At 52.2% G+C, this 55,155-nt stretch overlaps 2 protein-coding genes across 2 annotated transcripts; one reads left to right on the forward strand and one right to left on the reverse strand.

Moving 5' to 3' along the window:
* Window positions 1–8,171: 8,171 nt before the first annotated feature.
* On the reverse strand, window positions 8,172–14,237 carry KIAA2013 (KIAA2013 ortholog). The gene is made up of 3 exons (XM_025285901.3): window positions 13,036–14,237; window positions 10,223–11,076; window positions 8,172–8,863 (listed from the first exon to the last, which is right to left on the reverse strand). Exons 1-3 carry the CDS (start codon window positions 14,066–14,068, stop codon window positions 8,846–8,848), a joined length of 1,905 nt encoding a protein of 634 aa, XP_025141686.3. The 5' UTR covers window positions 14,069–14,237; the 3' UTR covers window positions 8,172–8,845.
* A 5,581-nt stretch (window positions 14,238–19,818) lies between these two features.
* Window positions 19,819–49,399, forward strand: PLOD1 (procollagen-lysine,2-oxoglutarate 5-dioxygenase 1). Its single transcript, XM_006076764.4, has 19 exons — window positions 19,819–19,990; window positions 28,454–28,545; window positions 28,706–28,836; window positions 29,863–30,026; window positions 31,151–31,263; window positions 33,005–33,068; window positions 34,018–34,115; window positions 35,421–35,522; window positions 36,077–36,208; window positions 38,090–38,211; window positions 40,104–40,208; window positions 41,021–41,146; window positions 41,449–41,590; window positions 42,512–42,625; window positions 43,592–43,657; window positions 44,292–44,396; window positions 45,846–45,992; window positions 46,772–46,897; window positions 48,507–49,399. Exons 1-19 carry the CDS (start codon window positions 19,915–19,917, stop codon window positions 48,660–48,662), a joined length of 2,181 nt encoding a protein of 726 aa, XP_006076826.1. The 5' UTR covers window positions 19,819–19,914; the 3' UTR covers window positions 48,663–49,399.
* Window positions 49,400–55,155: the final 5,756 nt, after the last annotated feature.

Genomic DNA, 55,155 nt, shown 5'->3' on the forward strand with positions numbered 1-55,155 from the left:
ATATTAAGAAGAGGTGGCAAGAATACACAGAAAAACTAAACAAAAAAGATCTTCAAGACCCAGATAACCACGATGGTGTGATCACTCACCTATACCCAGACATTCTGGAATGCAAAGTCAAGTGGGCCTTAGGAAGCATCACTATAAACAAAGCTAGTGGAGGTGATGAAATTCCAGTGGAGCTATTTCAAATCCTGAAAGATGATGCTGTGAAAGTGCTGCACTCAATATGCCAGCAAATTTGGAAAACTCAGCAGTGCCCACAGGACTGGAAAAGGTCAGTTTTAATTCCAATCCCAAAGAAAGGCAATGCCAAAGAATGCTCAAACTACCACACAATTGCACTCATCTCACACGCTAGCAAAGTAATGCTCAAAATTCTCCAAGCCAGGCTTTAACAGTATGTGAACCGTGAACTTCCAGATGTTCAAGCTGGATTTAGAAAAGGCAGAGGAACCAGAGATCACATTGCCAACATCTAATGGATCTCCGTAAAAGCAAGAGAGTTCCAGAAAAACATCTACTTCTGCTTTACTGACTATGCCAAAACCTTTGACTGTGTGGATCACAATAAACTGTGGAAAATTCTGAAAGAGATGGGAATACCAGACCACCTGGCCTGCCTCCTGAGAAACCTGTATGCAGGTCAGGAAGCAAGAGTTAGAACTGGACATGGAACAACAGACCGGTTCCAAATTGGGAAAGGAGTACGTCAAGGCTGTATATTGTCACCCTGTTTATTTAACTTATATGCAGAGTACATCATGAGAAAAGCTGGGCTGGATGAAGTACAAGCTGGAATCAAGATTGCCAGGAGAAATATCAAAAACCTCAGATATGCAGATAATACCACCCTTATGGCAGAAAGTGAAGAGGGAACTAAAGAGCCTCTTGATGAAAGTGAAAGAGGAGAGTGAAACAGCTGGCTTAAAACTCAACATTCAGAAAACTAAGATCATGGCATCTGGTCCCATCACTTCATGGCAAATAGATGGGGAAACAGTGGAAACAGTGACAGACTTTATTTTCCTGGGCTCCAAAATCACTGCAGATGGTGATTGCAGCCATGAAATTAAAAGATGCTTGCTCCTTGGAAGAAAACCTATGACCAACTTAGACAGCATATTAAAAATCAGAGACATTACTTTTCAACAAAGGCCTGTCTGGTCAAAGCTATGGTTTTTCCAGTAGTCACGGGATGTGAGAGTTGGACTATAAAGAAAGCTGAGCACCAAATAATTGAAAATGGATTGTATACTCCAGACAAACTGATGTATTGCTGTTCACTTGCCTCCCTGCTGCTGCAACTGCTAAGTCGCTTCAGTCGTGTCCGACTCTGTGCGACCCCATAGACAGCAGCCCACCAGGCTCCCCCATCCCTGGGATTCTCCAGGCAAGATCACTGGAGTGGGTTGCCATTTTCTTCTCCAATGCATGAAAGTGAAAAGTGAAAGTGAAGTCACTCAGTCGTGTCCAACTCTTAGGGACCCCATGGACTGCAGCCTACCAGGCTCCTCTGTCCATGGCAGTCTCCAGGCAAGAGTACTGGAGTGGGGTGCCATTGCCTTCTCCGTGCCTCCCTAAACTTCCCCATTTCTGTATGCTTACCCATGCTCTGCCCACTGCCTGGATGGTCCTCTTACACGGCTTCACCTAGCAAACACCCATCATCCTTCAGGAAGCCATCCCTGAGCCTCTGGTGGCAGTTAGATGTGCCAGCCCTATACTTCACAGCCCCAGTCACAGTATAATTGTCCATTTTCTTATCTGTCTCCCCTTTAGACTGTCCATTCCACCAGCTCAGGGTCTGTACCTGACCTCTTTCCAATCAACAAGATTGCTAAGGGGATCTGGTCAAATACAGGGACTGAGAGTCCCACAACAGATAAACAGGATTGGAGGTGAGTGTGTGTGTGCTCAGTCACTCAGTTGTGTCTGACTCTTTGCGACCCCATGGACTGTAGGCCACCAGGCTACTCTGTCCATGGGGTTCTCTAGGCAAGAATACTGGTTGGAGGCAAGTACAGTTGAACCTAAAGTCCTGCCCAGAGAGACTTTTGGATTAGAAAACAAGGCATCCCTGCATAGAAGAAATCGGTGCAGCTTTGAGCAAATACGCAAGCAGTTATTTCCAAAATACATCCATTATGACTTGGCCAACTGGTCTGGAGCTGGCAGACCTGGGACACATCCCAGACTCCACAAATTATGTGACTTTGGCCTAGTGCCTTATCATCTTGGGGCCTCACTTTCCTCATCTGTAAAATGGGAATAAAATTTGCCTTCCAGAGTAACCAGAGGCCTGTGCTTTGCTGCCAGGCATCTATTTCCCCTCCTTCCTGACAAGAAAACTCCAAATTTCCTTTAGCAAGCCATTCCTCTCCTGTGGGCTTCCCAGGTGGCACTAGTGGTAAAGAACTCACCTGCCAGTGCAGGAGACATGAGAGACACAGGTTCCATCCCTGGGTTGGGAAGACCCCCTGGAGGAGGGCACGGCAACCCACTGCAGTATTCTTGCCTGGAGAATCCCATGGACAGAGGAGCCTGGCAGGCTACAGTCCATGGGGTTGCGCAGAGTCGGACACGACTGAAGCAACTTAACACACATGCATGTACATATGCATTATTCTCTGTGCAGCGGTTTGAGATTGACCCAGTGCCTAGCTCTGAGGTGGCCTGAATGGTCTAACCTAGTTAACATATCTCTTGCACCCTGGTCATGGTAATTGGCTCAGGCATGGGCTGTCCAATCGAGGTGAACCTCAGCACTTTGGGTAGGAATGCTGGGACTCGGACTCTGCTGCCTCTTTAAGAGGGCAAATGGCCATAACTGTGGCCATTTTATTTCCACAAGGGTAGCCCATCTGAGGATGGAAGCCAATCTACAGGAAGTAGAGCTAAGAGATGGATCCTACTGAAATTATTTGATTCCTGCATCAAGCCATTCCTGAAGTCCTCCTGGACTATACTGTTAAGGAACCAGTACTTGTCTTTTGGTTTAAGCCAGTTAGAATTAAGTTTTCTATCACTTGCAACCCCAAAGTCTTAATTGAAACACCAGGATTGAATGACATAAGGCATACAAATGTAAGTCAACAAGTATTCTTTTTTTTTTTATTTATTTTATTTTATTTTTAAATTTTACATAATTGTATTAGTTTTGCCAAATATCAAAATGAATCCGCCACAGGTATACATGTGTTCCCCATCCTGAACCCTCCTCCCTCCTCCCTCCCCATACCATCCCTCTGGGTCGTCCCAGTGCACCAACCCCAAGCATCCAGTATCATGCATCGAACCTGGACTGGCAACTCGTTTCATACATAATATTTCACATGTTTCAATGCCATTCTCCCAAATCTTCCCACCCTCTCCCTCTCCCACAGAGTCCATAAGACTGTTCTATACATCAGTGTCTCTTTTGCTGTCTCGTACACAGGGTTATTGTTACCATCTTTCTAAATTCCATATATATGCGTTAGTATACTGTATTGGTGTTTTTCTTTCTGGCTTACTTCACTCTGTATAATAGGCTCCAGTTTCATCCACCTCATTAGAACTGATTCAAATGTGTTCTTTTTAATGGCTGAGTAGTACTCCATTGTGTATATGTACCACAGCTTTCTTATCCATTCGTCTGCTGATGGACATCTAGGTTGCTTCCATGTCCTGGCTATTATAAACAGTGCTGCGATGAACATTGGGGTACACGTGTCTCTTTCCCTTCTGGTTTCCTCAGTGTGTATGCCCAGCAGTGGGATTGCTGGATCATAAGGCAGTTCTATTTCCAGTTTTTTAAGGAATCTCCACACTGTTCTCCATAGTGGCTGTACTAGTTTGCATTCCCACCAACAGTGTAAGAGGGTTCCCTTTTCTCCACACCCTCTCCAGCATTTATTCAACAAGTATTCTTTAAACACCCACCCTGTGCCAGGCATTGTGCTAGTCTCTGGTCCATCCAGAGTGAAAGACAGGTATAGCCACTGCCTTCGTGGACCTTAAACTAGTGGGGAAGTGCCCAGCATGCAGATGTTTGTCAAAGGTAACCATTCCCCCTTTTACACCCAAGGGCCATATATATGCATGGCCTGCTAAAAGAATCACCATGAACGTTTACTGAGTTGAATGATTTATTTGAAGCTTCCATTGGTCAAAGTCCAGAGGAGAGGCTCCAGGAAGCAGGATTGTGAGACTTGGTAGCTTGTTCATGGTCAGGCTGTTTGTTCAACCATCACCTGCCTGCTGAGATAAGCCTCCTTTCTGCAAGGTGGCCAGTGCCCTCAGTAAGTGGGGTGATCAGCCCAATCACCAGACCCCTAAGCAGATGGCAGGTCAGACCACTGCTGCTTCTTGGGGTTGGTGGGAAGCTAAAAACAAGACCCCAAAGTGCAGAGTACTTGTTCTTAAGGGTTTTTTTTTGTTTGTTTGTTTGTTTTTTTGTTTTTAAGGTCAGGAATCCTTTAAGAATCTGAGGAAAGCTACAGGAACTCTCCTCGTGAAAAAAAGGAAAATATATACATATATATGTGTATATATATATATATACACACACATACATTTTGCAATTCCAGGGATTCACAGGTCCCTTGAAGCCAGGTTACAGACTCTTAAGCAAAAATAACTCTAAAGATTTTTTAAATCTAAGATCCTATGAATATTTGTATTCTTGGCTTATTATCACCTTGAAAAGTTGCATTCCCCCACTGGAAGAATATGCCTGTCTTAGTCCATCTGGGCTCCTATGGCAGAATACCATAGACTGGGTGGCTCACAAACAACAGAAACCTATTTCTCACAGTTCTAGGGGCTGAAAGTCTGAGATCAGGGTGCTGGTGTGATCAGGATCTGATGAGAGCCCTCCTCTGGGCTGGAGACAGTTGTCTTCTCTCTGTGCCCTCACTCAGCAGGAGGAGGACTGGAGAGCTCTCTGGGTCTCTGTTATAAGGGCACTAATCCTGTTCTTGAGGGCTCCACCCTCATGACCTACTCACCTCCCAAAGGCCCCTCCTACAAACTTCATCACATGGGGGGCTAGGTTTCAACATATGACTTTGGGAATCCCTAACACTCAGCCCATACACTCACAGGAGAATTCAACTTCCTCTTGGAAAAATTGTCCAGAGCTAATCATGGATGGTGTTCTTTGGAAAGAATGATGCTAAAGCTGAAACTCCAGTACTTTGGCCACCTCGTGCGAAGAGTTGACTCATTGGAAAAGACTCTGATGCTGGGAGGGATTGGGGGGAGGAGGAAAAAAGGACAACAGAGGATGAGATGGCTGGATGGCATCACTGACTCGATGGATGTAAGTTTGAGTGAACTCCGGGAGTTGGTGATGGACAGGGAGGCCTGGCGTGCTGCGATTCATGGGGTCGCAAAGAGTCGGACACGACTGAGCGACTGACCTGAACTGAACTGACTGAATCATGGACGCTAATCATGGACCTCATGATTAGTGTCTTACTGAAGCAAAAGCTCGTGTGAAGGCAGCTTATTTAGTAAGAGCTCCCAGGGGACAGCAGAGGGAGACTGGGAGAGGGTAAAATGGAGGGAGCAAAAGCAAATCAAGGGTGTCTTCCTGAATTCTTCTCCACTGTGGGCAGCAGGGGCCTGATCCCATCTGAGAAGCAGTTTAGGAAGTCTTTCAGAATTGTCCACCCAGTGGATGGTGGAGGGAGCACTGGCTCCAACTCCCATGGGAGAAGGGCTGCCCTGAGCAGTGTTATCCTTGACCTGCTTCGAGGCTACACACATGCTGAGTGCAGAACAGCTTCCTGAGGTCAGAGAGAAGCTGAGGCCAGCTGCTGCCAGGAACCCACCCCGGGAAAGAGCTGGTGGCTGCAACCATGGCAGGAGTGAAAAGTAGCCTACGAGGATGTGAGCTGGGGCATGAGATGCTGAGGAGCCTGTCGGTCTTCAGGGAGTTAATACATTTCCAAGCCAAAGTTTTAGCTGCTGGGAAGTGCCGGATAGTATGCGATTACATTTTCCATACCAAGTGTCTGCCCCGGAAAAGCAACTTGACCTGGCCTCTTTGGATAGCATCACCGATTCCATGGACATGAGTTTGAGCAAACTCCAGAGTTGGTGATGGACAGGGAAGCCTGGCATGCTGCAGTCCATGGAATCACAAAGAGTCGGACACTGAGCGACTGAACTGAACTTTGTGTGTCCAGCCCAAGAAGAAAGCTCTGGTGCATTACTGGACCATGGGAGGCAGACCCACTAGGGTTATAGATGGCCTGCTCCAACTGAGGCCAAACTGGAGGTACTGCAGAGGCTCATGGCAAAAAATGCATTACCCACCCGCCTCCCATCCCACAGGAGCCATCAGAGGAATTCAAAGGGAGAGATGGAGTGTGGGGGCTGAGAGAGGCTGGGCCAACAGCGAGCCCCAGCTTACATCCCTGCTTGAGCTGCGCAGCCTTGAGCAAATTTTTTTTTTTTTTTTTTTTTTATTTTTGGTTGCGCTGGGCTGGGTCTTCATTGCTGTACTGCGTCTGTCCCTAGTTGCGGCGATATGGCCTACTCTCTAGTTGTGGTGTTCGGACTTCTCACTGCGGTCTTTTGTTGTGGAGCTTGGGCTCTAGAGCGCAGACTCAGTAGTTGTGGCACAGGGGCTTAGTTGCCCTGTGGCACGTGGAAACTTCCCAGACCGGAGATCGAACCCATGTCCCCTATGTTGGCAGGTAGATTCTTTTAAAATTTTATTATTTTGGCTGCTCTGGGTCTTTGATGCTGCGTGGGCTTTTCTCTAGTTGCAGCGAGTGGGGGCGTCTCATCACGGTGGCTTCTCTTGTTGCAGAACACGGGCTCTAGGGCACACAGGCTTCAGTAGTTGTGGCCACAGGCTTAGCTGCTCCCCAGCGTGTGAGATCTTCCTGGACCAGGAATCAAACCCCTGGCTCCTGCATTGGCCAGCACATTCTTTACCACTGAGCCACCAGAAAAGCCCTGGCAGGTGGATTCTTAACCACTGGACCATAGGGAAGTCCTGAGCAAACTATTCAGAGGTCATTTCCTTATCTCTTAAATTGGCACCTTAACCCTCAGCAACCTCCTCCCCACATGAGGCTGTGTTGCTGTAAAATACCTAACACACATGCTCACTTCAATGAGACCTATAAATCACAGATACTCGTCTACTGAAATTAAACTTGCTAGGTCAGTATTTTCCAGGCACAGGTACATAGGCTCATTTTTACATGTACAGGAGCCCACACCATGCCTTGCTGCAAGTTAAACAGGAGGAATGGGAGCCATGAAGCACTGCTTCTGTGGCCAAGTAGCTTCCAGTTGAATGCAGTGTCTAGAGGCCACGTCACACAATGAACTGCAGTCTACCTCGCCCCCTGCCAGCCAAGGGTCCCCTGGCTGGAATCAGGAGGCATTCAATGCTCTGCACCCTGAGAGCAGGAGAGGATGGCACTCAGGACTGAAGCACCTGGTAAACCAGGGCTACTCATAGAAGAACCTGAGGCACTTGTTTTTTTCTCTCCCAGCTGCCTGCTGGGGGCCAGACCCTTGGGACCTTGGCACCGAAACCAACCAGCTGAGTCAAGCTGCTCAAAACACACACACCTAGGAAACAGGGTGATGGTCCCCAAGGTGGACTGCCCTGCTCAGCACGGCCCCTTTGCTCCATTCTCCCCACAAAGGATTCAGACCTTAGCTTCCAGAACTGGCAGGAGGCCTGCTTCCCAGGTGGCTCAGCAGTAAAGAACCCACCTGCCAATGCAGGAGACTTGGGTTTGATCCCTGGGTTGGAAAGATCCCTTGGAGTAGAAAATGGTAACCTGCTCCAGTATTCTTGCCTGGGAAACCCCACAGAAGAGCCTGGTAGGCTACAGTCCATGGAGCTGCACAGTCAGACACGACTGAGTGAACAGCAGCAGCAGTCCTATGGGCAGCAGGCTGGGGGTGAGGCACCACAGCAGGAGGGGACCTCGGTGACTCCTGGAGCAGCCCCCTCTGCCAAGACACGCAGCAAACCCTGAGGTGGGGGCAGAGGCCACATCCCATGCTCTGAGGGGCTCTTCTGAAGGGGAGAGGACGTGGGGAAAGAACACCGTCACCACGGTAGGGCCTTGTGCTCCGGATTCTCCCCAAGTCTGGTGACTAAGGAAGGTCTGACGTCTCCAGAGGTTTTAACCACACACAAACTGCTCATGGAAGTTTGAAAGAGATTTATTTAAAAACAGAACGACAAAAAAAAAGCTTTGGTATTCCAAAACCCAACAATCAACAGTCACTGGAAAGTTAAACACCTCCCCTAAGGCCCAGAGGTACAAAACCGCGGTCTCCACAGGCTCATGGTAAGGACATGATGTGCAAACCCGAGGGTGACGGAGACCCGCCCCCTCCACGCAGGCAGCCTACAGGGCTCCAGACCTCCCGGAAATCACCGCCAAGATTCACTACTGAAGAGTGGACGCAAAAGCCATCCAGCAAATCTCAACAATAAATTATTAATAAAAATTCATTCAAGAAAAGAACACATTAAATTAGGAAAAGAACACATTTTTTCCTAGACAAGTCTTTTCAAAAGAGGGTCTATTTCCTGGGATAGAAGAAAGGGGGAAAGTGGAAGGAGTGAGTTCAATTTCAAGTATTTTCCGTACAGGTTCATTTTATTGAATCAAAAGCTTACAAAAAGTCCATCGGCCCCTCTCCTCCCCTCCCCGATGCAAACTCCTGAACATCTACACGCACTTCTGAGTCACTGGTGTCCCCCAACAAGGCACAAAAGGCTGGGTGCTTTCACAGGATCCCTTGTTCGCAGCAGCAGGACTTTCAGTGCTGGGCATCTTGTGCAAGTGGCCACTGAAAGCAGGACTGACGTCATTCAGACACTGGGATCTTCCTGTTCGACCAACAAGACAGGATGTTACTGCGCATGCCAAGCCCAGGGGACAGCTACAGCAATCTCGAGGGAAGCAGGTGATGGGAACACCCTGCTGGCACCCTACCCTGGCTCACAGCCGGCTGGGATGACGGCACCCAGCCCAGAGACAGGCTACAGCCATCCTGGACTCGGGGCCTGGGTGTCTCCTTAGGCGGGTGCAGCAAGTTCACAGGCACTGCTCTGGCCAGGCCTGGCTTCAGGGGTGGGAAGTCACTGGGCAAGATCTGAGAAGACTGCCTGGCCTGTCCCCCTGATCAGGTGGGAACCATGGGTGGATGGGGCTAGGCCAGATTAACAGCAGAGAACTCCACCACCCAGCAGGGAGAAGCAGCCCGCCTACCTGCTTCACTGAGGCTGCCAGATCCATGCAATGCAACGCAGCCCGTGACAGACACCCGGGAAGGCCATATGCACATTTGTCTTTGATCTGACTTCTATGTTCCTCACGCTTGACAAGTTCAGACCTGCCTCTGACCCTTCTCCCACCCCTTTAGGTCAAGTGCTACTTCCTTCTCTGAACCAGAAGCCACTGGGAGCACAGACCTGGAGTTAAAGGTACCCCTCCACCAACCCTCCACCCCACTACAATCTAATGAGAGGAATGGCAGGCAGCCTTCCCCCGGGACACCCATCCTGAACTCCAAGATATGTTTCAATGAGAGTCCCACAGCCACCATGGCCCAAACCATGGCTTCCTGGGAGCAAAGATGTTTCAGGAAACAGGAGGGAAATGATCTTGCCCTGGCTGACGAGACGACTGCCTGAGGCTGGCTCACCACAAGGGACTGACTTCTGAACTCGGTAAACAGGCTCTCGGGGGTGGGGTGCGGGTCTCATCAGCGGTTTAGGTAGAGGCTTCAAGTCCATCTAGGGGTTTTGGCAGGTATTTTTAACTGTTAAGATTTAGGATGTGGTGACAGGACTGCCCACATCCCTAGGAGGCCAGCAGACATATCTACGCATGCCTGGATTCCACAGGTGCCCTTCCAATGGGCTCCTCTAAGAAGGTACTTTTAAATGTCCTCTCAAAGCATACCTGCTCCCCTCTGTGATGAGGACAGAGGACACTAGCTTAAAAGGACACTTCACGGGAGGGAGGTTCAAGAGGGAGGGGACATACATATACCTATGGCTGATTTATGTTGATGTATGGCAGAAACCAACCCAACGTTGTAAAGCAATTACCCTCCAACTAAAAATAAATTAAAAAAAAAAAAAAAAGGATACCCCACCACTCCCCCAGCCTCACCCTGTCCTAGACTTGGGACAGAAATCAAGGCTGGGGCCCTGGGTGCTGGAGACACAGGGGCTTTCTACCTTATTCCTGAAGAAGGGCTTGGCGCCAGGCCCACAGTACTCATTGTAGATGAGCTTGAAGAGGAAGAGGTGGAAGAGGGTGATGAGGGAGGCCACGCTGAACCAGAAGAGGAAGGGCAGCCCCGGGTCCTGCTGGGCCATGTGCTCGTCGTGGGCCAGGATGGCCTTGAGGTGCAACGTATGCCGCAGGTCTTGCAGGTGCGTGAGGTCGGTGGAGATGTAGAGCAGCGGCGTGATGGGCTGCGTCACCATGACCGAGAAGGTGTGGCCCTGGGGCGCCGAGGTCAGCTCCACAGGCTCATCCAGGCAGCCCGCTTCGCAGGCGTAGATCTTGACGAGCTGGCCTCGGGACTCTACAGACACGTGCAGGTACGGCTTGCCCTCAGCGTCCGCGAGCACAGCCAGGTTGATGTGGTCGTTCTTGTAGCGGATGCCGTGCAGGGCGTAGCTGTTGTGCAGCACGTCAGGGTCGGCTTGGAACTGGAGGTGGTTCTCGGTGAACTGCAGGCCACCGAAGCTGAGCACCATGCCCTGAAGGATGCCGGGGGCGCCCGCCCGCACCAGCCCCTTGCAGCCGCGCTTCTGCAGGGTCAGCCTCCACAGGTCCCAGAGCTGCAGGATCTGCTGGACGGAGGACAGGCGGCCTGGCCAGAGGTTCTCAGCGTGCATAGTGGCATGGCCGCTGAAGCAGTGATCTTCATAGTTGAGCGTTGACTCCATCTGGTCCCGTTCCCGATGGCTCAGGTCGGGGCTGAGCAGCGGGGCTGGGGAGCAGGACAGCATGTAGTACAGCGTCAGGTTCACAGTCAGGCCAGACGGAGTGTGGGCATCAGTGATCTTCTTCATTTCCACACCTGTCATGCCATAGAAGTTGCATGTTAAGGAGGACCAACACAGCTAGGAGGCTGAGGTTATGAAACAAAGATCAAGAGCAGCAGAGTCAGGGACTTCCCTGGTGGTCCAGTGGCTAAGACTCCGTGCTCCCAATGCAGGGAACAAGGGTTTGATCCCTGGTTGGGGAACTAATTCCCACATGCTGCAACTCAGTGTGTGCTGCAAATAAAGAACCCACATGCTACGACAAAGATCAAAGATTCTGAGTACCGCAACTAAGACCTGGTGTAGCCAAATAAATATTAACAGCTGCTGCTGCTGCTAAGTTGCTTCAGTCCTGTCCGACTCTGTGCGACCCCATAGACGGCAGCCCACCAGGCTCCCCTGTCCCTGGGATTCTCCAGGCAAGAACACTGGAGTGGGTTGCCATTTCCTTCTCCAATGCATGAAAGTGAAAAGTGAAAGTGAAGTCGCTCAGTCGTGTCCGACTCCTAGCGACCCCATGGACTGCAGCCTACCAGACTCCTCCATCCATGGGATTTTCCAGGCAAGAGTACTGGAGTGGGGTGCCATTGCCTTCTCCGAATATTAACAGCAACAACAACAAAAAGAGCAGCAGAGACACGAAGTTTTTGTCCTTAGGGATAAAAACAGCAGTTCCAGTCTCCCTAGAGCTCGGGGGGACATATCCTGCCTGGCTTCCTCACATGACCACGTGGAGCCCTGAGGGCCTGAAACCTGCCAGTGGGGCTCCTGCCAGAGTCCAGAAGAACACCGACTTAGCCAAGCCTATGACGTCAAGTGAAAAGGTCAGCCCCTGTCTCCAGAATGGTCACCTATGCCCTGGCCGGTTGTGGGCTGCTTCTCTCTCCTGGGCTCATAGCCTCAAACAACATCTTATCAGAAGAGCTCCCAAATTTGTATGAACGCTAGCCTCAGACAGCTAACCGCACATGTGGTGTCTCTACCTGTATGTCTGACAGGCATTTTGAACCTGACAAGGTTTGAATTCAGTCCCCCACTAATCCTTCCTTAAATCATCTCCAGACACCTGCTGGAACCCTCCCCCATGAACTCAGGAGTCGCCCTCACGTTCTCACTCCCCACTGCCAGTCCACTGAAAGCCCCAGGGGCTCCAGCTCCGAAAGTATCAGGGTCACCCACCTCGGCCTCCACAGTCACAGCTCTGGTCCCAGCCACCCTCCTCTCACCTGGGCTCCTGCCAAAACCTCGTGTCTGGTCTCCACACTCTACTGCCCCCCCACCCCCACTTACTGTCTGTACGCTGAGACAGCAGCCAGTGGGACCCTTAAAAATGTGCACCGGGGACTTCCCTGGTGGCCCGGCAGTTAAGAATCCACCTTCCAATGCAGGGTACGAGAGTCTGATCCCTGGTTGGGGAACTAAGATTCCACATGCCATGCAGCAACTAAGCCCATGGGCTCTGGAGCCCACAAGCCACAACCAGAGAAAACTGCATGCTGCACCAAGGACCTGGCTCAGCCAGAAAATAAGTAATTTTTTTTTTTTTTTTAAAGAAGCTCAAGCCTGTCACCAGCTGAAACTGTGGGGAACTGAGGAAAGAAGCCGGGGATGGGCCAGGCCCTTCGTTTACCCTTTATCAATTGACCCTCCCCCATCCCCCAAACCACTCTGCTCAAACCAGGCTTCACCTACAAGAACAAATAACAATAACACCTGCCCTTTACGCACTTCTCTCTTAAGATTCTGCTAAATGTCTTCTGAGGTAGGCGTTACTATTATTTTTGAATACAGGCCGAGAGTGACTGGTTCAAGGTCACGCAGATACTAAGTGGTGGAGCAAAAGAGTCAGCCCCAGACCCAATGCCAAGCCCAAGTATGAGCCACCCCAGGACCCTCCTTCAATGTCGGCTCTGCTGACTTTGCAGGGACATCCCCAGGGTGGGCTGTGCTCACCCTGCTGCAAGGTGTGGACGGCAGACAAAGCCGGACCTCACCTGGACTGAAGAGCTGAGCCCAGAGGCGCTGGTGATCCTGGAGCAGCTCAGCTGCTGGCATCTCCAAGAGCTCCAGCATTTCCTTCCGGGCCAAGTCCTGGAGCACCTTGAGCTCCTTGGCTGCTTTGCTTTTGAGCACCTGGGGGTTAAGAGGGCCAGAAACGTGCACCACCCACAGCACAGTCTCGTCGAGCTGCGTCCTGGGAGCCACCTGGAGACGGTCCACTAACTTCTTGGCGGCCACCACAACCAGGTGCACCAGCCCCGTGGGAACAGGCGGGGACCGGCCAGAGTAGAAGAGGAACTGATGGTCTCCGACCTTCTCCAGGGTGCTGGTGAAGGCCCTGGGGGCCGGGCCGGCAGTGGGCCCCACAGTCTGCAGCGCGGCCACGCGTTCCGTAGGGTTGTTGAGCTGGATGCGCTGCAGATAGACGTGGGGTCGGCCACGGTGAGCGAGAAAGTCCTCCTGCAGCAGCACGCAGTCTCGGCCGGATCCCGTGAGCAGGCCGGAGGCCGAGGCGGGGCCTGGGCCGGCGGCCGCAGGGCCGGGACCCGAGGTCCCCAGCTGCAAGCAACGAACTCGCCGCAGCAGCCCTTCCCGCAGAAGCAACACTGACTCCCCAGCTTCAGGGAGCGCGCTCAGCGGGCGCAGCTGCACGAAAGGCACGAAGTCCGGCGCCACGGCGGGCTCCCGCTCCCCAGGGGTCACCCACAGCCGGTTGGCGACCACGTCCAGGGCCAGGAAGCCGTTGGCCACCAGAGATGGCACTCCAGGGCCCAGGGGCACAGCCTCGCCCCGCTCCCGCAGGCTGCGCCAGGCGTGGGTGGCCGCTTCCAGACAGGCAGAGGGCTCGGCAGCGCCCGGCTCGCCGTGGGGCCAGGGCAGCAGCTGCAGGCCGCCCGCCGCCCGCCGCGCCCCAGAGCCCGCGAACCAGAGAAGCAGCACCAGGAGGCCGAGCAGGCAGAGTAGGCGGCGGGCCCAGCTGCTCGACAGCAGTCCCGGCAGCCCCTTAAGCCGCTGCTGTAGCCACATCGGGCCGCCAGGCGCGGGCGCGGCGCGGGGGCGGCCGCCGGGCCCGCCGCCCAGCCCACCGGCCCGGCCGCCCGCGCCTCACTCTCGGGCCCAGACCGCAGCGCCCACCCCGGCTCCAGTCGCAGGCGCCGCGGCAGCCACCACAGCGGCTTCCTCCTCCTTCTCGGTTCCCTCCGGCCGTCAAACAACACCGGCCGTCAAGCGCCGCCGAATCTTTTGCGACAGATGGAAAAGAGGAGGGTGGAGGAAGGGGAGAGAGCGGGCCCTACAGGAGGCGGGGCCACAGCGAGGAGGGGGCGGGCGCCGCCGGGGGATGGGCCACCGGTTCTTCAGCTCTGCCAAGTCCGAGAAAGAGTCCGATAGGGGCCTGTGGAAGACTGGAAGCTTCCAGCTCATGGAAAAAAAAAAAAAAAAAAGCCACCGCGCTAGCCAAACCTAACACGTGTTGGGCCCCATCTGCTACTGATGGATTCAACAGCCCTAAGATTTTTTTAAAATAATTTAAAAACTTTTTTTCTGTAAAAATGATCCTCACTGCAAAAATACTTAACAACAGTGCAGAATAGTACCCCGTCCCAAAAAAAAGAAAGAAAAAGAAAAGAAAGTAACCATTGTCAGTCAGATTTCCTAGGATATATTTTGTTGACACTTTTCCAGACCAATCTGGCTGCATGTACAGTATATGGGACACAAACCAGTTCCAGGACACTCCATTTCTCTATCATACCACGTCATCTTCTTTTTCTTTTAGATAAGTAACTTTTAATTATTTATTTATTTGGCATGTGTCAGCATGCGGCCTCTCTAGAGGGCTTAACTGCCCAAGGCATGTGGAATTTTCCCAGACCAGGGATTGAACCCACGTCCCCTGCATTGGAAAAGAAAATGAAAGTGATAGTGGCTCAGTCCCGTTTGATTCTTTGCCAGTCCATGAGCCGTAGCCCACCAGGCCCCTCTGTCCGTGGAATTCTTCAGGCAAGAATACTGGAGTGGGTTGCCATTCCCTTCTCCAGGGGAGCTTCCTGATCCAAGGATGGAACCCTGGTCTCCTGCACTGCATTACTGTCTGAGCCACCAGGGAATTCTTAAGCACTGGACCACCAGGGAAGGCCCCTGAGTCATCTTCTTGATGTCAGCTGTGAGTTTTCACTTATTAAATAACATAAAACACTAAAGCTGCATGCTTTGAAAATGCTTTTCAATTGTGAATTATCAATGCAGAAGAGAAATTTTGTTTCTGGGGGAAAAAATTCAATCTGAGCACAGGAGCAGACAATGGGACGATTGTTTCCGTTTTACTTTCAGGACATTCCAAAGTCAGACAGGGTGCTTCCCAGTTGTTGAAAATTATACGGTCATTTGAGGTGGCTTCTTGTGAGCTGTGTGCAGACGCAGATGTGTTTGCTGAGTTCTAGGGCCAGCCCCCTAAGAGAAGGCGACTCTCCAGGTGATCCTTCAGTATGCTCACCTTTTTTTTTTTAAGATCATTATCAAAACATACACATAGAATTCTTAACTCCCACAACGATTTCACAAGCCCCACAGGACAGCTTCAAGAATGTGCAGGAATCCGTAACCTACAGTTAGAGAGATAGAATCCATCCAACCAACTCAGCAAGGCAGAAGTTCTTGGGAGGAACAGTGAAATGAGAGCAAAGGACTAAACCAGGCTTGATCCCACCTGTAAAATGGGAATGACCAGAGAACCTGCCTCTCGTATTTCTGAGGAATAAATAAGTTAATACAAGCAAAGCAAGCAAGGTGCAAGTACACAGTACATGTAAACCCATGTAATTGTTTTTGCTATTACAAACATCTGTGTGATAGACATATAGCTTGGTCTACTTTTGAGATTGTTTCTGGGGGAGCAATTTCTGGAAGTAGATTTCTAAGTCAAAGAGAAGGGTCATTGTTGGTGCTCTTAACTCCCTTGTCATTATTGTCGTTTAGTCGCTAAGTCGTATCCAACTCGACTCTTAGCCCACCAGGCTCCTCTATCCATGTGGTTTCCCAGGCAAGAATACTGGAGTGGGTTGCCATTTCCTCCAGGGAATCTTCCCCACTCAGGGATGGAATCCCCATCTCCTGCATTGGCAGGTGAATTCTTTACCACTGAGCCACCAGGGAAGCCCCCTCTCTCTCTTAACTTCTTATCACTCTCAAACACCCCAGGGGAAGGAATCACAGGGTCAGCAATATAGCCATAACAAAGTCAGAAGGTCAGGAGAAAGGACCTTGGACTTCCCTGATGGTCCAGCGGTAAAGAATCTGCTGGCCAGTACAGGAAACATGGGTTTTATCCCTGGTCCAGAAGATCCTACATACTTTGGAGCAATTAAGCCAGTGAGTCACAGCTACTGAAGCCTGAGGCTCTTGGAGCCCATGCTCCACAACAAAAGAAGTCACTGCAATGAGAAGCCCACGGACCACAACAAAGAGTAGCCCCCTCTTGCTTCAATTAGAGAAAGCCAGTGTGCAGCAACAAAGACCCAGCGCAGTCAAAAGTAAATTAAAAAAAAAAAAAAAAATAGTGAGGACCCTGGCATGAGGCTACCTGGGATTTGAATCTTGGCCTTGCCCCTTGCTAGCAAGTCAACTAACTTCCTTGGGCCTTGGTTTCTCCATCCATAAAACTGGGATCATAAGACAGCGCTGGATTTGTCTGAGACTTAAGCTGGACAAACAAGTTAAACATTTAGCATATTACCTGGCTTAAAATATGTTTCCCAGTGGCTCAGCAGTAAAGAATTTGCCTGTGATGCAGGAGATGCTGATATGATCCCTGAATCAGGGAAGATCCCCCCGAGAGTGGCATGGCAACTCACTCCAGTATTCTTGCCTGGAGAATCCCATGGACAGAGGAGGCTGGAAGGGCTACATACAGTTCATGGGGTCTCAAAGAGTCAGACACAACTGACTGACTAACACACACACACACACACACACACACACACAGGCTCAAAAAATAACACTCATTATTTATTTATTTGGCTAGGAAACAGAAAACACACGTACATGATACAAAATTCAAAATATACAAAAGGGTGAAGCATGGACTTTAAGTCTTCCTCTTTCCAGGAGCTCCAGCTAGTTAGTTCCTCTTCCTAGGTGGAACGACTGCTTCTTGTTCCTTGGATACTTTTCCAGAAACTCTATTCACTAACAAATATATAGACAGAGATCTATATTTTTTCCTTCACAGAAATTATAGCATATGATATACACTTGCATATTACTTTTTTCATTTAAGAGAATAGCTTGGAAATTCTATTATTATTATAAAAGGGAGTGGAAGCCAGTGGGACTTAGCATATTACTTTTTTCATTTAAGGAAACAGCTTGGAAATTCTATTACTATTATTATTATTATTAAAAGGAGCAGGTACCAGTGGGACTAGCTGATGGCTGTGAAGGGGGCGGAGGCTGAGAATCGGCTGATAACACAGAGAATGTAGCTGTTCACTGAGACTATCACACCTCCTCGGGTCAACAAAAGAAATGATAAAAATGGATAAAAGCAGAGAATGAAAGGGAGAAAAGCCTCTTATGGCACCAGATCACCGCCCTCTAGCCCAGCTATCCTTTCTGTGAACGTGAAGTCGCTTAGTCGTGTCTCTTTGCGTGACTCCTTGCGACTTTCTGTACCTTCTGTACCTTTCCGTACCTTCTGTATCCTTTCTGTACCTTCCCAGAAAAGCAGAGTCCTGTTCCTTTAAATGTGCACAACACGTGCAGCACGTACTGGGAGTAACATCTGGGTGGCTGCCACCCCTGGCTGCTTAAAGAGACAGGCCTTCCTTTCCGATGACGCTTGGACCGAGTTAAAATTTCAGCAATTTAGTGAAGGGAGTTGGGGGGAGAGAAGAATGGATTGAAATTGGGGAGGTGGAGCAGGCTTCACCAGGGTGATCCTTTCTCCAAGGGAGGCCACCAGCCTCCAAGATTTATTTCCCCTACTGATTTGCAATGACTCTGGGAACCCCACTGCCCTAGGATTTTTTTCTGTCCAGAGTACATCACCATCATCGAGATTCTTCTTGAGCCTGAGCAAAAGGGAAGTTAGAGAAAAGTTGCCTCCCTTTCTGTGATCCCACGTCAGCTGTGTGACTTTGAGCAAGTTGCTCCACTTCTCTGAGCTCTGGTTTCCTCATTTCACAAACAGGGGCAATACTGCCCAAGTGGCAGGGCTCTGGGGAACGGGGCATGAGCCAGAGCTTTGAAAACCGAGCCAGTCAACACATGCTCCTTCTCTTCCCCTCTGCTTATCCTTCCATTTCCTCCTCGAAGGAGCTGGAATTTCAGCCTGCATCCTCCTGAATTCAAAAAACATCCGGTGGATCCTGGCATCAAGTCCTGTCCCCAGCTGCAGAAACTCCCTGCCATGGGTCCCAGGTCCCATTTGGCTGGCAGAGGACCTGGTTGGCACGCATGCCTCCCTTCACCTGCCTTTTGACCTTGAGCTTGCTGCCGGGGCCCCTGGCCCTCATTTTTATCATCTTTACCACGAGTGAATCTCTGTACAATGAGATGATCTCCCAGGTTCCCAGGGACTGTGCCTACTTTCTAAAAGAACATGTGGGATTCCCTGGTAGTCCAGTCGCTAAGACAGAGCTCCCAGTGAAGGTGCCCAGGTTCAATCCCTGGTTGGGGAACTAGATCCCACAGGCCACAGACGGAGTGCACATGCTGAAACTAGAGTGCGTGCTGCGAGGATGATCGTTGACGATCCCATGTGCTGCAACTAAGACCTGGCGCGGTCAAATAAATAATACATAAATAAATAATGTGTTGACTTTGTTTGGATTGTACAAATAGTATATATTCATTGTAAAATGATTCTAAAAACAATGAAAAATATAAAAAAGAAAATGAAAACTACCTGGGAATAACATACACATGTTCCTACAAGCTGGAAATTACGACAGTAAACGTTTGACTGCCATTTTCTTTCAGCATCATATCTGTAAGAATATATTTTTGCTGAGTGGGATCATAGTGTATATACTGCTTTCCCTTCATGATGTTCTATCAGTGGTATATTCCTCATGCTGAAGCAGTCCCACATGCTTGAAGCACTCACTTCTGTGAAAGACCCTAAACAATTTCATTCATTCATTCATGCAACAATGACCTCAGGGACAAGACCTTCCTAGGCTCAGAGGTTCCCTTTACCTCCCAGAGACAGGCAGAGTAAGTGAGCCCTTATTGTGGGTCGGAGATGCGCTTTCTACTTGTCCGTCCAGCAGCCAGGAGGGTTCGCAAGGGTGTGGGTGCCTCGGAACACATTCCTGCCGGCCTCGCCTACTCCAGGCTCAGACCCTCACGCCCACTTTCGCTTTGAACAAGGACTAATGAAATCTGAAGAGCTGAGATGTACTGAGAGCTTATCACGGGGCTGTTCTAAGTGCCCCGCTGATAACAATGTCACGAACCCGTGCAAGATCCAATGCATAGCGGCCATCGTAATCCCCACTTTTCAAGCGTGGAAACCGAGGCTCACATTGATCGTTACCATCAAGGCTTGGCGCAGGGTCCTAGGTATAGAAACTGTTGCCTCGCCCCGTCTCGCCTCCTCTTCCCGGTCGGAATGAAGCCCCGAGAGAAGAGAGGGAGCAGAGCGGCGGCGGAAGGACCCGGGAGCCGCGAGAACAGGCCGCAGGGAGCTGCCTGGACTCGGAGAGGCAGCGGGTACGGGCTAGTCTGCAGGAAACCCTGCCCCCAGGCCGCGCGGCGCGACACCGCCCCCGGGGCGGGCCCAGTGCGTGGCAGGGGGATCGCCTACCCCATCGCGAAGTTTCCAGCGTGCGAGCGCCGCTGGACCGGCTGGACGTTCCCAGACCCCAACCATGCGGCTCCTGCTGCTCCTGGCCCCGTTGGGCTGGCTGCTCTTAGCCGAAACGAAGGGTGACGCCAAGCCGGAGGGTGAGGGCTCCGGGCTGGGGAGGTGGGGTGCGGGAGGGAGGCCTTAGGGGCTGGAGCGGGAGGATGGGCGCAGGAGGGCTGGTCTAGGGGCTGCCTCCGTTAGGAGCGGTCTGTAGGGAAGTCCTGGGCTTCCGAGGGTTTCTGGGTTGAGGCTGCTGGTCCCCTGACTCGCTGGTGACTTGGACAAGTCACTTCCCCTCTTAGGGTTGTGGTTCCCACTTTCATGCCGCTGGAGGGGAAGAATGGCCGAAGTCCCGTTCAGTACCCGAAGGGTCAAATAATAATAGCACTCATAATAGTAACAGTAGCTACCATGTATGGAGCACTGGCCACGGGTCAGACATCAGTTAAGCCGATCCCAAGCTGAAGCCCATCCTTCTATTATTCCCATTTTCCAGCTGGGCAAACTGAGGCTCTAGAGTTGACTCACTTGCCCAAGGTCATTCTGCTTATGGACTTTGGAACCTGGATTCACACCTAGGACTCACAACCATGGAGTGAGGGGCCCCTGGGCAGGGTTGGGGGTGGAAGGGGTGGCTCAAATGCCAGAACCGTTGGTACTTGCCTGTGTCCTCTGTGGTTTGCTCTGTCCCTGCCAGGTGGGTCTTAACTCTGTCTGGGTTGCACATGAGGAAACTGGGGCCCAGGCAGGTGCAGTGACTGCCCAGGGAGGTCCAGCTTTGGAGTGGTAGGTCTCAGATCTGCTGGATTCCGGGTCTAGTGCTCCTTCTACAAAAGGCAGATTGGATTTCAAGGTGTCCCACTATCCCAAGTGGGTGCTACGCTCCTCCTCAGCTCTACCTGGACCACCTGCCCAGTGAGCATCTGAGAGCCCCCAGGAGGACACTGAAGGCTGTGGAGGCAAGCCCAGCAAAGCAGAGCCAGACTGGCCACAGCCTCCATCATCCCTGTTCTCCTTGGTCCACCCTCCAAGAGAACCTGCAAACACAGGATGATAGTTTAGCAGACTTGGGCCAGGAGAAGGGGTGGGTCTTGACTACTTCCTTTGTGTCAGGGTCTGCCCAAGGCTGCATCTCTCCCATGGTGAAGCAGTGTTGCTTCATCTCCGTGAAGCTTGGTGTTCTAGCCTGCAAAACAGGAGTGAACATACCTCAGTCCCAGAGCTCAAACAGGGATTCCATGGGTTGAGCCCTGTTGGGGAGAGTTCAGCTCAATGCCCAGGCCATCAAGGCATTTTCTTTCTTGTGCCCAGTGCTACTTTCTGCAGTACCCAGCAGGACAGTAAGACCCGTCAAAAAATCCGGTGAGGGCGGTGCTAAGCACAGGGCTGGGCTGGTGGCATGTGCAAAGGGCCTGTGGCCAGGGTCTAGTTGCTGGCCTTTTTACCCCCTGAGTCTCTCTTCCTTCTGCTTCTACTGATGTAGGCTCCCTCCACTTCAGACCATCCCAGGAGAGAAACCCCAACCACCTATGATGAAGCCCAGGGGGGTGAGTTGGAGAGACCAAATTGAGGACAAGACCCCAGCAGGAGATGAGAGGGGGCAGAGTAGGTGCAAGGCAGCCTCCACAGAGTGTGCAGGATTCTGGGTGTTGCTGAGATAATCCAGGTAAAGCGCCTGGTAGATAAGCAGGTCCCCAGACATGTGGCTAATATCAGGCCACTCTCAAGTGGCTGCCCTGTGCTTCCCTTGCTCCATTCAGACCTTTTTGATAGCATAAGTAATCATTGGGCCCATTTTGCAGTTGGGAAGACTGAGTTCCCTAAAAGGTTAGACCCCTGGTCTCAGGTTGCCACAGCTGGTTGGAGGTGGCGTCATTGACTGCAACTCAGACCTTCTGCTCGTTCCTGCTGATCCCTGCCTTTGGCTAGAGGGGTGTCCTTGTTGGGAGATGCTGCTAGGAGGAGTCTCTCCAGCTCTCCCAGACCCAGCTGGTTGAGACCCCTCAGTCTGCTGGCTAAGAAGATAGCGGAGGATGGAAGTTTTTTCTCTAGGCCTTGCTCAAGCTGCCTACTGGCCTCCCGTCGAGGCCAGCTCCTTCCTTCCCCTGGCTGGGCGGGGACACCCAGCCCAGCACCAAGTGGCCAAGATGGTGCAGCTGCAGAGGAAAGTTCCATGGGGCAGGCGCAGGCACTGGGCCAGATGTCCCTTGGGGGTCCAGCGAGGCCTGAAGTGGGGCCAGGAACTTGCTGTCTGGGGCTGGACAGTAGGGTAGAGATTCTTTCAAGAGCTTGTCCACCCTTCCAACACCCAAGGATTCGACACAGGGAGGGAAAGATGGATGGTTCTCACTTTCAGGGTGCTCCCAATCTGAGGGGGGAAGACACAGAGCTCCTCACCGCAGTGGACACCCAATCTGGTGGGGGATACAGAGCCCTCTGTGCCTGAGGGAAGAGACATTGCCCCCTCCTGGGGGAGCCCCAAGACTGATGGGGGGGACCAGAAAAGGCTTTCAATAAAGCAGGATCCAAACAAGCAAATTTGCACAGAGCTGAGGGAACAGGAGAGTCCCCAAAGGCAGCCCTGTCCTTTCTGCCTTTTTTTTCTCTCCCTTCTTCCCAGGCTCACGCCTTTCCCTGCAGGCCTTCATCTGGCCTCGGAGAAGGGAGGACCAGCCCAAGCCCCGTAATCGCTGAGATCTGAGGCTCTAGGATTACCAGCTAGGTTCGGGTGGGAGCTTCAAGCCCTGCTGTGGAACAGTGGGAAATGGAGAAGCAGTCAGACCCAGCTGGTTGGTGTGTGTGTGTGTTGGGATGGGGGAGTCTGAGGAGATCTAAGGGTGTGAGTGGGAGGCCAGACCCCTGGGAAGAGGCAGGGTTGGCTCTGGCCCTGGGAATCCCCATCTCCGGCTCTGCTTCCGTTCCAGCCTCAGGTGGGCGTTGGGGATGGGGGAGGAGTTTTCATTCACTTCCACCTCCCTAGGTAGCCGACCGGGTGTGTCCTGACCACGCCTTGAAATCCAAGACACACAGACCATCTGCCCCCTTGCCCGGGCTGGCATTGCTTGGGGCGAGGAGTTGGCATACCACGGAGCACAGCTGAACTGGCCTGAATCCTCAGCCTTCTCTTAGGATCCCAGAGAGATGTCTGCACTCCTGCAAGCCCCTGGCTCAGCCTTTCCGGTCATTCTTGCTCTCAGGAAGGCAGCTCCCCCTCCATCCTGGTCCCCCCAGCATAGCCCCCTCTGTTAGGCGAGGTTCCCTATGACAAAAACTCCTGGGACTCCCCAGCCAAGCTCATTCAATCCTCACAAGAGTCTCTGGAGGAAGGTGTTTTTTTTTTTCTGGCTGCACTGTACAGCTTGCAAGATCTTAGTTCTGTGACCAGGGATTGAACTTGGACCTTCAGCAGTGAAAGCGAAGAGTTCTAACCATTGCTGGACTGCCAAGGAATTCCCTGATACTAGTAATACTCCCATTTTGCAGGTAGGAAAACAGAGGCGCAGAGAGTTTAAGTTACTCTCCCAGCAGTCTGTCTTTCGCAGTTTGCCACTCCACTCTGCTGTCTGGTTTATCTCTGCTGACCCTGGATCATGGGTCATCATCTTTCCAGGGAAACCACTGCTGGACTTGGAGCAGCAGGTCAAGGGGACTGAGAGCCCTGGATGGCCGGCCTCACGTGGGCCTTGGCCTCAGCCCGTGGCGGCTGGCTGGACCAGACAGCAAGCAGGTGGGCGGGTCCCTGGTGTTCATGGACAGCAAATCCTCCACGTTGTTACCCTGTGGGCTGCCCAGAGCTCTGGCTGCGCTATAAGTTGGGAAGAGACCTTACCGCGTGACTGGAGCCGGGTGCCCACGCTGGGGAGGCCTGAGAGAAGGCGGCTGGAAAGGCTGGATTCAGCCGGCTGCTGGGATTCCCAGCATTCCAGGATCTTGGACAGGGAGGTGAAGGGCATGGACGTGTGGGATTCCAGCTCATTCCTGTCCTATACTTCAAGGTTCTGTGACCTTGGGCAGGTTATGTAGCTTCTCTGTGCCTCAGTTTCTTCACCTATAGAAGGAGAATAGAAATATCACCTATCACATAGGATGGTTTTTTAAAAAATTATTTAATTGGCTGTGCTGGATCTTCATGGCTGCCTGTAGGCTTTTCTCTAGTTGCGGCGAGTGGGCTTCTCCTTGCGGTGGCTTCTCTCGTCGTGGAGCACAGGCCCTGGAGTGCAGGCTCAGTAGTTCTGGTGTACGAGCTTAGTTGCCTTGCAGCATGTGAGATCTTCCCAGACCAGGATCAGACCTGTGTCCCCAGCATTGGCAGGAGGATTCTTAACCACTGGACCACCAGAAAAGTCCCCGCTTAAGATGTTGATGGTTAAGTTCGATAACAGATGTGACACGCCTCAGGCAGTGCATGGCATTGAGTCAAGGCTCAGCTGGTGCTAGTGCCTACTAATCACTCCCCACAGGGCTCTGAAGGCCACACTCTGCACATCAGGTCCAAGTCACACTCAGTCCCAGCCTTGGAGAGGGGGAGGGGCACCAAGGAAATAGACTCGTTGGGCTCAGCATGACAAAGGGAGGGCGAGCAGGTTTGTACTGGTACTGCACCTGCTGGGCACACTGAGACTGCCTGAGCTGAGGACTGATGGATAAGGGGATGAGATTGAGGAGGGCTTCCTGGAGGTGGTCTGGGGAAGGAGCAAGTTTTGCAGGCAGGACAAAAGAATAGGGTGCCGGTTGGATTCATCAAGGCAGTTTCATGGGGATGTTGAGAGCTGGTGCCAGGGTCCCTTAGGGCAGGAGCCTGCCTTGAGTTCTCTTGCTGTGAACCGCCTCCCAAGCCCCTGCACGGGAGCCTAGAGTCAGAGGACCAGGGGTTGGGTGGTCCTATTCAGTCCATCCTACAAGAAATCAACCCTGAATATTCATTGGAAGGACTGATGCTGAGGCTAAAACTCCTATACTTGGCTACCTGATGTGAAGAGCCGACTCATTAGAAAAGACCTTGATGCTGGGAAAGATTGAAGGCAAGAGGAGAAGGGGACGACAGAGGATGAGATGGTTGGAAGGCATCACTGATTCAATGGACAAGAGTTTGAGCAAACTCTGGGAAATGGTAAAGGAGAGAGAATCCTGGCCTACTGCAGTCCATGGGGTCACAGAGAGTCGGACACAACTGAGCGACTGAACATCAGCCTCCCAGGCCCTGCATTGGAGCCTAGAGTCAGAAGACCAGGGGATGGGTGGAACCAGAGGTTTCTAAACGTGGCTGACATCAGAAATCACCAGGGAAGTGGAGGATGAATCCAATCCAGCCTCCTGGCTCCATCTCAGATTGCTGGTCCTGGGACCCAGGAGTGTGGATTTCACAACCTCCTTTGTGATGCTAATATGCAGGCAGGTTTGGGACCCCCTGTATTGGGCGATCATGGCCAGGAGAGTGGACATTGTGTTGCCCAAGGAATATAGGATTTGTAAGGTCCCCTTGCAAGACCCTGGCAAGGAAAACTGAGCAGAGACAGGCTGGGCAGGTGGAAGGGGGCATATGGGGAGGGCCTGGCTGGACCGTCTCTTTAGATGGAGACGGATGCCTGACCACAATCCAGGCCTGAGCAGGGCATGCAGAGTTAAGATAGGGGCCTTTAGAGCCCGATGTCTGCGTCCACATCATCATGCTGCCTTGGGCAGGTTACTGTGTCTGAGTCTTCCCCCCGCCCCGCCTCCTGCCGCCTGACTTCAGGAGCCCTTGCCAGTAGAGAATCCAGAATCTCACATAGATGCACACACTGGCTTTTTCCATCCATGAAATGTGACACTCTTCCTGTCCCCAGCAGTCCCTGCTGTCGACCAGAAGGCCTCAGAGCTGAGGCTTTGGCTCTGCTTGCCTGGGGGCAGAATTAACCATCCAGACAGGAGTTGAGGGGAATCCTTCCCCTGAGTGTGAGCCACACCCCTTTTCTCTGGACCCCAGGGTCAGATGGTGAGGCCTCCCCTCTCCACACCTGCCTAGTGAATCCACCCTTTTCTGCCCCAGGTCTCCGGACCCACCCTCAGTGGATTCTTGCCAATCTTGGCCTGGCTGCCTGGAGCCAACCCCCTGCTCTGGGACCAGCTGCCTGGTCCCAGAGCAGGGGGCTCAGCCAGCTTTGCCCTTTGTTCTTTTAGCCAAGGCTCCTCCTGACTTCTTGGGGAGGTCAGGGTGGGAGGGCTTGACCTACCTGTGCTGGCCTGGCCACTTGGAGTGGCCATAAAAGTGCTAGGTCCTGGACCCCAGGGAAACAAGACTCACCCAGTGAATCAATGATGAGTGCTGCAGATGATGGAGTCCTGCCTCTGAGGGCAGGAGAGAGGTCAAGAGAAATCCAAGAAGGCTTCATAGAGGTGGAGGAAGGGAAGAAGTGTCACTGGCCCTGAGATTGGGAGGAAGGTTAGAGAAGAGAAAGCCCTGGCAGGAGGGAGGTGCCCAGCAAGGTGAGGAGCAGGGCCTGCTTGGTGGAGGGAATGAGGACGTCAAAGGCCAGTGGGCAGGGGCCCTGAATGCCAGAGTAAGGCGTTTGCCTCTCAGTGATCAGCACCAAGAGTAGCTCTTAGTGTATGCCAGCATTCCAACAAGGATATTCCAGGCCTGGAAGTGAAATGGGCTTCCCTGGTAGCTCAGACGGTAAAGAATCCGCCTGCAATGCAGGAGACCTGGGTTTGATCCCTGGATTGGAAAGATTCCCTGGAGGAGGGCATGGTAACCCACTCCAGTATTCTTGCCTGGGGAATCCCTATGGATAAAGGGGTCTAGGCTACAGTCCATGGGGTCACAAAGAGTCAGACATGACTGAGCGTGTGAAAGTGAATAAAGTGCTCATGACTGAGCACAGAAAGTGAAAAACGTGAAAGCGTTGGTCTCTCAGTCATGTCTGACTCTTTGGGTCCCCATGGACTGTGGCCCGCCAGGCTCCTCCGTCCATGAAGAATTCTCCAGTCAAGAATACTGGAGTGGGTAGCCATTCCCTTCTCCAGGGGATCTGTGCAACCCAGGGATTGAACCCAGGTCTCCTGTATTGCAGGTGGATTCTTTACTGTCTGAACCACCAGAGCCTGATCTCATTTAATTAGTCTAGCAGCCCTGGGAAGCAGGTACGGTTATTACCCCTGTTTTACAAGGGGGAAACTGCAGCTCAGAAGGCTAAGGACTTGCCCAGGGTCACGCAGTTGGTAAGGAAAAGAGCCAGGAGCCTAGCCAAGGCAGCTACAGAGTTGTTTTTTTTTTTTTTTTTCCCAACCAGAGATTCAACCTGAGCCTCAGCAGTGAAAGCCCAGACTCCTAACCACTAGTACACCAGGGAACTCCCAGAGCCTTTACTTGCCAGAGAATGCAGTCTCAAAGTATGGTCTGGGAATGGTTTGTCCAGGGCTCCCAGAGACAGCATGTGGGAGAGTTTCCAGCAGGTTCTGTTGTAGAGATAAAGCCACCCTGCAGAGTCCAGAGTGGTTCCTTGTTAAAAAGGTAGCATAAGTAAGTTCATTTATATCACTTTTTAGATTCCACATATAAGGAATGCCATAGAATATTTTTTCCTTCTCTGTCTGACTTACTTCAGAAAGAGACTCGTAGACTTAGAGAACGAACTTATAGTTGCTGGGGGTAAGGATGGGAGGAAGGGATAGGGAGTTTGGGATGGACATATACCCACTGCTCTATTTAAAATGGATAACAAACAAGGACCTACTGTATAGCACAGGGAACTCTGTTCAGTGTTGTGTGGCAGCCTGGGGGAGAGGAGTCTGGGGGAGAATGGATATGTACGGCTGAGTCCCTTTGCTGTCCACCTGAAACTATCACAACCTTGTTAATCAATTATGCGCTCAGTCATGCCTGACTCTTTGCGGCCCCATGGCCTGTAGCTTGCCAGGCTCCTCTGCCCATGGAATTTTCCAAGCAAGAATACTGGAATGGGGTGCCATTTCCTATTCCAGGATAATTGGTTATACTCCAATACAAAATTTTAAAAAGTTTTTTTTTTTTTTTTTTTAAAAAGGTAGCATAGCCACTCTTGGCCAAAGGTCAGGATTTTAAGTGAATTTCTACTGCAGGCCAACTCTTCTTGTTTCTCACGGTGTTGGGAGAATCCAAGGCCAAGTGAGGCTCAACACAAAAATGTGTTGAGATCAATTAGCAATGTCTGCCCTGAGTGCAGGCTGGGAGAGTGGAGGTTATTCCCAGGCTGATGTCTGACAGTGGCCAGAGAGGTCCTCCTGGTGTTCAACACTCAGAGCGAATCCTTTCTTCTGCCCCCAAATCCAGAGACCCAGTCCCACAATGCAAGGTGCAGACGCCTCTGCCCTGGGCGCTTCCTGCCATGGTCAGTCGCCAGATGGACGGAGACCCAGGTCATGTCCCACCTCTGACATTAACCTGATGAGTGATCTTAGGCGTGCCCCTTCCTCCCTGGGCCCTTGTCTGTGATGGGTTGACGTGAAGATACATCCCGTGAGATTTGACACATCCCTTTGGGCACAGTTACCCACTCCTGACGTCACCTCTCTTCATCCTCCATTCCCTTCTCTGTCCCTAGACAACCTTTTGGTCCTCACTGTGGCCACGAAGGAGACCGAGGGGTTCCGACGCTTTAAGCGCTCAGCTCAGTTCTTCAACTACAAGATCCAGGTAAGGGGCTCCCTGGGTGGGGGCAGAGACAGCCAAGGGGAGGTGCTGGACAGATAGAAGTCAAGATGCTTGGTCTGTCAGATGCCCAGGTGGGGCTGGAAATTGAGCTGGCCAGGTTTCTCTTTAGCAAAAGCCCATGTTAAGGGGCCTGTCTCTGCAGGCGCTGGGGCTGGGGGAGGACTGGCCTGGGGAGGCGATGTCGGCAGGCGGAGGGCTGAAGGTCCGGCTGCTGAAGAAAGCCCTGGAGAAGCACGCCGACAAGGAGAACCTGGTCATTCTCTTCACAGACAGGTAGGCATCTGAGAGGTAGAAGAATATTCTAGAATGAGGCCCTGCCGGGACATCAGGGATGAGGTGGGGATTACTCTAGCTAGGGTTGCCTACAGTTCTAAGGGATCTATGCACCCCAGAAAAGACCCATTTCCACTCTTGGTGAAAAGATGGGTGGGGGGACTTGCCCAGGTATGGTGAGCTATGCTTCTTTTAATGTATATATAATATATATAACTTTATATATTTGTTTTTGGTTGCACTGGGTCTTCATTGCTGTTTGCAGGCTTTTCTCTAGTTGTGATGAGCAGGGGCTACTCCCTGGTTGCATTTCACAGGGCTTCTCATTACGGTGGCTTCTCTTGTTGCTGAGCACAGGCTCTAGGGCTCTCGGGCTTCAGTAGTTGTGGTGTATGGGGCTCAGTTTTCTCTTTGGGCTTGGTAGTTTTGGCTCCTGGGCTCTAGAGCACAGGCTCAATAGTTGTGGCACGTGGACTTAGTTGCTCTGTCGCATGTGGAATCTTCCCGGACCAGGCCCGAACCTGTGTCTCCTGCATTGGTAGGTGGATTCTTTACCACTGAGCCATCAGGGAAGCCCGCTGAGCTATGCTTTGAGTGTGAAATGGTCACAGATTATGGGGACCATGTCTCTGCCCAGGGAGGGGGTGGAAACTTGATGGGCAGGGTCAAAGGTAACAGAGCTGATCTATTTACTAGATGTGGTGTAGGGCAGGCATGGGAGGAGGAAAGTGTTAGTCGCTCAGTCGTGTCTGACTCTGCAACCCCGTGGCCTGTAGCCCACCAGGCTCCTCTGTGCATGGGATTCTCCAGGCAAAGATACTGGAGTGGGTAGCCATTCCCTTTTCAAGGGGATCTTCCTGACCCAGGGATCGAACCTGGGACTCCTGCACTGCAGGCAGATTCTTTACCATCTGAGCCACCAGGGAATCCTGGGCTCCTCCTGCCTGTGCCCTCCTGAGCCCCTGCTCCCCTACCAACCCCATCTCCTCCCCGCCCTGCTCCATCTTTTCCCGGCTCTGGCCACAGCTATGATGTGGTGTTTGCCTCGGGGCCCCGAGAGCTCCTGAAGAAGTTCCGGCAGGCCAGGAGCCAGGTGGTCTTCTCGGCCGAGGAGCTCATCTACCCAGACCGCAGGCTGGAGGCCAAGTACCCGGTGGTGTCCGACGGCAAGAGGTTCCTGGGCTCTGGAGGTGAGGACCCCGGGTGCACAGTGTGTGGTGGACAGGGCAGGCTCCAGAGAGGTCCATCCCCTGCCTTGGGGAGGACCCCCAGGCTCGAAATCCCACAAGGCTATCGCAAGCTGCTGAATGCAGTGTCCTCAGAAGAACTCCTGAGTTTTTAACCTTTAAATCAGCTCCACTGCAGTCTTGCTTATCTCATTCAATAGCTCCCCTGATCTGCACAGGACAAAACAGGAGTCACCCCCAATTCCTCCCTCCCTCCCCCACCTTACCTTCAGCAGGTCACACCACTCCCACCCTGAGAGATCTCTGGAGTCTGCCCTCTCACGTCCACACCCCTGGCCACCGCCTCTCTGGGCTGCTGGCATGGGCAGTAGTCTCCTGACTGCTCTGCCAGCCTCTAGCCTCTCCCCTTCCAATCCATTCTCCATCCAGCACAAATGCGAGTCCACACATATTGCTCAGTGACTTCCCCTTGCACGGAGAATAAAACCCATTTTATTCTGGATTCCCCTGTCTAGCCACCAAGGGAGGATCCTCTCCAGCAACCTTGCTTCCCTATTGGCTGAGATAGCGCAGCCCAGATGGCCTGGCCCTGGCCCAGGGGTGGAGGTGTCCTCCTGGGCGGGGCCCTTTCCTGGCTGCCCACCTTCTTTTTCTCTTCCCCTCCCACCAGGCTTCACAGTAGCTAAGGAGCTATGTGGGCTTTTCCCTCTATCCCCTCCTGCACTGTGTGACCTCAGCTCAGCCTCTGCCCTTCTCTGGGTCAAGTTTCCTGGATAACTGTCGAAAAGGGGCTCCAAACCTATGCCCCACCAGCCCTTTACTCCTGGGCTTCAGTCTAACTCATTCATTCCCCACCTGTGTGCTGCCCAGGACCTGAACTGGTGCAGCTTAATGGACAACAGTGATTTTTCTCTCTGGGCTCAGTGGGAACTTGTCACCAAGTGGCATTAACAGATAGGCTGTTTCCAGCCTATAGACAGCACCTCCCCTCAATCCAGGAGGGCTTCTGAGAGGAGGCAGGGCTTATGAATAAAGAAGTGAAAGGTGGGTGAGAGGGAAGGCTGGGAGGAGGCCCCTGACTCAGAGGCCAGAAATTGAGTGTCTGTCTATATGTCCCCCACCCCCAGGCTTCATCGGTTATGCCCCCAACCTCAGCAAACTGGTGGCAGAGTGGGAAGGCCAGGACAGCGACAGCGACCAGCTCTTTTACACCAAGATCTTCTTGGACCCAGAGAAGAGGGTAAGCAGCAGTGGGTCGGGCTGTGAGATCTTGACACTGGATCCCCCAGACTGGGCTGCACTGGGAGCAGCCCCTGCCCCCCCAGACCTGACCCCCTGGGCTGGGCATTGACACCCCACTTACCTATTCTTCGATTCACTCATTTATTCAGCAGGTATTTTAAAAAACATTTTATTTATAGTATTTACCTTTTTTATTTTTGGCTGTCCTGAGTCTTTGTTGCTGGACCAGCTTTTCTCTAGTTGCAGAGAATGGGGGCTACTCTCCAGTTATGGTGCTCAGGCTTCTCATCGCAGTGGCTTCTCTTGTTGCAGAGTATGGCTTCCAGGGCACTCAGGCTTCAGTAGTTGCAGCAAGTGGGCTCAGTGGTTGCAGCTCCCGGGCTCTAGAGCACAGGCTCGATAGTTGTGGTGAACCTGCTTAGTTGCTCCATGGCCTGTGGAGTCTTCCTGGATCAGGGATCGAACCTGTGTCTCCTGCACTGGTAGGCAGATTCTTAACCACTGAGCTACCAGGGAAGCCCCAGCAGATGTTTACTGAGTTGTGTGTGAGACACTGTCAGGCGTAGGTAATGAACAAGACAGTTGGGGTTTCTGCCCTCCTGAACCTTCAAACCGGGGAGAGGAGGAATTTACAGCCTCATGGCAGGTGGTGAGGATGGTCATGAAAGGAACTGACAGCCTGAGCTGCCCCTGGCCCACCCAACTTGGAGGAGTTCTAAGGGACTGATGAGGTCTTGACTGGACCTGGGCCCCACAGGCCAGGCCTCTGAGCCTGTCTCAAGGCAGGGATCCTTGAGGGGAGTGGAGGTGGTAGACCCGAGCAGGTGTAGCCCCAAAGCCAGCCAGTGTCCTCTGGGCAGGCAGGAAAGTTAGGGAACTCTTGGGGTGAGGGTCAGTATTCCTGGATTCTGCCCTACACACCCCCTCAACCCCTATTTATGCTGTGCTGCGGGACAAAGGGTAAGTCACTTTCCCTCTCTGGGCCTCGATTTTTATTATCCATGAAATAATGAAGTGAAGCAGTTGGACTTGTGCAGTGGAAACTATGAACTTGATCTTTGTTGCCTCAGTCCTTCCTTCTCCTTCCCCTCTGCCTCCAGTGACGTTGCTAGTAGAAGCCTGTGGTCTAAAACGGTAGAGCTGCTCTCTGTGGGATGAAGGCTGAGCCTAGAGTGTCACTTGGCCTGACCTAGGGCTCCTTGAGACATAGTCGCATCTGCAAGCGGTAGCGTTATGTAGTGAACATGGACCTCAGGGCCAGGCTGCCCGTTTCCAATGCCAGTTACTAGCTGCGTGACCTTGAGCAAGTTATCCAACCTCTCTGTGCCTTGTTTTTAAATCTGTGAAATGCAACGATGATGATACTTTCTCCCAAGGATGTTCTGTGGATTAAATGAGTGTGCATGTAATACTTAGAATAGTGACTGGCGCACAGTTGAGTGCTAAACAAGCATCTGTTAGCACAACGGCTGTTGTTGAACCAGCTGTCCCCTTAGATTCCTTCCAGTTCAGAGAGTCCCTAGTTCTCGTGAATAAAGGTGCTAGAGCAGTAAATCCCAGGGGCTTGGCCACTGACTGGCCTTCCCAGGGCTCCCAGCTGCCCTGATGTGACAGGGCAAAGTGGATGGAGGGAGAGGAAGTGGCAGAAGTGGGAGGGCTGGCTCCCCACACTGGGTGCTGGAGCCCTGTCCACTGCCAGGACTTGTTCCTGGTGCAGTCCAATGCCCTCTTTCCTACAGGAGCAGATCAATATCACCCTGGACCACCGTTGCCGAATCTTCCAGAATTTGGATGGAGCCCTGGGTGAGCAGCCCCGACAGGGAGGGGGATCCTGAGAGGAGTGCTAAGGAGATGAGGATTCCAGCCAAGGAGGTTCCTCTCAGCTGTTGTGCTGGGATTTTGCCTATCTCATCCCCAGGTCCCCAGAGACCACCTGGATGTTCTCTGGGGGCAGAGCTCTGTCTCTTTGGGGATGAAGAAAGGAGGGCCAGGAAGTCAGTCCAGAGAGCCTGCGGGACACCAGGGTTCAGACTGGGAGGAGCTGGGTGATGCACTCAGTGGGTACCCCATCCCTGCCCTGCATCCCTGGTCCTTGGAGGTGAGCCTACTTCACCTCCTTCCCCTGCTCTCCCACCTCCCAAGTGAAGACTTCCTGAGCTGGGGGCAGGGAGTTGATGGATGACATGGGAAGCAGAGAGGCCGCTTGACCCTTGAAACCACAAATGCTCTTGGCCTGGTCCCAAGTCAGTGGCTGGTGATGACGTTGCTTTGCCACTATTTTGCTGGATGACCTCAGGCAAGACACATACACATACCCTCGGGCGTCTGTTTTCCCACCCTTAGAAAAGAGAAGTTGGACCAGATCGTTGATTGGTGATTTAATGGGGTAAATGGACCCCTTTGAGAATCTGAGGAGAGCTCTGGGTCCCATCCCAGCGAGGTGCAGAGACATCACACCCTTTGGTCTGTGGGTTCTGGGAGTTCATGAGCCTCGGTTAAGAAGCTGGGTCCAGACCGCTTCTTGGGTGGGTCAGGGGCTTGCACAGAGGGGCTCCCCTCACATGATCACTCACCACAAAAGGCCTCCATGCCGGGCATCTTCTCAGGCCTCTGGGAAAAGGCCCGTCTGCATTTTATAACTGTCAGACAGAGCAGTCCTACCTGCTGTCTTATGTGCAGACTGTCTGGGTTGGAGCCCAGAACTTGGCCTCTGGGCCTGATGCTGGACAGGTCTCTGTTTTCTGACCCACAGATGAGGTCGTGCTCAAGTTTGAAATGGGCCAAGTGAGAGCGAGGAACCTGGCCTACGACACCCTCCCAGTCCTGATTCATGGCAACGGGCCCACCAAGGTAGGGAGGGGCCCCAGCCCCAGGGGAGAGTCGTGGGGGGAGAGATCCAGAATCTGGGGTTGTGCTCTCACTGTGACCCCAAAGCTTCCCCTTGGGTTTGGGGCCACCTGTCTGGGACATGCTCACTGCCTCTGTCCTCACATCTGAGTTCAGGATGGTGCTGCCTCTCCGTACCGGCATGGGCAGTGATGCCCTGTCCATCTGTGCTGGACCACAGAGGAGGCACTGTCCCCATCCAGGCCCAGGCGGGGCTGCCTTGAGTCATCTGCACTCTGCCACCCCAGAGCAGACTTGTTCCTACATTCAACAAACATTGCATGTTTGCACCAAGGCGTGAGGCCTCGCCAGCCCTGAACAGGACAGAATGTTCCCTGTTCTCCCAGAGCTGCAGGAGGGGCGGGGTGCAGGCCAGCCTCCCCTGGCCCTTGAGGGACAGGCCCCTGGATCACAACTGGTTTCTAGGAGTGTGGTCCCCAACCACTCCTTCAGAATCAGGTGGATGGGAGGGGAAGGGGAGTGTGTTTAAATGCAGGTTTCCTGACGCCACCCAACTGCGTGTGTGCTTAGTCACTCAGTTGTGGCCCACTCATTGTGGCCCCACGGGCTGTAGCCTGCCAGGCTCCCCTGGCCACGGGATTTTCCAGGAAAGAATACCAGAGTGGGTTGCAATGCCCTCCTCCAGGGGATCTTCCCAACCCCCAGGGATTGAACCCACGTCTCTTATGTCTCCTGCATTGGCAGGTGGGTTCTTTACCACTAGTTCCACCCACCCAAGAGCTGCAGTTTTGAAATGTCTGCAGGGGGGGCGCCCAGGAATCTGCATTTTACAAGCTCCCAGGAGGTCCACAGGGCTTTCCAGGTGGCACTAGTGGTAAAGAACCTGTCTGCCAATGCAGAAGACGCAAGAGACGCGGCAGGTTCAGTCCCTAGGTTGGGATGATCCTCTGGAAGGAGGGCATGGCAACCCACTCTAGTATTGTTGCCTGGAGAATCCCATGGACAGAGGAGTCTGGCAGGCTACAGTCCATGGGGTTACAGAGTCAGACACGACTGAAGCAACTTAGCACACACAGGTGGTCACAGATGAAGCAGCACCAGAGTCTGTGTCCTCCCTCTGCCCTGCTCAGACCAGCTTTGGTCATCTCCAAGGGCGGATATACTCTCCAAGACCTGCCCCCAACAAAGCCACATTCCTGCCCTCTTTGGGAGGGCATAGGGCTGGGGTGCAGGCCCCCACTCCTTGGTGGTGGCTGGGGCAGGAGTGGGGCTGGCCTGGTTTCACTCATATCCCTCATCTCCCGACAGCTGCAGCTGAACTACTTGGGCAACTACATCCCGCGCTTCTGGACCTTCGAGACGGGGTGCGCCGTGTGTGACGAGGGCCTGCGCAGCCTCAAGGGCATCGGGGTGAGGCTGCTGGGCCCTGGGGCTCTGTCCTTGGAGTGGGAGAAGGGGAGGGGTTCTGGAAGAGACTCTGTCATCTCTGGTGGGCCCTAAAGCGGTCACCTTCCTCCTCGTCCTCACCCAGGCACCTCCTCCTGAAAGCCTTCTCAGATTGCACATGGCTCTGGCTTCCTGGGAAGCCTAAGTTCTGGTTTCTTCTGCCTGGTCCTTCAGGCGCCCTTGTAGCCCTCTACCCATCCCATGCACCTTACTCCTCGTTCATGGTCCATCTCAGACCTCATGCCAACCAAGCTCTCTGACCGTGTGCCGTCAACCTGTCCTGGCTAGAGTCTGGACTCACACTGCACCGGTCCCCTGTAGAGACAGCCTCCAGCTGCATCCCTGCTGGTCCCGTCCCCTGCCCCCTGTACACTCTGCTCGGAGCTCCTGCCCAGGCCCCTTTCCTGCTAAGTCCTGCAAAGCCTCTGACTTCTAGTCCCTCTGGCCATCCTCAGGGCTCAGCAGCCGCTCCATGGCTGGACATGGCTGGACTCTTGTGCCGCCCTCTCTCCCTGCAGGATGAAGCTCTGCCTAATGTTCTGGTTGGCGTGTTCATCGAACAGCCCACCCCGTTCCTGTCCCTGTTCTTCCAGCGGCTCCTGCGCCTCCACTACCCCCGAAAACGGTTGAGGCTTTTCATTCACAACCACGTGAGTAGCAGGCTCTCGGTGGGCTCACCATGTGGTTTGGGTCGAGGGTCCACCCTTGCAAGATGCCCTGAGGCCTCTGAGGAAGTGACCGAACCAGGGTTATCTGGGCCAGGTGGAAGTGGGCAGAGGCCTGTATTCCCAATCACTGGGTTGACTCTGGAGTCAGACTGGCAGTCAATATCGCTGCTTATATTAGCTGTGTGACCTTGGGCATCTTATTCAACCTCTCTGGGCTTCAGTTTTCTCATCTATTAGGTCTATTCAATAGGCATACTATTAGTGCTGGCCACATGGGATTAAACAAGTTGACCTCTGAAGCATGAAGACAAGCGCCTGATGAATAGGAAGCACATAGTAGGTGCTCTTAGCTGACGTCGTTATCATTATTTCCCTTCCTGCTCCAGTCAGTCTTTCATTCCTCCCTGCTTTTTTTTTTTTTGGCTAAGCTGCAGGACATGTGGGATCTTAGTTCCCCGACCAGGGATCAAACCTGTGTCCCATGCAGTGGAAGTGCTGAGTCTTAACCACTGGACTGCCAGGGGAGTCCCAGTCTTTCCTGATTTGATCTGGTGATAGTTAAATTGGTTTTCATTCCTTGAGTATAATACATTCTGAGGAGTCAAGGGGCACCTGAAGGCCTGCTACTTTGTGAATCCAGGCCTGGAATAAGTATTCTGAGCTCCCTGCCTCGCCAGCCTCTCCATTCCAGCAGGATAAAGTCACATCTCAGCTTTTGCTGAGAGAAGCCAAACATGCTCTTAAGTCTTGCCTGCTGTCAAAGCTCTTTGTCTTCCATAGAGTCTTAGCTGCCCTGTCTATAGTCACCCTCTTCCGAGACCTCGCGGCCCTGACTGTCTGCACCCCACCTCCAGGGACCTGTGGGCCCCAACTCAGCTCAGCTTGTCTGTCTCACAGACATTCAACTGTCCTTCCTGAAAACAGGAGGAGGTTGTAGACCCCTTCCTTGGGAGGCTCCCAGCTTCCCTGGAGTCATCAAACCTCATGCGCATAAATTGTGACTTTGTGTAGAAAAAGAGAATTGTCCCAGATGGTCTTTGAGGACCTACTGTGTGCTCTTGTCTGACTTGTCAACTCCTTGCAGTGACCCCATGGGGAGACAGGATTGCCCTCCCATTTTACAAGGGAGGGAACTGAAGCTGAGACAGGTGAAGTGACTTGTCCAAGGCCATGCAGCTCACTGGAGCAGATCCAGGCTTCGCTCCGAACCCTGGGTTTGTTTTTAAACACCCTGCTCTTCCTTTTTCCCCATGCAAGGGGCTCCAGGTATAAACTTTTTCCAAGTGCCGTTTGAACATTACCTGGAGCGTTTTATAGCAAACTCTGGGCCATACCTGGGACCAGCAGAACTGGTCATCAGTGACTGATGTGGGGCCTGTGGGGTGAGGGGCGCTGTTCTGGTGACAGAGGCTTTTAAGAGGCCTGTAGACCTGGTCTAGTCAGGGGAGGATGGTCAGAGGCTGGCTTCCCAGGTGGCACTGGTGGTAAAGAACCCACCTGCCAATGCAGGAGACATAAGAAATGTAGGTTCGATCTCTGGTTCGAGAGTATCGAGGAAATGGCAGCCCACTCCCGTATTCTTGCTTGGAGAATCCCATGCGTGGAGGAGCTTGGTGGCCTATAGTCCAGGGGTCACAAAGAGTCAGACACGACTGGAGTGACTTAGCATGCACGCACGGTCAGAGGCTGGCCAGGAAGGGCACTCCAGGCAGAAGGTCTGAGGATGGCAGAGTTCCAGGGAGCGAGTTCCAGCAAGTGGCTGGGGATGTGCCAGCAATAAGAGGGAGCAGCCTGGGGCAGCAGAAGACGCTGTGGTCCCAGGGGGTGGAGCCTCATCCTCAGCCTCCATCCCTTTGCCCCCAGGAGCAGCACCACAAGGCTCAGGTGGAGCAGTTCCTGGCAGAGCACGGCGACGAGTACCAGTCTGTGAAACTGGTGGGCCCCGAGGTGCGGGTGGCCAACGCAGACGCCAGGAACATGGGCGCGTGAGTTGAGGGTCGTGGCGGAGGGGCTGTGTAATCAGGAGCCCCGGGCGGGGAGACAGAGGTTCAGAAGGCTATGTGGTCTCCAGCAAGTCCTGCCTCTCCCTTGACCTTGGTGTTCTCATCTCTCAAATGGGGAAACCGTTGAGTCAACCTCAATGCTCCTGGGGAGGGCTGAGCAAAGGAGAAGCAAAGGAGAGACAGAGGAAGGACTGGAGGCCAGAGGAGATAAATGCTGACAATTGGAGAAACAGCCTCTGATTTTTTTCCTTTATCATGGAAATAAACAAGTTTAATTTGTGTTGACTATAAAAGAGTTAGAAAGTGCAGATCCAAGACTGGCAAACTCCTTATAAAGGACCAGCTAGTAAATCTATGTAAGTTGGCTTTGAGGGCTCTACTGTGACCACTCAGCCCGGCTATTAGAGCATGAATGAGCGTGGCTGAGCTCCAGTAACATTTTCTTTATCAGCACTGAAATTTGAAGTTCATATGATTTTCACATGACTTCTTTTGATTTTTGTTTTCCCCACCCATTTAGAAATGTGAAGCTGTTCTTACAGATTTGTGATTGCCACGGGGTGGGAGAGGGATGGACTGGGAGTTTGGGATTAGCAGATGCAAACTGTTATATAGAGAGAATGGAAAAACTGTGTAGCACAGGGAACTATATTCAATATCCTGTGATAAACCATGATAAAAAAGAATATGAAAAAAATGTACGTGTGTATATATATATATATATACAACTGAATCACTTGGCTGTATAGCAGAAATTAGCATTGTGAATCAACTATACGTCAATAAAGTAAATTTGAAAAAAGTGTTTGGGGATTCTGTTAGTGGTCCAGTGGTTAAGACTCCACACTTCCACTGCAGAGGGGCATGAGTTCAATCCCTGGTCAGGGAACTAAGATCCCGCATGGCGCATAGCACAGTCAAAAAAAAGAGAAAAGGGTCAAAACCCCAGGCAGTGGGCTAGATTTGCACTGTGCTCCATAGTTTGCTGAGCCTGGCACCAGTAAACAGAAAGAACATAGATTTTTAAGAAAATTTTAACTATTATTGATTTACAATATTGTGCTAGTTTCAGGTGTACAACCTCGGATTCTTTTCTATTAAAGGTTATTACAAGGTATTGAGTATCATTATCTTTCTGGCATCTGGCACCCAGTGCCCTGAAAGCCTTGGCACTGGGGAGAGCAGGCCCACAGCAGGTTCCTACACTGCTCGGTGCTATGGTGCCATTATTTACTGTGCTGGACAGTAAATCCTTGTTGTTTATTTTTTGTATATTAGTGTATATCTGTTAATCCCATACTCCTAATTTATCTCTTCTCCTTCCCCCTTTTCCACTTTAGTAACTGTATGTTTATTTTCTATGTCTGTGAGTCTATTTCTGTCTTGTAAATATGTTGGTTTGTGTTATTTTTTTAGATTCCACATGCAAGTGATATCATATGATATTTGTCTTTCTCTGTCTGACTGATTTTACTTAGTGTGAGATTTTTAAAGCGTTTGGTGTAGGTTGCCAGACTGTCCTCTGGAAAGGCAGAGCCGGTTTACCCATAGCACTGAGCAGTGTAGGGATCTGTCTGTGGGCCTGCTCTCCCCACTGCCCAGGTTTTCAGGGCACTGGCTGCCAGACGCTAGGCTCTGGGCCTTGTCTTGACAGCTTTGTAGTCCAGGGGTTGGGTCTCAGAGTCGGGAGGGACCTCGAGGCAGCTGGTGCCAGCCTGCAGCAGGGGTGACCTGAGCTCCCTAAGGACCCTTGGCTGGTACCTGGTGATGACAGATGTGGGCAGCGTTGGGGACTGCAGGTGCAGGGGTCCTGGGTGGTGGGGAGGCTGGCACCAGCACCCTGACCCCGATGACCCTGTGTTCCCTCCCCACAGGGACTTGTGCCGGCAGGACCGCGGCTGCACTTACTACTTCAGCGTGGATGCCGACGTGGCCCTGACTGAGCCCAAAACCCTGCGGCTGCTGATCGAGCAGAACAAGTGAGGCTGTGGGCTGGCCGCGGCTGGCTGGCAGGCAGGCCCTCAGAGCCAGGGCTCACAATGGCCCTGGACCCGAGTCTGGGCTTGGGGTGGTGGCCCCTCCCCTGCCTGTCTCCTCCTCCACATTGGCCTCACCTGTGACCCTGGGCTTTTCCCAGCCTGGCTATCTTGTCTTTACACGCACACACACACACATAATTTATTTATTTATTTTTAACTGTTCTGGTCTTCATTGGTGCACATGGGCCTTCTCTAGTTGCGCTGAGTGAGGGCTACTCTTTCTGCAGTGCACAGGCTTCTCATTGCAGTGGCTTCTCTTGTTGCAAAGCACAGGCTCTAGGCGCATGGGCTTCGGTAGTTGCACCCCGCAGCCTCAGTAGTTGTGACTCATGGGCTCTAGAGCACGGGCTCAGTAGTTGTGGTGCTCAGGCTTAGTCGCTCTGCGGCATATGGGACCTTCCTGGACCAGGGATCGAACCTGTGTCTCCTGCATTGGCAGGTGGATTTCTTATCCACTGTACTTCCAGGGAAGTCCTGGCTACCTTGATTTAGTCTAGGATGTTCTCCACCTCCTGGCTCCAAGCTCCAAGCTGTCCCACCCCCTACCCCCACCCCTCCTCCTCTGTGCCTTTCCTGGCTGTTCTATGAGGGGCGGGGGGCGCTGGCATCAGATGGGCCAGACCCCACCCCAGGCCCTACTCCAGGGAGGTCCTTGCGGGTTGAAGGCGTTCTCCCTCCCCTTCCCCACACCTTGACCTGCCCCAACGTCCCCTCGGGCAGAGGGACTCCCTCTGAGATGCTCCCTTCCCCAGGAACGTTATCACCCCATTGATGACCCGCCATGGGAGGCTGTGGTCGAACTTCTGGGGGGCACTGAGTGCAGATGGCTACTACGCCCGCTCCGAGGACTACGTGGACATCGTGCAGGGGCGGCGTGTGTGAGTACCTGCAGGATTGGGGGACACCCTCCTCTGTCTTCCGCCTGGCCTCGCCTCCCCCAGTATTCCTGTCCTTGTTGTGCTCAAATTCCTGCTGAACTGAAGCAAGGAAGACTGCAGTCAGACACACAGAAAGACTTCCTGACAATTATCCTGGGACCATGTGCCCAGAGTAGGGGAATCAAATCAGCACCATCCTGCCCTCCCAGCCTGTGACTTCCCCCTCGTCTGACTCCTGACCCCCAGCCTATGACTCCACACCATTGCCTGTGACCCCCTCCATCTTCCCTTCTCTCCCTTAGGGGTGTCTGGAATGTACCCTACATCTCAAACATCTACCTGATCAAGGGAAGCGCCCTGCGGGCTGAGTTGCAGGAGACAGACCTGTTCCACCACAGCAAGCTGGACCCCGACATGGCCTTCTGTGCCAACATCCGGCAGCAGGTTAGCTGGGCTGGGCAGTCAGAAGAGGCCCCATTGGTGGGGAAGACAAGTTACCTTGTTCCCATGGGCCCTGTGGCTTCTGAGATCCCAGCAGGACTGCTTACAGGCTGCCAGGCCCTGGTGGGGGCACTTGGGGCCCCAGGCATGAGGGCTGCCCCTCGGGGTCTGTAGGATCATTTTAGTAGACCCAGTTATCCCACTATCTTTCTCTTTTTTAAAACGTGTGTTTATTTATTTGTGGCTGTGCTGGGTCTTCATTGCTGTGCGGGCTTTCCTCTAGATGCAGTGAGCAGGGGCCGCTCTCTGGTTGCAGTGCCTGGTCTTCTCATTGCAATGGCCTCTCTTCTCGTGGCTCCCGGGCTCTGGAGCACAGGCTCAATAGTTGTGGCGCACAGGCTTCGTGGCTCCATGGCCTGTGGGATTGTCCCGGACCAGGGATTGAACCCACGTCTCCTGCATTGGCAGGTGGATTCTTTACCACTGAGCCACCAGGGAAGCCCTACACAATCTCTTTTATGTACATTTTGACAGAGCCCAGAGAAAACTGAACTTTCCACCTTTTCTCCAAGTAATATGCCCAAGAGATGCCCTTACTGTTTCCCTGTGCCCCACTCGATACTATTTTGTGGTTATTTTTTTTTTTAAATGTGACAGCGGGATGATGTTTTCCTTGTGCCCACAACTCACTCCAGGATCAGAACTCCATCCTTTTCTTTTGCACGCTCATTCTTTCACTCCTGTTCAGTCCTCCAGGAAGTCTTCCTTGATTGCCTCAGCCCTTGGGCACTTGGGAAATGGAGTGACCCACACTGGGTTGTGAATTTAAATATGGTGGGTAGAGGAGGCTTCAGTTTTGCCCACCCCAGGGGTGGGGTGTGCAGGAGAAGGGAGGCTGTCTTCCATCCGGCCTCTTCTCCCCAGGATGTGTTCATGTTCCTGACCAACCGGCACTCCTTTGGCCACCTGCTCTCCCTGGACAGCTACCAGACCACCCACCTCCACAACGACCTCTGGGAGGTGTTCAGCAACCCCGAGGTGAGGCCCCGGGTGGGTGGGCAGGCTTGGGAACAAAAGGGACCTCTGTGATCCTGTGACCTGAGGCACCTCCCTCCCAGAGCCTGACCTTGGCTGGGCTGGGACCCCGTGGTCCCCTCTGGCTCCCTCCACCCCAGAGGGCTTGTCAGGCAGGATTCCAGTGTGGAGAGGAGAGTGTCTCTCGAGGCAGCGCCATCTGGTGGAGGAGGGACCTGGAGTTAGAGGCTGAGGTTTGTGGTCCATCAGCTGTGACAGCTAAGCCTGTCCGCCTTTGGGGCCTTGGTTATCTTTTTTTTCCAGGCAAGGCTTTACTGGGGCCCCTTCTGCAGCAGTGGGGAGTGAGAACTAACATCAGGCTCCCTTGCTCACTCTCTCCCTGAGGAGGGGTGAGCGTGTTCCCTGTATAGGGTGAGAGTTGGGTTGTGTCCAGGGGTCTGGGCGGAGCAGTAGCTTAGGTGTTTTGCCCTCTGGTGTTGAGTGCAGGGGGCATGCTCAGTACCCTGATTTTGCTCTTGGCTCTTGAGAAGTGGCAGTGGAGGTTGTTTAGTCCTTCCGTTATCTTTTGTCCAGAATCTATGGGGCCTCAGTTATCTCAGCTCTAAAATGGGCATGCTATCCCAGCCTGCCTCACCTCTGAGGCTGCTGTGCTGATCAGAGGAGGAGGAAGTCCTGACAGCATCACTAGATGTTGAAGCCTGTGGCTGATGTGGGCACAGGCACATACCTGCAGGGGGACCTATACACGCACACTCACATGCAAACATGGACTCCATGGACATACTTGTGCGCCCAAACAGCTCACGTGACCCAGCGGGCTTGGCGCATACAGGCTCCCCCACTCCCATCCCCACTGCTCCCACACCCCACCATGCCTGGGGGGCAGAACCCCCTCTTGGAACAGCCCATGCAGGTGAGTCCCAGCTGGCTCAGGCTGGCCCGAGGACCCAGCTCCCCCTCTCCCCACAGGACTGGAAGGAGAAATACATCCACGAGAACTACACCAAGGCCTTGGCGGGGAAGATGGTGGAGATGGTAAGGCCCCAGCGCACTCTGTGAACAAAGCTGCTGGATTTACACCCTGCAGCGGCTGCAGGGGACAGACGGCAGAGCAACAAGACCAGCTGACCTGGGGGAGGAGCAGGAGTCCCCTTCCTGTGCTCTGGTGTTGCGTGGGGCAAGGGAACGCGCAGTGGGGTGCCCCTGCATCTTGCTGGCACTTTGTAGCTGGAGTCTTCGGGGGTGGAGGGGCCTGAGGCATCTTCCCTGGCCAGAGCAGGAAAGAAGAAAATGTCCCCAATTGTGGTCTCAGCTGTGGACTGTGGGCCTAGAATGAGAAACAGATGCTTCCTTCTCTGCTTCTCCTGGACTCTGTGGGCCTCTGCTCCCTGGATCTGCATGTTCCTTTCCAGGCTTAGGCAGCTCTGTGACCTTGGCTGAGAAGGGCCAGCTCTGAGCTCTGGTTCCTCCTCCCTTCAGCAGCCTGCTGAGCTCCTGTTCCCTGGGGACACTTGTGGAGACACGGAGGGCTCACAGACTGGGGTTTGGGACTGACATAGGCCACATGAGGGGCCTTGCCTGCAGTGGGGTCTGCAGAGGGCCGTGGGGGCAGCGGGAGGACGAAGTGATGCTTCTCTGGACCCTGTGACTGAATCCCCGCCCTCCTCAGCCTTGCCCGGACGTCTACTGGTTCCCCATCTTCACGGAGACGGCCTGTGATGAGCTGGTGGAAGAGATGGAGCACTACGGCCAGTGGTCCCTGGGAGATAACAAGGTGGGGGTCCAGATGCCTGGACTGCGATGGTGGGATGCTGCCCCTTCCCCATGCCTGCCCTCGGGGCTCTTTTCTTGACAAGCTAGCCAACCTCTCTGGGACTCCTGGAGATGGGGGCATTAGCAGGGGTGCCTGCAGACACTTAGGAGTAGAGGGAGTGAGAAATGGGATGGAATGTCGGTCTTCAAGTTGCCATTGCTGCTGGGTGACTTAGAGCTGCCTTTGTCTTGAATTGCTAGGTTTCCAGTTCCTGGTGTGTCATTAGAATGATTTATCTTCCTTCCCCAGATTGGGCATGGAGATGGGGAGGAATGAGATAATGTGGGATGCAGAAGGATTTGGAAGCGACAGCAGTGTTAAGATCACCAGACACCAGTGTTAAGAAGCAAGGGGCATGGTGCATGTGACAGGCTATGCCTTCCCTGAACGAGGAATTCATACCTGCAAGCCTCTTAGAAAGTTCAGGAACCATTTTTAAAGGCACATGAACCCCTGGGCCTATATGCCGCTGGGACCAGCTAACATCTGGGCTAGCAGCAGGACTAAGCATGGTTCATGGTTCTGCCCAACTGACATACTTGGTGCCAGAGCTCATCTCTAGAACCCAGTAACTCAAATAGCCCACATGTGGGGTCTGGTGAACTCTTGTGCTCCAGTGACCCAGCCAGCACTGGGGCTCTAGTACCCCAGCTAACCTGTGGCCTCTGCGTTGGTTTTCTGTGCTGTGTAACAAATCACCACAAAGCTTATCAGCTTAAAACAATACCCATTTGTTATCTCCCAGTCTCTGTGGGTTGGGAGTCCGGCTCAGCGTCTCACAAGGCTGCAGTCCTGGTGTCAGCCGGGACTGGGCTCCCATCTGAAGCTTGGGGTCCTTTTCCAGGCTCATGTGACAGAACTCACATCCTTGCAGCTGCATCATTTCAGGCAGCTTGCTGTATCTGGGCCAGCAGGACACAAAATCTCTGTCTTCCAGACCCTTCTTGAAGGCCCACCTGAGATGATCTTCCTCTGGATGAACCCAAAGGCAGTAGACATTACATTAATTACATCTCCTGAATCCCTTCAGTTTTGTACTGTAACCTAACCTTACCCCATCAGGTTCACAGGTCAAAGGGAGGGAATTTAGGCAGACCATGTACACCAGGGGGGCTTCCTGGGTGACTCAGGGGTAAAGAATCCACCTGCCATGCTGAAGACACAGGAGACATCAAGGGTTCTATCCCTGGGTTGGGAAGATCCCTTGGAGGAGGGCATGCAGCCCACTTCAGTATTCTTGCCTGGAAAATCCCAAGGACAGAGGAGCCTGGCAGGCTACAGTCCATGGGGTCACACAGAGTCAGACATGACTGAAACACGCACTACACCAGGGAGCTGGAATTTCATGGTGTGTGTTAGGGGGTTGGATCTTAGAATTCTGCTTACCAAATTCTCCTTGGTCACGTCTAGGACAACCGCATCCAGGGTGGCTACGAAAACGTGCCAACCATCGACATCCACATGAACCAGATCAACTTTGAGCGGGAGTGGCACAAGTTCCTGGTGGAGTACATCGCCCCCATGACGGAGAAACTCTACCCAGGCTACTACACCAGGGTGGGCGCGCCTGGGGTGCAACCGGGATGAGGGTGTGGGGTGGAGTGGTTGGGGGAGGGGAGGAAGGCGTTCCAGGCTTGGGGGAGAGTTTACTGAATATTTAGTCTCCAGGAGTGGCGTCTCCTCCCTTCAGGGGTGAGGCTAGGCCCCCGGAAGGTGGGGCCTCGGGAGGCGGGGTCCCGGGAGGCGGATGCTGTGGGTGGGGCCTCGGGAGTCATCTAGTTGGTAAGGGGAGGCCACTGTGCCTCCAGCCAGGACTCACTTCTTTGCATCCTTCTCTGTGTACTTAAATCCTGCTCCAGAGGCTCCTATAAGCCCGTGTTAGCTGGCTGGCATGCGCATTCCTTTAGCTCCCTCCCTCGTGTGTCTGGCTGCCTCTTTTGACTTTTGCCCTCCTTCACTCAGTCACCTCCTCCTTGTTTACCCTGGTTTTCTCCAAACACCTGCTCAGAGTGTGCCAGGGCCTTGCCCCCAAGGAATCACCAGCCAGAAAGAGTCATGAGGGTTACGTTCATTTCCTCTCTTCTCTTCATCTCCTCCTGCTCTTCCTTCCTCCCTCCACGTCCTCCCTTTCTTTACTTTTCCTTCCCTTCCACCCCATATTTTAATTGAGAACCTTGTCTGTGCCAGACACTGGAGAATACAGCATAAGCAGATCTGCTGTCTTGGTCGACTTTGCAGCGATTGGATGAGGGGTCCCTTCTGTGCACCCCTGCCTCTCCCAGCATTTGGGGGCCTCTCTCTAACTCCAGTTCTCTTGTCCCGCTTCCCTGGCGCAGGCCCAATTCGACCTGGCCTTTGTCGTCCGCTACAAGCCCGATGAGCAGCCCTCGCTGGTGCCACACCACGACGCCTCCACCTTCACCATCAACATTGCCCTGAACCGGGTTGGAGTGGATTATGAGGTGAGCAGGGGGCACCTTGGGCCAGGGCCGGGCCAGGGCCAGGGCTGACGGGAGTAAGCAGCTCACAGAGTGGCCAGTCAGGGTATTCCAGTGCCAGAGAACCCTAGAGAGAAGGTGCCTGGTGCGTGGAGACGGCTTCTTAGAAGAGGTGGGCTCAGAGCACAATTTGGTTGGGGGGAGAAAGCTTTAGATACAACAGAGCAAGGATTCGGGATGTCTGGGGGCCAGACTGGCTGGGCTTGGGTCCTACCTCCCTCTCACCATGTGTAACATGTAACCAGGTACGTTTCTTAGCATTTCCCTCATATCTTAGATGGGAAAACCTAGAGGACCCCTCTGTAGAATTGTGAGAATTAAATGAGCTCATCCAGGTAATTGCTTATGTGAAGCCATAATAAGTAATCAAGGAAAATAATAGCTATTAGTAATAAAAGGTTTAGGGTTTTCATCCCTCTTGAAATAAGAGGGCAGCTTTGGGAATGGCAGGACAAGATTAGAGTAGGTGTGGGGCACAGGCTTGTGACCAGAGGGGAGGATGGGGAAACCAGGAAGACATGAGAGTGTGAAGGGAGTAGTTGGGGGCCTCAGGACCCCAAGGAAGGGCCTCTAGGTGTGATCAGCTAGGGAGACAGCCATTTATTCACCATTTACTCCTTAAGCTGCTATTTTCTTTTAAGAGTCTTTGTGGAATTTGTTACAATATTGTTTTTGCTTTATGTTTTGTTTTTTTTTTTTTTTTTGGCCATGAGGTATGTGGGAACTTAGTTCCCTAACCAGGAATCTAACTCACATCCTCTGCGTTGGACAGCAAAGCCTTAACCGCTAGACCGCAGGGGAAGTCCCAAGTTACTATTTATAAAAGCTTCTAGGGACTCAGCCCTGGGCAGGCATTGTGAAGGACACCCATAAAACACCTATCATTTTTTTGAGAGTTTACAATATATCAGGGGTTTTCATAGGGGACAGTGTTCCCCTCTCAGCAGACACTGGCGATAACTGAAGACATTTTCAGTTGTCACAACTGTGAGGGTACTATTGGCATCTCTTGGGTAGAAGCCAGGGGTACCCAGGACAGCTCCCCCATAAGAAAGATTATCTGGCCCATGTGATGATAACTGTACAGCAGTGTAAATGTACTTATTATCATTGTATACTTGAGAATGATTATGATGGTAAAGTTTATGTTATGTGTATTTGCCACAATTAAAAAATAATTATCTGACCCAACATGTCCATAGTGCTAAGGTTGAGAAACCCAGCCCTAAGCTAGCTCTTACTTGTATCTTCTCATTTAATTCTCACAACTCTGTACAGTTTAATGTCCATTTTCCAGAAGGGCAAACTGAGGTTCAGGTTGGTCACAGGGTCACTGCCCAGTGCTGCCTGCCTCCAAGGCCAGTGCTTCTGATTCCTTGCTCTTTGCTGAGTGTCTTCCTTAGGCAGCTCATGGCTGTCGCTCCACAGGGCATCCCCAGGCAGGCTGTACTGAGGGGCCCCTTGGCTGTGATAGCTCAGATGGGAGAATGGGGGTGGGGGTGGGGGGAGAGCCCGGTGTCCCGTTGGGGAACTGGCACTTCCTGTTGGGGAATTGACACTTCCTGTCTCGCAGGGCGGGGGCTGTCGGTTCCTGCGCTACAACTGCTCCATCCGAGCCCCACGGAAGGGCTGGACCCTGATGCACCCCGGGCGACTCACGCACTACCACGAGGGGCTCCCCACCACCAAAGGCACCCGCTATATCGCAGTCTCCTTCGTCGATCCCTAACTGGCTGGGAGCGGCCACCACAGACCTTTTCCTCTTGGTCAACAACCACTGCCCAGCAGCCTCCGGCACCTCGGGGCCCAGGGAATGGGATCCAGCCTCCAGGCTCTTGACCTCTCACTGCTTTTGAGCCACCTTCGGAGAGACGGGGCCGCAGGCCAGACAGAGGCAGAGCATAGCTCCTTGGCTGGGACCTTCCTGGTGCTCTGGATGTCTTCCAGGGAAAAACTGTTCACTTTCACTGCTTTGTAGCAACTGGTCTTTTCTCACCCATCTTCCTGAAAAACCCAGTCCCACTTCCTCTGTTTCTTCCAGGGGGCAGTGCTTGAGCACAACAGGGGCTGACCCAGCTGCCCAGAGAGACTCGAGGGGTGAGAAGTCACACCCCAGAGCTTCTCCCCAGCAGAGCTGCAGCCTCAGGGGCCTTCTGCTCCAGGGTTGATACTGAGACCTGGGTCAGACTCAAGTCCCCACATGACCGTGGGACTGCAGCAGCCCCATCCTCCTGGCTCCTATCATGGGAGCAGAACGCTGTCCCTTGGAGATGGTGACTCAGAAAACCTCCTGGGAGACAGGAAGTGCATGGATGTCGCAGCTCCATCCTCTGCTTGACCTTTGCTGGGGGTGGGGCAGAGCAGGGAGTGGTGTATCTGCACACTACACTGTGTCATCCTGTCCTGGATGCCTCTGGAGAGAGGGACAGACAGAAACAGCATTCCTATTAAAGGTCATTCAAACCACTGAGTGGGAGATGCTGGGGTAGGTGGGTGTGCACGTGTCAGGGCGGGTGTCTGCAGGGAGAGGTTTTAATAGTGAGGAAGGCTGGCTGTGTCAGCAGATTGGGTGACTTGTTTCTCACACCAAGTCACATGTGGTCTCTGTCTCATTTGTATATTTCATAAACCCTCCATGTGAGCCAGGCCCTGCTACCTGGGGCGCATGGTGTCATCTCCCAAGATCCAAACCAGGTGTCACTCTCCTCCGAAGCCTTTGCTGACCACCCTTCCTGCGCACATGAACATCAGGGAACAGAGAGCTTCTGGTGGTCCTGCCACACCCTGGGCGGATTTGTAGCATCCGTAACACGTCAAGGCATTTATTAATGCTGTGAAGTGTTAGTTGCTCAGTTGTGTCTGACTCTTTGTGACCCCACGGACTGGAGCCTCTGTCCATGGGATTCTCCAGGCAAGAATGCTGGAGTGGGTAGCCAGTCCCTTCTCCAGGGGATCTTGACCCAGGGATTCAATCTGGGTCTCTCGCATTGCAGGCAGATTCTTTACTGCCTGAGCTACCAGGGAAGCCCATTTATTAATAAGTGCCAGTCTCTGTCCACCCCTGCTGTGGTCTGGCCATCATGCATGTCAGGCACTCAGCATGCAGTCTTCTGGGGTGGGGTCTAGCATTGCCTTTTTATAGATGAGGAAATGCAGGCTTGGAGAGGCCAAGTAATTGACCTAAAGTCACAGAAGTAAGTGGTAAGGATGGGGATTTGAATATGATTTCAGTAGAAATCTGGTCCCTGCCCCACCCCCACCTTCTAGGTACCCTGTAGTCACAGATGGGGACAGAAAAAAACCAAAATGCAGTTCACTGTGAACCCAGGGTGATAAATGTCACAATGGCTGTAAGAACTGTGGGGAGCTTAGTTTTTCTAGGTGATTTTTGCCCCCCAAGGGCCATTTGGCAATGTCTAAAGGGATTTGAGGTGGTCACAACCTGGGAAGGGGGTTGGAATGCTGCTGGCAGTAGTAGGTCGGGGCCAGGAATGATCCTAGACATCCTACAAGACATCCTGGCTGCCAACAGAGACTTGACCCCAATACCAGTGGTGCTGAGACTGAGAAGCCTGCTGGTGGTGCTTTAGTTGTTAAGTCATGTCCGACTCTTGAGACCCCATGGACTGTAGTCTGCCAGGCTCCTCTGTCCATGGGATTCTCCAGGCAAGAATACAGGAGTGGGTTGCCATTTCATTCTCCAAGATATCTTCCCAATCCAGGGATCGAACCTGGGTTTCCTGCATTGCAAGCAGATTCCTTACCGACTGAGCCACGGGGAAGCCAACAAGCCTGCTAGCAGATGCCATTTAAGCTGGGCCTTGGAGGGGGAGGAGGTTTCCAATAGGTAGAGACATTCTCCAGGTCAGGAGATGGAGCTGTCAAGGCATAGGTGGGACTGAGAAGCAGGTTGGCTGGTATGGGTGATGTGAAGGGGATCAGATTGCAAAACCCATCTTCTGTGGCTAAGAAGAGTTGGACTTTATTTAGTTGGAATCATTCAGGGGTTTTTCATATGTGTCCTAAGGAGATAGTTTTTTTTTTAATTAAAAAGTTGAAGTATAATTCATTTACATTTTTCAGGTATACAGCAAAGTGATTCCATTATATATACTTCTCCACTATAGGCTATTGGGCTTCCCTGGTGGCTCAGTGATAAAGAATCTGCCTACCAAGCAGGAGACATAGGTTTGATCCCTAGGTTGGGAAGATCCTCTGGAGAAGAAAATGGCAACCCACTCCAGTATTCCTGCCTGGGAAATCCCATGGACAAAGGAGCGTAGGGTCACAAAAGAGTCAGACATGACTTAGTGACTGAACAACAACAACAGATTATTACAAGATATTGAATATAGTTCCCTGTGCTTTACAGTCAGTCCTTGTATAAAACAATAGTTGTGTTATCTGTTAATCCCAAATCCCTAATTTATCCCTTCTCTCTAAAAATAAGTTTTTGTTTTTAAAATAACCCATGGTGAAAGGGCTTCCCAGGTGGCGCTAGTGGTAAAGAACCCGCCTGTCAATGCAGGAGACCTAAGAGATGGGAGTACAATCCCTGGGTCAGGAAGATCCCCCTGGAGAAGGGAATAGCAGCCACTCCAGTATTCTTGCCTGGAGAATCCCATGGACAGAGGAGTCTGGCAGGCTACAGTTTATAGGGTTGCAAAGAGTCAGACATGACTGAAGCAACTGAGCATGCATGCAGTTCATGCACTGTGAATTCAAACAGTGCAAATCTTAATCTCTTTCCCACCTCTGACCCCCAGATTTCTAGTTCTCCCCAGAAGTGACATGTCTATTCAGTTTCTTGGGTGTCCTTTGTGAACTGGTCTGTGCTATACAAGTGTGTGTCTTAGGGTTGCTTTTAAGTGTTAACCTTTTTCCAATGCCAAATGCAATTCATGTCCACTGTGGAAATGTCCGTCAAAATAGAAATAGGTAATGTGGAAGAGATGTCCTGCAATTGTACCCCACCCCTGCCCTGTGCCCCCACAATCACACCATCAGCCAAGTTGAGGGAGTCTGGTCATTGGAGGCCTCAGAGCTTGATGCAATGCTTCAGAGAGAAAGTAGGGTGCTGGTTGGAGGCTCATGCTAGAAGGCTGGGGAAGGATTCCAAGGCTTCTGCAGTGGCTCAAGCAAGTGACCAGCACCTCGGCCAGAGCTCCAGGAAGGAATGGACAGGACAGATGCTTAGGAGGGAGAACCTTCAGGCCTCCTCAAAGAAGGGAAATGGAATTTATTTCATGCCCTTGGAGAATGGACAGTTCCCTTAGCCAGGGAGTTTGGAGGAGGAAGCAAAGAGACAGCTGCTCTATGAGGCAGGAGTACAGGTTTGGAGGCAGAGGGTCTGGGTGTGGCCTCACAGTCCAAAGTCTGACTCTCAAGCGGGGAGGCTACTAGTTCAGTTAGGACAGAAAGGGTGGAAGAGCTCCTTCTGACCTCACTGGGAGCTGATAAGCTGGTCCAGTTGTTATTCAATTGCTAAGTCATGTCCAACTCTTTGCAACCCCATGGACTGCAACACACTGGGCTTTCCTGTCCTTCACTATCTCCTGGAGTTTGCTTAAATTCATATGCATTGAGTTGATGATGCCATCCAACCATCTCATCCTCTGTCACTCCGTTCTCCTGCCCTCAATCTTTCCTAGCATCAGGGTCTTTTCTAATGAGTTGGCTGTTCGCATCAGGTGGCCAAAGTATTGGAGCTTCAGCTTCAGCATCAGTCCTTCCAATGAATATTCAGGGTGGATTGCCTTTAGGATTGACTGGTTGGATCTCCTTGCTGTTCAAGGGACTTGCAAGAGTCTTCTCCAGCACCACAGTTCGAAAGAATCAATTCTTTGTTGCTTGGCCTTCTTAATGGTCCAGTTCTCACATCCATACATGATTACTAGAAAAACCACAGCTTTGACTATAGGGACCTTGGTTGGCAAAGTGATGTCTCTGCTTTTTAATATGCTGTCTAGGTTTGTCATGGCTTTTCTTCCAAGGAGCAAGTGTCTTTTAATTTCAGTCCCATGAAAAGTGAAAAACGTTGGTCCAGAGGCAAACAATTTGTCTATTGAGGTATCTGTGGCAAGATTATACCCTACAGCACTGCAGTCCAGTAGAGACAGTGTTGGCTTTCCATACCCGAATACATATTTGCACATGGAGGGAGCTGTTCTATGCCATTTTATATAAGGGACTTGAGCATCTGAGGATTGTGGTACCTGAGGGAGATCCTGGAACCAATCCCCTGCTGATACCAAGGAACTACTGTATAATATGAACCATAAATCTGAGTGTTTTTCCTTAAACTCCACACAATACCCCACTTACGACACTTCTGGTCCCCAAATATGTCTGGGTTTTCCCCACACCAAGCAATCCTCCAATTCTGAGTAGACACAGAAAGGGTGTCCTACAAATTTAACTCAATTTTGACACTATAAAGAAGGCTGAGTGCTGAAGAATTGATGCTTTTGAACTATGGTCTTAGAGAAGACTCTTGAGAGTTCCTTGGGCTGTAAAGAGATCAAACCAGTCAATCCCTAAAGGAAATCCACCCTGAATATTCACTGGAAGGACTGATGCTGAGGCTGAAGCTCCAATCTTAGGCCACCTGCTGCAAAGAAACAACTCATTAGAAAAGACCCTGATGCTGGGAAAGATTGAAGGTAGGAAGAGAAGGGGATAACAGAGAACGAGACAGTTGGATGGCATCACCGACCCAATGGATATGAGTTTGAGCAAGCTCCAGGAGATGGTGAAGGACAGGGAAGCCTGGTGTGCTGCCGTCCATGGGGTTGAAAGAGTCAGACACGACTGAATGGCTGAACAACAACAAAGCATCAGATCCCATAGACTAAGGGCTCAGTCACACCAGACTGTCCCCACTTCAAATGCCGATAGCAAGTCCAAGTTGTCACTTGTGCTTCTGACTAACCATTTATAAACTAGATTCCCATGATCCCTCCCCTCTCAAGTATGGCTAAATTTACTACATTGGCTCACAGAATTCAGGAAAATAGTTTACCTACTAGATTACTGGTTTATTATAAAAGGATATCACTTAAGAACAGCTAGGACTTTCCATGGGTTTCCCAAGTGGCTCAGTGGGTAAAAAATCTGCCTGCAATGCAGAAGACACAAGAGATGCAGGTTTGATCCCTGGGTCGGGAAGATCCCCTGGGTAAGGACATGGCAATCCACTCTAGTATTTTGCCTGGAAAATCCCATGGACAGAGGAGCCCAGCGTCCATGGGGTCGCAAAGAGTTGGATACGACTAAAGTGACAGAGTGCAGCATAGCACAGGACTTTCCCGGTGTCACAGTGGATAAGAATCTGCCTGCCAGTGCATGGGACACAGGTTTGATCCCTAGTCCAGGAATATTCCACATGCTGCAGAGCAACTAAGCCTGTGTGCCACAACTACAGAGGCCATTCACTAGAACCCAAGAGCTGCAAGTACTGAAGTCCTCATGCCTAGAACCTGTGCTCTGCCACAAGAGAAGCCACCACAATGAGAAGTCTGCACGCTGCAACTAGAGAGTAGCTCCCACTTGCTGCAACTAGAGAAAAAGCCTGTGCAGCAACGAAGACCCAGCACAGCCAAATTAAATAAATAAATGAATAAAAAATTTAATAAAAAGGACAGCTGGATGAAAGATACATAGGACAAGGTATGTGGGAAGGAGTGATGAGTTTCCATGCTATTTCTGGGTGCACCCACCTCCCAGCACCTCCATGTGTTCACTAACCTGGAAGCTCTCTAGACTGTAACAGTTCAGGGCTTTTTATGAAGACCTCATTATGTAGGTATTAAAGCATGCAGGTAGCTAGATATCAGCAGAGAAAGTGCGGGCCAGATGGCAGGAAACCACACATCTGTAATGGTCAGACAAAGAAAAGCAGGAACCTCCACACTGATAGGAAACCACACATTTTGGGGTGATAAGTGCACTGGAGGCAGACAAAGAAAGGTGAGAAAAGGCGGGAATCTCTGGTGTCTAAACCTAACCTGTTGCTCATTATGTTCTCATTACAATAAAATCAGCCTTGCAGACAAGAAGTACCCATTACATACTGATGCCATAACACTTTCAATCAAGGCTAAGTGAGGACAAAAATCCCTCCTCCCCTCCAGAAAGTGAAGCTGGGGTGAAAATCAGGGAATATGACCCCCAAGCCTGCAGTTCTAAATGAATATTCCACCCTTTCATTTGTATGTACTACA

This window comes from Bubalus bubalis, chromosome 5, assembly GCF_019923935.1.
Source record: "Bubalus bubalis isolate 160015118507 breed Murrah chromosome 5, NDDB_SH_1, whole genome shotgun sequence".
Classification (NCBI taxonomy): domain Eukaryota; kingdom Metazoa; phylum Chordata; class Mammalia; order Artiodactyla; family Bovidae; genus Bubalus; species Bubalus bubalis.

Coding starts and splice junctions, on each gene's coding strand:
- PLOD1 (XM_006076764.4), top strand. CDS start 19,915: ATGCGGCTCCTGCTGCTCCTGGCCCCGTTGGGCTGGCTGCTCTTAGCC. Junction 28,837..29,862: donor GTCATTCTCTTCACAGACAG/GTAGGCATCTGA, acceptor CTCTGGCCACAG/CTATGATGTGGTGTTTGCCT. Junction 38,212..40,103: donor GACGCCAGGAACATGGGCGC/GTGAGTTGAGGG, acceptor CCCTCCCCACAG/GGACTTGTGCCGGCAGGACC.
- KIAA2013 (XM_025285901.3), bottom strand. CDS start 14,068: ATGTGGCTACAGCAGCGGCTTAAGGGGCTGCCGGGACTGCTGTCGAGC. Junction 11,077..13,035: donor GGCTCAGCTCTTCAGTCCAG/GTGAGGTCCGGC, acceptor ATGGCATGACAG/GTGTGGAAATGAAGAAGATC.